This window comes from Zea mays, chromosome 6 (assembly GCF_902167145.1).
Source record: "Zea mays cultivar B73 chromosome 6, Zm-B73-REFERENCE-NAM-5.0, whole genome shotgun sequence".
Taxonomy (NCBI): Eukaryota; Viridiplantae; Streptophyta; class Magnoliopsida; order Poales; family Poaceae; genus Zea; species Zea mays.
The window spans coordinates 129,557,988-129,630,076 of NC_050101.1; the positions used below are offsets into that span (position 1 = coordinate 129,557,988).

Sequence of the window (72,089 nt, forward strand, 5' to 3'; positions counted from 1 at the left end):
AAGGGGCGAGGAGCCGACACAAACATACAATAGGCTCAAGATCCTTATCAACAAAATAAGGAGCTACGGAAGCACGCGATGGACGGATCACGACGTCGTCCGCCTAATGCTAAGGTCATTTACCATTCTTGATCCTCATTTGGTGAATAATATTCGTGAGAATCCCAGGTACACCAAAATGTCGCCCGAAGAAGTCTTAGGAAAATTCGTCAGCGGGCGAATGATGATCAAGGAGGCAAGGTACGTGGACGACGCCTTGAATGGACCGATCAACGAACCACAACCTTTTGCTCTCAAAGCAACAAGAAGTAAGGAGGCGCTACCTAGCAAGGTGGCACAAATTGAGGCGGTCGGACTTAATGATGAAGAGATGGCTCTCATCATCAAACGCTTCAAGACGGTGCTGAAAGGTCACAAGGGGCAGCCGAGCAAGACCAAGACGAAGGGGAAGCGCTCATGCTTCAAGTGCGGTAAGATTGGTCATTTTATTGCTAACTGCCCCGATAATGACAGTGACCAGGAAAAGGGAAACAAGAGGGAAAAGAAGAAGCATTACAAGAAGGCAAAGGGTGAGGCGCATCTAGGCAAGGAGTGGGACTCGGACTGCTCCTCTTCCGACTCCGACAATGAAGGACTCGCCGCCACCGCCTTCAACAAATCAACCCTCTTCCCAAACGAGCGTCACACATGCCTTATGGCAAGGGAGAAGAAGGTATGTACTCGTAACTCTACCTATGCTTCTTCAAGTGAGGACGAATCTAGTGATGAGGATGAAGTAGATTATTCATGTTTGTTCAAGGGCTTAGATAGATCTAAGATAGACAAAATTAATGAATTAATTGATGCCTTGAATGAAAAGAATATACTTTTAGAAAAGCAAGAGGATTTGTTATATGAAGAACATGATAAGTTTGTAGAGGCTCAAAAATCCCTTGCATTAGAAATTAAGAGAAATGAAATGCTTGCTTGTGAAGTGTCAACATGCCATGATTCTATTTCTAACTTAAAGAGCATAAACGATGATTTAAATGCTAAACTAGTAGAAGCAAATAAATCCAACTCTTGTGTTGAATATGTTGAAATTTGCACTAGGTGTAAGGATATTGATATTAATGCTTGTAGCGAACACTTAGTTTCTATTTCAAAATTGAATGATGAATTAGCTAGTCTTAATGCTCAACTTAAGACTAGCAAGAGTAATTTTGATAAACTAAAATTTGCTAGGGATGCCTACACGGTTGGTAGACACCCCTCAATTAAGGATGGGCTTGGCTTCAAGAGAGAAGTCAAGAACTTGACAAGCCATAAGGCTCCTATCTCCGCCAAGGAGAAAGGGAAGGCTCCTATGGCTAGTAGCACTAAAAAGAACCATGCTTTTTTGTATCATGATAGAAGTGCTTATAGGGGTTACAATGCTTATGATGATTTTGATGCTCATAGTTCTTCCTTTATGCATGATAGAAATATGTCTAGGAAAAATGCTATGCCTAGAAAGAATGTTATTCATGCTCCTAGGAAAGTAGTGAATGAACCCTCTACAATTTATTGTGCTTTGAATGCTTCATTTGCAATTTGTAGAAAGGATAGAAAAGTAATTGCTAGGAAGTTAGGGGCAAAATGCAAAGGTGATAAAACTTGCATTTGGGTCCCTAAGGAAATTGTGACTAACCTTGTAGGACCCAACAAGAGTTGGGTACCTAAGTCCCAAGCCTAAATTTGCCTTGCAGGTTTATGCATCCGGGGGTTCAAGCTGGATTATTGATAGCGGATGCACAAACCATATGACGGGGGAGAAGAAGATGTTCACTTCCTACGTCAAGAATAAGGATTCCCAAGATTCAATTATATTCGGTGATGGGAATCAAGGCAAGGTAAAAGGGTTAGGTAAAATTGCGATTTCTAATGAGCATTCTATCTCTAATGTATTTTTAGTAGAGAGTCTTGGATATAATTTGCTATCTGTTAGTCAATTATGTCATATGGGGTATAACTGTCTATTTACAAATGTAGATGTGTCTGTCTTTAGAAGAAGTGATGGTTCACTAGCTTTTAAGGGTGTATTAGACGGCAAACTTTATTTAGTTGATTTTGCAAAAGAAGAGGCCGGTCTAGATGCATGCTTAATAGCTAAGACTAGCATGGGCTGGCTGTGGCATCGCCGCTTAGCACATGTGGGGATGAAGAACCTTCACAAGCTTCTAAAGGGAGAACACGTGATAGGTTTGACTAACGTGCATTTCGAAAAAGATAGACCTTGCGCAGCTTGTCAAGCAGGTAAACAAGTGGGAGGAGCACATCACAGCAAGAACGTGATGACCACTTCAAGACCTCTAGAGCTGCTGCATATGGACCTCTTCGGACCCGTCGCCTATCTGAGCATAGGAGGGAGTAAGTATGGTTTAGTTATTGTTGATGACTTTTCCCGCTTCACTTGGGTATTCTTTTTGCAGGATAAGTCTGAAACCCAAGGAACCCTCAAGCGCTTCCTCAGGAGAGCTCAAAATGAGTTTGAGCTCAAAGTGAAGAAGATAAGGAGCGACAACGGGTCCGAGTTCAAGAACCTTCAAGTGGAGGAGTTCCTTGAGGAGGAAGGGATCAAGCATGAGTTCTCCGCTCCCTACACACCACAGCAAAATGGTGTGGTAGAGAGGAAGAACAGGACGCTAATCGACATGGCGAGGACTATGCTTGGAGAGTTCAAGACCCCCGAGCGTTTTTGGTCGGAAGCCGTGAACACGGCTTGCCACGCCATCAACAGGGTCTACCTTCACCGCCTCCTCAAGAAGACGTCGTATGAACTTCTAACCGGTAACAAACCCAATGTATCGTACTTTCGTGTATTTGGGAGCAAGTGCTACATTCTAGTGAAGAAGGGTAGAAATTCTAAGTTTGCTCCCAAAGCTGTAGAAGGGTTTTTGTTAGGTTATGACTCAAATACAAAGGCGTATAGAGTCTTCAACAAATCATCGGGTTTGGTTGAAGTCTCTAGCGACGTTGTATTTGATGAGACTAATGGCTCTCCAAGAGAGCAAGTTGTTGATTGTGATGATGTAGATGAAGAAGATGTTCCGACGGCCGCTATACGAACCATGGCGAATGGAGAAGTGCGGCCCCAGGAACAAGATGAACGAGATCAACCTTCTTCCTCAACTATGGTGCATCCCCCAACCGAAGGTGACGAACAGGTACCTCAAGTGGAGGCGCTTGATCAAGGGGGAGCACAAGATGATCATGTGATGGAGAAAGAAGCGCAACCGGCACCTCCAACCCAAGTTCGAGCAATGATTCAAAGGGATCATCCCGTCGATCAAATTCTGGGTGACATTAGCAAGGGAGTAACTACTCGATCTCGATTAGTTAATTTTTGTGAGCATTACTCCTTTGTCTCTTCTATTGAGCCTTTCAGGGTAGAGGAGGCCTTGCTAGATCCGGACTGGGTGTTGGCCATGCAAGACGAGCTCAACAACTTCAAGCGCAATGAAGTTTGGACACTGGTGCCTCGTCCGAAGCAAAATGTTGTGGGAACCAAGTGGGTGTTCCGCAACAAACAGGACGAGCACGGGGTGGTGACGAGGAACAAGGCTCGACTTGTGGCAAAAGGTTATGCCCAAGTCGCAGGTTTGGACTTTGAGGAGACTTTCGCTCCTGTGGCTAGGCTAGAGTCCATTCGTATCTTGCTAGCATATGCCGCTCACCATTCTTTCAGGTTGTACCAAATGGATGTGAAGAGCGCTTTCCTCAACGGGCCAATCAAGGAGGAGGTGTACGTGGAGCAACCCCCTGGCTTTGAGGATGAACGGTACCCCGACCATGTATGTAAGCTCTCTAAGGCGCTCTATGGACTTAAGCAAGCCCCAAGAGCATGGTATGAATGCCTTAGAGACTTTTTAATTGCTAATGCTTTCAAGGTTGGGAAAGCCGATCCAACTCTTTTTACAAAGACATGTGATGGTGATTTGTTTGTGTGCCAAATTTATGTCGATGACATAATATTTGGTTCTACTAACCAAAAGTCTTGTGAAGAGTTTAGCAGGGTGATGACGCAGAAATTCAAGATGTCGATGATGGGCGAGTTGAACTACTTCCTTGGGTTCCAAGTGAAGCAACTCAAGGACGGCACCTTCATCTCCCAAACGAAGTACACGCAAGATCTGCTAAAGCGGTTTGGGATGAAGGACGCCAAGCCCGCAAAGACGCCGATGGGAACCGACGGACACACAGACCTCAACAAAGGAGGTAAGTCCGTTGATCAAAAAGCATACCGGTCAATGATAGGGTCTTTACTTTATTTATGTGCTAGTAGACCGGACATTATGCTTAGCGTATGCATGTGTGCTAGATTTCAATCCGATCCTAAGGAATGTCACTTAGTGGCGGTGAAGCGAATTCTTAGATATTTGGTTGCTACGCCTTGCTTCGGGCTCTGGTATCCAAAGGGGTCTACCTTTGACTTAGTTGGATACTCAGACTCCGACTATGCTGGATGTAAGGTCGATAGGAAGAGTACATCAGGGACGTGCCAATTCTTAGGAAGGTCCCTGGTGTCATGGAACTCTAAGAAACAAACATCCGTTGCCCTATCCACCGCTGAGGCCGAGTATGTTGCCGCAGGACAGTGTTGCGCGCAACTACTTTGGATGAGGCAAACCCTCAGGGACTTTGGCTACAATCTGAGCAAAGTCCCACTCCTATGTGATAATGAGAGTGCTATCCGCATGGCGGAAAATCCTGTTGAGCACAGCCGCACAAAGCACATAGACATCCGGCATCACTTTTTGAGAGACCACCAGCAAAAGGGAGATATCGAAGTGTTTCATGTTAGCACCGAGAACCAGCTAGCCGATATCTTTACCAAGCCTCTAGATGAGAAGACCTTTTGCAAGTTGCATAGTGAGCTAAATGTCTTAGATTCGCGGAACCTGGATTGAATTGTAGCATACATTTATGCTTTTGATCATGTTCCTTTTTGCATTTTGTTGCTTATTGTGGTGCTCAAGTTGTACAAACACTCCCTGGACCTCACAAGTCTGTTGCAAAGTGATGCACATGTTTAGGGGGAGATGTGTTACAACTTGACCCTTTGAGACTAACCATGTGCTTGAGTTTGATGATTTAGTCTCGAAGGAGGATTGAAAGGGATAAGGTGGACTTGGACCATGAAAGACTTCCACTGCACTCCGATGAGAGGGTAACTTATTCCAAGTTCATCTTTAGACTCTTATTGCCTTTGTATTCTTACTGAAGATTTTGGTGAGGCAATGGGGTTAAAGGGCCAAGATTGATCCCGTTTTGGTGCTTGATGCCAAAGGGGGAGAAAATAAAGGCCAAAGCGATAAATGGATCAGCTACCACTTGAGAGATTTTGAAAATAGTAGAATAGAGTTTTTGTTTTGTCAAAAGCTTTTATTGTCTCTTATTGTCTTTATTGTCAAAAGTTGGTTTCTTGTGGGGAAAAGTGTTGATTATGGGAAATAGGGGGAGTTTTTGAAATCTTTGATCAATCTCTTTTGAAATGACTCTCTTTATGCCTCAACATGTGTGTTTGACATAGAAATAGAGATTTGAGTTTGATTTGCAAAAACAAACCAAGTGGTGGCAAAGGATGATCCATATATGCCAAAAGTGAGTCAAAATCAATTTGAATTTTATTTGAAGTGATTTCGCACTTGTTCTAGTTGCTTTATGTTGTGTTGGCATAAATCACCAAAAAGGGGGAGATTGAAAGGGAAATGTGCCCTTGGGCCATTTCTAAGTATTTTGGTGATTGAGTGTCAACACAAGTGCTTATATGTGATTCAATGCCTATGGATGAACAAAGTGCAAATCTAGAGCAAAGGTATGTTTCTAAGTCTTAGTACATTAGTTTTATGTACTAATATATTTGTCTAAGTGTTAGAAACAGAAAGAAGAAGAGAAGAGAAGACTTGGCTGTGTACAGCCAAGGGGCTGTTTCGGTCTGGGGCACCGGACTGTCCGGTGGTGCACCGGACAGTGTCCGGTGGTGCACCGGACAGTGTCCGATGAGCCAGGTTGCCTCGGCCGAAGAGGCCGCTCTCGGGTTTTTCTCCGGCGACTTCGGCTAAAATTCACCGGACTGTCCGGTGTGCACCGGACTGTCCGGTGAGCCAACGGTCGGCCGGGCCAACGGTCGGCCGCGCGATCGGTGCGCGACACGTGGCCGAGCCAACGGTCGGGAAGGGGCACCGGACTGTCCGGTGTGCACCGGACATGTCCGGTGCGCCAACGGTGCGCAGATCTGACTCAGACAGCAACGGTCGGATGCGCTGTTTATGGAAACAAATCGGGCACCGGACAGTGTCCGGTGTGCACCGGACTGTCCGGTGCGCCACGAGACAGAAGGCAAAGATGGCCTTCCAGATTTGTTCCCAACGGCTCCTAGCTGCCTTGGGGCTATAAAAGGGACCCCTTGGCGCATGGAGGAGAACACCAAGCATTCCTACAACTCTTCTAAGCACCAAGACATCAATCTCACGCATTCGTTTCATTGTGATAGCATATAGAGCTCTTGTGGAGTTGTGAACTCTTTGTGTTGCATTGCGAGCTCTTGTTGCGACTTGTGTGCGTGTTGTTGCTCTGATTTTTGAGTCTTGTGTGCGTTGCTCATTCCCACCTTACTCCGTATTTCTTTGTGAACTCAATTGTAAGGGTGAGAGACTCCAAGTTGTGGAGATTCCTCGCAAACGGGAAAAGATCAAAGGAAAGAAAAACACCGTGGTATTCAAGTTGATCATTGGATCACTTGAGAGGAGTTGAGTGCAACTCTCGTCCGTTGGGACGCCACAACGTGGAGTAGGCAAGTTTTGTACTTGGCCGAACCACGGGATAACCACCGTGTCAACTCTGTGATTGCTTTCTTGTGGTTATCGTGTTTTGAGTTCTCTCTAGCCACTTGGCAATTACTGTGCTAACGCTTAATCTAAGTTTTGTGGCTATAAGTTTAAGTTTTCTCAGGATCACCTATTCACCCCCCCCTCTAGGTGCTCTCAAAAAGGCTTACCATTTTATAAGCTACTCAAGAAAGTGGACAAGTTTTAGTGGACTTCAGAAGCACAGGAGGCCCTGGACGCACTGAAGAAATTCTTGACAACCCCACCAGTACTGAAGCCGCCACGGCGAGCCACATCAACTCAACCAGCTGAAGATCTGCTGCTGTATATCTCTTGCACGACTCACGTGGTAAGCACCGCGTTGGTAGTCGAGCGAGCAGAAGAAGGACATGCCTACCCAGTGCAACATCCTGTTTATTTCATCAGTGAAGTTCTGGGTCCCTCGAAGAAAAAGTATCCTCAAGTTCAGAAGCTATTATACGCAGTACTTTTAACTGCCCGCAAGCTACATCACTACTTTGATGACCACAAAGTCATAGTAGTCACTGGTTTTCCGATAGGGGATATCCTTCACAACAAGGAAGCCATTGGCCGAATAGCCAAGTGGGCCTGTGAACTGGGATCTCATGACATTGAATTTCGACCTTGCACTACCATCAAAACTCAAGCATTGGTTGACTTCGTATTAGAATGGACTGAACAACAAGTACCAGAGAACCCAGAAACTGTAGAAGTATGGCGGATGTATTTTGATGGCTCGTTGAAGCTGCAGGGAGCAGGCGCGGGAATTCTCTTCATCGCACCTGGAGGCGAGCACCTCAAATATGCCCTCCAGTTGCTATTTCCAGCCTCTAACAATGTAGCCGAGTATGAAGCTCTGATCCATGGACTGAACATCGCTATATCATTAGGCATCAAGAGACTGATGGTATATGGAGATTCTTTGGTAGTCATAAGCCAGATAAACAAAGAATGGGACCGTTCGAATGATTCAATGGGAAAATACAGCACTGCCGTCCGAAAACTAGAAGATAAATTTGAAGGTCTGGAATTTCATCATGTAGAAAGAGATCGAAACACGGCAGCCGATGTATTGTCCAAGCTGGGATCCAGTCGAACTCAAGTCCCACCCGGAGTCTTTGTACAAGAAATACCACAGCCAAGCATCTCAATGGATCAGGCAGAAGAGTGTAATATCGTGAATCAACCAGAGTCAGGCTCTGATGGCTGGAGAAGGCCGATTATCAGATATATAAAGAATGAAGAGGAACCAGACGATAAAAATGCAGCTGAGCGCATCGCTAGACAGTCAGCTCACTACACACTCATTGGGGAGACACTATACAGAAGGGGCACATCAGGCATCTTCATGAAGTGCATTCTCTCATCTACGGGGAAGCGACTTCTAGACGAGGTCCATGCTGGACAATGTGGAATATACGCAGCGTCCAAGACACTAGTCGGGAAAGTCTTCAGGTCGGGATTCTATTAGCCAACAGCGAAAAGTGATGTAGCCGAGTTAGTTCGGAGGTGCGAAGCTTGCCAGTACTTGTCAAAGCAACAACATCTACCAGCACAGAACTGCAGACCATACCGGTGACTTGGCCCTTTGCATGCTGGGGGCTAGATATGATTGGACCTTTCAAGAAAGCTCAAGGAGGATATACTCATGTACTGGTAGCAATCGACAAGTTCACTAAATGGATAGAGTTCAAGCCCATTGCTTCTTTGACCTCAGCTAAAGCCGTGGAATTCGTACAAGACATAATATTCAGGTTCAAAATACCGAACAGTATCATAACCGACCTGGGATCCAACTTCACAAGTTCAGAGTTCTTTGATTTCTGCGAGCAAAAAAGCATTCAGGTCAAGTATGCTTCGGTAGCACACCTGAGAGCCAACGGGCAGGTTGAACGAGCTAACGGGATGATATTGGAGGCACTCAGGAAAAAGGTTTTCGATAAAAATGAAAAGTTTGCAGGAAAGTGGATAAGGGAATTGCCCTACGTCGTTTGGAGCCTAAGGACCCAACCTAGCCGAGCTCTGCATGGAAACACTCATTTCTTCATGGTCTATGGGTCAGAGGCAGTACTGCCTGCTGATCTCAAGTTTGGGGCGCCAAGGTTGATCTTTGAAAGCATAGCAGAGGCCGAGTCAACCAGGCTGGAAGATGTCGATGTACTCGAAGAAGAGCGGCTGAACGCAGTAATTCAATCGGCACGGTACCAGTAGACTCTGAGACGCTATCACGACAAGGCCGTGCGACAACGATCCTTTTCAGTAGGAGATCTCGTCCTCCGCCGAATTCTAACGGGGGAGGGACGGCACAAGTTATCGCCCTTATGGGAAGGACCATTCATAATAGCAGAAGTCACTCGGCCGGGATCATATCGTCTCACTCAAATGGATGGCACAGAAATTGGGAACTCCTGGAATATAGAACACCTCAGGAAGTTTTATCCCTAGCTGTATTTCAAAAGCTATCGGGACGACGATGTACTCTGTAAAACGGGAAATATGTCATCAACAAAAAAGGGGCTTCAAAGATACTCAGTTTGTTCATGATTGGCATGCATTCTTACTTAACTCGGGGTGACCACTATGCCCTGCTAACGGAGCAATCGGCTTAAGTCGGCAACGACTTAAGGCGGTACAACATGCTCGCGCTTACTTAACTCGGGGTGACCACTATGCCCTGCTAACGGAGCAATCGGCTTAAGCCGGCAACGACTTAAGGCGGTGCAACATGCTCGTGCTTACTTAACTCGGGGTGACCACTATGCCCTGCTAACGGAGCAATCGGCTTAAGTTGGCAACGACTTAAGGCGGTGCAACATGCTCGCGCTTACCTAACTCAGGGTGACCACTATGCCCTGATAACGGAGCAATCGGCTTAAGTCGGCAACGACTTAAGGCGGTGCAACATGCTCGCGCTTACTTAACTCGGGGTGACCACTATGCCCTGCTAACGGAGCAATCGGCTTAAGTCGGCAACGACTTAAGGTGGTGCAACATGCTCGCGCTTACTTAACTCGGGGTGACCACTATGCCCTGCTAACGGAGCAATCGGCTTAAGTCGGCAACGACTTAAGGCGGTGCAACATGCTCGCGCTTACTTAACTCGGGGTGACCACTATGCCCTGCTAATGGAGCAATCGGCTTAAGTCAGCAATGACTTAAGGCGGTGCAACATGCTCGCGCTTACCTAACGCAGGGTGACCACTATGCCCTGATAACGGAGCAATCGGCTTAAGTCGGCAACGACTTAAGGCGGTGCAACATGCTCGCGCTTACTTAACTCGGGGTGACCACTATGCCCTGCTAACGGAGCAATCGGCTTAAGTCGGCAACGACTTAAGGCGGTGCAACATGCTCGCGCTTACTCAACTCAGGGTGACCACTATGCCCTACTAACAAAAGCAATCAATTTAAGTCAGCAACGACTTAAGGCGATTTCGCATACTTACGAATACTCATGTAGGGGTGACTTCTATATCCCGTAAACAAGTTTCAAAACCATCACACAACATTTTACTACTGCAAATCTACGTACTGTTGAATTCTAAAATAATAGGAGAGTAGCAATATCATGCTGAACTGGTGTCCTCTAACAAATATTCGATCATGCTAACCGCGCGCTCAAAGCACGCAAAATATTTCTCTATTTTGCAATATCTTTCTCAGGAGCAACCGACGAAGAAGGGCGACTTGAGGAATCAGGAGCAGCGTTCACGTCAGCCCTTATGTCTTCAGGAACAACCACGCCGGGTCTCCTCATCAAGATTCGCCCCGCGCGAAGGGCTTTATCCATGGCTCTATCGCGCTGGGCCCTCAGAGTAATGGAAGTTTCTTCAGCAACTTTGACAGCCAATTGAGCGGTCTCTAGCTCCTGGGCGATGGATTTCTTGGAAGCACGGAGTTCTTTGATAGCAGCATCCTTAGCCGATATCAACTGCCTGAGACGGATCACATCATCCGTGGATTCCTGCAGCTTACAACGATGATTGTCTAACTCCTCCATGGTAAAGCGATGGCTTCTCTCCAGGATGGTCAACGAGTTGCTAGAATCACGATACAGTCTGTCAAGATTGTCGCGAGAAGCGACAAGGGCACTTTTTTCTTCCTGCAAACAAGAATCAACTCCTTCAAACATCAGACGAGCAATAAAAACACAGCAATGCAAGGCACAGTTTCATAAGTCACCTTTTCAGAATCAAGCTGAACGCGAAGAGTAGAGTTCAGCATCTTAGCATCATTTAGAGCAGCAGAGACCTGGGCCAGCTCAGTCTGGCTTTGAGAATACTTTTCCTCAAAATCAGAACACCGCTGGACCAGTTCAGCCTGACCTTGAGAATGTTTTTCTTCAAGAACGGAAATCTGCCGAGCCATATCTAGCAAGAGACAATCAAGCAAAAAGAGTCAAAATGTAAAGCAGTTCAATGAGATAAACAAAGAGAAGCAAAAGAGTACTAACCAGCATTCGTCGCCTCCAAATTAGAGACGCGATGTTGGAGCAACACCGGATTCCAACGTGCCAGAGATGAAGCTCCGTCTGGAACAGAAGCACCTTGCAACCTTAGCTGACTAGCCATCCCGTCCACCAATGCCTGATATGGAGAACAGATGAGCGTGTTGACAGCAGTTCGTACAGTGTAAAAGCCAGGCCAGAATATATCACAGTACCTGGAGATTGGAGAAGAACGAAGGGACTCCCAAATCGTGAGAGATCAATTGATGACCTGGCATAGGGTCGCCACCCGAAGCAGCTTGCAATGAACCAGCAGGGACCAACTCGGCACCATCAACAGAGCCCAAAGCTTGGTCAGCGGGAACGCTAGCCTCTAAAGCGACTCCCTGTCCCAAAGCTTGGGCTACCACCATGCAACCGGAGCGCGGAGAAGATCCTACGTGAACATCCATGGAAGTACAAGAGGGAGACCCCGCTCGGACACCCTCGGGGGCTGGGCTATAGTTTGCGCTACCCACTTGAGCTGGATCATCTCCAGCAGTACCCTTGGGGGCTGGGCAGTGGGTTGCGTCCCCCCACCCGAGCCGAGTCATCCCCGGCAACATCCTCGGGGGCTGGGCAAGTGTCAGCACCATCCTTGAGGACCAAGTTCTCTGCAGTAGCCACCTCTAAGGCTGAGGGTCCCTCAATTACTTCCATGGGGGCAAGACGATCCAAGTCAGTTTCCCAACCCTCAAGACCACGCTCTAAGGTCGATGAGATGCGGGACGCTGCCCGGGACGATCCCAACCCGGCGTCGAGCACATCAGCACAAACCTCCATCACACCATCATCCGCTGGCTCTGATAACAGGTCTTCTGGAACCATATCTTCAAGAGTCCGATCAAAGTTTGCCAGGGACAATTATTGTAGACCAATGAGGGCAGACAAAGCAGGAGAAGGAACTCCACTACTGTTGGGGACCTTCGGCATCCGAAGGTCCTCAAAAACAGGATTTAACAGTATTTCTGGAGTATAATGTGTGAACAGGTATCTTCGGACTCAGGTCGGCATCACAGCAGACCAGAATAATACGAAGGTCGGTACAGCGCCGAAGGTGTAAGCAGGAAAGCTTCGGCGTGACAGCAGAAAGTGGAACCGACTTAAAGATGAAAAGGCTATTTAGACCTCAACAGATTACTATAGAATTATTATCAACTGTAAAGGGCATGAATGTAATTTTGTATGGGTTGTGTCCCGCGCCTATAAATAGGTGAACAGTACTCTCGTACTGTTCACGCTGACTGGGCATTCGCTTTTTGCGTCACTCTTGTACTATCATTTCCTTCCAGTTGAAGGTACACTTGTAATTCAACGATACTCCTGTTTATGTTTAATAATAATGCATAATTACGCATGTTGTCATTTATATTTCTTACATTTCATCCTTCGTCATTATATAATGAATCTATGAAGGTATCCCCTTCATGACCTTCGTCCGAAAACTATTATACCCTAAGGGAAATAATGTTTCAAAGGACGAAGGACTTTAACAATTAACATCTTCTGTGTTGCCTTGTTCTTAACCCATAGCATTTGAGAACAAGTCCCCAACAACTACTTTCCCCGCTGGCGACATACTGCCGACTGTTCTTCCGAGTCAAAGGGACCTCATCCTCTTCCTCCTCGTCGTTTTCATCAGCAACACAAACAACACACCCATTGGGGTCAGCGGCAGGTGGAGCACACCCATTGGGGTCAGCAGCAGGTGGAGCACCTCCATTGGGATCAGCGTCAGTAAATTCAGGAACAGGCACTTCTTCAGCAGCAGGAACCGAAGGACTAACATCCCGATCCAAACTAGATACTCGCCGGAGACATCTCTTTTTCTTTTTCTGCTCATCAGCAGGAGGATCAAGTTGATTAGCTCGGGAAGGGCGTCTTGGGCGAACACTGACAGGCTTCTGAATATCCGAGGTTATACCAGCTTCTGGGAGAGGCGCCACCACCAATGTCCCAGCAGGAGCAGCATCAGAAGAGTCCTCAGCCAGCATATCGAGCATAGCACTTATCTCTGCATCACTGGGATCCAAAGGCACCTCAAAGTGGACCTACCGTTCATCATCAGGAATTTCCCCGAGCGAGGCAACTAAGGCGCTAACTTCTTCAGCAGAGGGTCGCACTCTAAGGCCCAAACTGCCATCAGCGACAGGTGGATTCGACACAAAAAGAGTGAAGGCCTTGGGAGGAGGTAGGTTCCAGGATGAGTATGCCACTGGGGCACCAACATTTGATACCTTGCCTCTAAGAATCATCTCAAGTCGGTTCACCAGGTCCACAGAGGGAATCCTTCTGTTGGTAACCCGAGTCGAGTCAGCTAGGCCTCTGTACAGATAAGTCGGGTAAGCCCTGTCCTTCAACGGCTGAATGTTCTTGAAAACAAAATCAACAACCACAGCCTCTACAGTCAGACCCCTCTCCTTCAGCAGTCCAACTTCAGCTAGCAAAGCCCCAGCCTCAGCCACCTCCTGATCTGTGGGGGACTCGGTCCAACTCGGGGTACGAACGTCCGGCTGTCTCCCCGACCGTGGGGGGAGAGAATTTCTGTGGTTCTCAACGATAAACCACTCCAAGCGCCATCCCTTAATACTGTCCTTGAGAGGGATTTCAAGATAATCAGACTTCCTCCCACGGCGCATCTCTAAACTAGCACCCCCAACCAGCTGATGCTGCCCCCCGGCCATTCCAGGGCGACAGTGATACAGATACTTCCACAGTCCAAAATAGGGCAGGACGCCAAGAAAAGCCGCGCACAAATGAACATAAATGGAAATTTGCAGAATAGAATTGAGATTCAGATGGGTCAAGTTAAGGCGATAGAAATCAAGGAGGCCGCGGAAAAAGGGAGAAATGGGGAGAGCGAGACCGCGGAGAAGAAAAGGAACGTAAATCACGGATTCATGGGTATCCTCTATCGGGACAGTGACCCCATGGCAAATCCGCCAAGAACAAAGCTCCCTCGGGGGAAGGACCCCGTTGGACACGAGGTGGAGAAGGTCAGGCTCGGAGACGACACACATATGGTTACCTGCGAAAGGCAACTGGCTGTTGGGGTCGATGGGGGGAATCACCGCAGTGGATGAACTCGAGGCCTTTCTCTTGGGCGCCATCTCAACTCTACTGGCGAACAGAGCGAGAGCCGAATTGAAGAGAGGATCTGGAGGCAGGAAAGCAAGAACTAGGGCACGGAAAGCAGAGGCGGCTGAAAGCGCAGTATATGCGGGATATTCCCGAGTCATATACCGTTTCCAAAAGCGCCCAGTCAGCACCCGGCAGTTACTTCTAAAATGCCGCCGCCACCGCTGCCCCTGCTGCTGCCGCTGTCGCCGCCCCTGCTGCCGCCGTTGCCGCTCCTGCCGCCGCCGTCGCTGCCGTCACCTCCGTCGTCGTCGTCGTCGTCACCTTCGCCGTCCTCCTCGGGCGAGTACTCCTCGTCCGAGGAGTACTCCGACTCATCCGAGCCCTCGATCCCGGAGCGCTCGACGACCCGGATGTAAGTCCAGACCTCCACGACAATCCCCTGAGAGTCGTCCGAGTCATCGGACGACGCTAGGGGAGAGACGGGAGCGGGAGACCCCTCGGACTCAGAGGAGAACTCCTCCTCTGAGTATTCCGAGTCGCCAAAGTCCTCTGATGGAGGAGTCGGCTCGCGCTTGCGTTTGTTGTTCTTGCCCATGGTGGAAGTGCAAGGAGAGGAAGAAAGCAAGCAGCGGAGAACAACAAGAGATGTGAAAAAACCAGAGAGGCAAAAGCACTATTTATAGAAGAAGAAGGCAACCGCTCACCTCCAACCACGGTCACTGAACAGTCGCGAAGCATTCAATACACACTTCAACCCGTCTGAAGACACGTCAGGCGGCTGACGCCGTTTCACGCAACGCAACACCCGTTGGGACTCCAGTCAACAGCGCAGATGATATGATTACGCTCGCCGTCACATCACATTACTACTCAGAAGCAGCCGGCTAAAACACTCAGCGTACCAAGCCGTCCCTTGCCCACACCCATTGGGGGGGGACGCCCAGGAATTATCAGTATATTTTTCAAAACTGTCACGTCCGTGCAGGGCATGCAATGAATACCTCAAGACAAAAATGAGATATCAGTAAGGAACAAAGGAAAGCCAAATATAGCCGGTGAAGTACAAAATCTGACCGACAGAAGCGACGTGAAGACTAGCCAGGGAACGTCCATCAAATGTCCAATCAGTCGCAGAGCAAATAAATTGCAACACCTAGCAAGATATGGGCGGATCACGAACTCGGCTGCAAAAGACAAAATACATGCTAACCTCTGAAGCATAATATTGATGACATAATGCTGACCTCTAAAGCATAATATGGATGACATAATGCCGACTTCTAAGGCATTAGAAAAAAGAAAAGATGACCCTCAGCAAAAAGACACGAAATGAAGACCTTCGAGTGGATTATCTTCAAAAATCCACTCGAAGCTCGGGGGCTACACCCATTGGGTGCACCTCTGGTGCACCCAATGAAGTTCAGGGTCTTACAATATGAAATGCCGACCTCTAAGGCACAAGCATAAAACAAGGCTCCAGTTTACGAGTGATCAAAGCAGAAGGAGACAGTAAAAAATCACTTTTACCAGACTGCTTGGAAAGCATTTTCTTATCATAAACAAAGACTGCAAGCTGGACCTAGGATCTTTGGGCTGATTATCTTAAAATCAGCCCGAAGATCGGGGGCTTGTGGGGAACAGATATCCCCCGGGTCCACTAGAAGGATAAAAGACCTCACGAAAGGCCCAAGGGCCCAATAATCCGTGAGGTCACTCCTTCATGGGCCTGGGGAGGAACGACCAGTGAAGCAGATCGACATAAGGCCGGGTTGGCACAAACCCGGATGGTCCCACAGCGTTGAGCAAGCGACCGCAACAGAAGATCCGACTTTCACGCGCTAGAGCCCCGTACGACGGAACCAGGCGAGGATAAGTCGGCAGAATCATAGGAAGATAGACAAAAATGGTTCACTATCTTTTAGGTGCATATCCACATGTATTGCCTCACAGTCGAATATATAAGGCCTAGGGGGCACCCCTTCAGAACGATCGATCCCATTATTACTCAGCCATCCACCTCATCTCTCTAAGCTCTAACTTCAAAGAGCTACCTTGTAACCCATTGCACAAAGCATACTCGCCAGGACGTAGGGTGTTACGCATCTCAAAGCGGCCCAAACCTGTAAACACTGTCCACTGTTCCTCGTGCATCTGGCACGAACCATTTAGCTACAGTCGGCGACACCGTCCTACTCCTAAAACACCTTGAGGGGCAACCCCGGGTGTGCGGTCGGACCCAAAACACCGACAGCTGCTTCTCTAGCGTCATGAATATCTTTTTCACTTTTCTTCATTATTTCGTGAGCCATTTCTCGGCCGCCATTTTCCCAGATGTCAGTGAAAAATTTGCCGCCCATTAAACTTGCTTCGGCCGAGGGATCCGTTGTGTTATCCACGGAGAAGGCAGCTTCGGCCTGGGCCAAGGTTTTAACATGATTGCAACCCGCCTTCTGCAAGATGGTTGAAACTCCTCTTGCACCAAAAAACGCGCAGACATCCCCACGATCACTTAAAATTTCCTCAAAAGCTTCGGCTTCTCCGCTAATCCACTCGATAACACCCTCAGGGTCGCCTCGTATGAAGTTATCTTTGTTTGAATAGACGCCCACGTTGGCGAAGCTAGCCTTTATCTTCTCCACGTAGCCCAAAGATTTTTCAAAACATCTTTCCTTGGATGCGCGAAGTTCTTCAACTGTTTTCTCTAAATAGATTTTCCAATATTCACTGGCCTCTCGGTTAGCTTCTGCAACAGCGCATTTTTCTTTGGCCTCAGCTAATTGTTTCTGAAGGTCTTCGATCTCATTCTTTTGGACATCAGCTTGAGCTTTGGAACTAGCTTCGTCTTCTTTTTACTTTGTTTACCAATGAAATTAATATCGTGTCTTTTTCAAGACCCTCGTTCCTTAGTTCAATCACTTCTGAATGAAGGTTGTTTAGAGCCATTGTATACCCTTCATCTTCAATGTTTTTCTGTGCTCTAAGGGCATTGCTAAGGATTAAGCCCTGCAAGAGGAGGACAAGATTAAGTATAAACAAATGAAGTAATTCGTTTTCAAATACAAAAATGACTTTTATACCTTTATGCTATTATATGCTAAGCTGTCAGCCAATTCATCCTTTGATAGTATTGAAAGGCCATCTTCCAGCTTCGGAAATCCGAAGCTTCTACCCATCTCCCGGCAGACGGATATCTCTTTACTATCCGGGAGACAGTACAAAAATTCTTCCTCCCCGCTGCCATTAAACACTAATGCCCCCTTTGGGTATTTCGATTTTTGGGCATAATGTTGAGCTTCTCGTTCTTCTTCCTTAGAGAGTCCTTTTCCCGAAGCATGGCGGATGATGTAATCAATACTCTCTTTTAAAGCTTCGGGAGCAGGAGTGGCAACCTTTTCAGGCGAAATTTGCTCTGTGGCCTTTTCTTCTGTTGTTTTTTCTTCAATTTCTGCAGGCTTTTTCTCAGCAGACTCTGAAGGCCCAGCTTCGGTACCAGCTTGGATTACTGTAGCTCCAATTTCGGCCGGCTTTGTTTCAGCTTCGGTTTGCGCTTTCGAGGCTTCGGCAGTTTCCTTGAAGGAGTAGAGTTCAAAGTCTTTACCGTTTCTAACACATCTAGTACATTAGCCATCCTTCTCCTCTTGGGAGTTGTGGCAGAACTTTTTTGTGCCTTCGGCGCTGTTACTTCTGATGAAGGGCTTAAAATTTCTAACACTTTTGTTCCTCCAATATTTGACTCTTCAGCCTTATCCTTATAAGTCTTCAACTCAGCTAGATCAACCGAAGGTGCCTTCGGCATTATAGCCGGCTCTTCAGCCTTCTGTGTAGGAGGAATGGTTTTTCTTGGTTCAGTAGCTAAAGAAGCCTCCCCGCCAAACTCAGGCACCACAGCCGGTTCAATATAGCGTGGCCGATGGGTAAGGACCTTCAACTTTTTGCCCTTCGGCGCAGGCTTGTCTGGAGTGGCCAAAGCAGCAGTTTTCCTCTTCTTTCCCTGACCTCGCAGTGGATAGCGGTAGTCGGGGTAGACGAAACCAATGGCATCAAAAACTCTGTTCAATCTCTTTTTTCCTCGGCCTCCGAAGGCTGTGGATAATGCATTGTCTTCTGCCTTGGAATATGATCCAAGCAGTTCATCACTGGTAACTTCGATGCATTTTAGCCAGTCATCATTCGCTTCATCGAATTTATCCCCGTATCTGAATGTGTACTTCAGCCGGACCAGTTCACCTTCACTAGATTCGGTGATGGTCTCCTTCGGCATTTCCTAGCTCTCTATAAGTGGCCATACTCTGTATGCTATGTGCTCTTAAACCAAATCTCTCGTACCAATAAAGAAGCAGACAGTACCAAATGCCTTCTGACATGCTTCAGCGGCTTTGTCAATTTCAACCTTCGGCCTTCGGAGGCTGAAGCGAGACCAAATGGGGCGCATAATAACTTCCTTAATATCTTCTCTTGCCTTCAAGTCATTCTTCACGTAAAACCATTCCTCCATCCAGGCCCCGGGCCACCTTTTCCGGTATGTTGGCACCGGATAGCTTGCGTTGGGGCGGGCGATAAATCCATAACAGCCAAAATTGTTATGATATTGTTCTTTACCCATGGCCTCTGTCTCGTATACAAGCTCGTGCATACTGCAAAAGCATTTTGCACTTGGCTCCAGTCCCTGGCTTCTCACTGCCCAAACAAAAATCCCCATTCTAATAATAGCTTCGGGGGTTATCTGATGAAGGTAAATCTGATAAATTTTCAGCACTTCGACCACAAACCTGCTCAATGGAAACCGAAGCCCCAGCTTTGAAGAAGCTTCGATAAATCACAACTTCGTCTTCCTCGGGGGCAGGGACGTTGCTGTCTCCACCAACTCTCACAATAGACATGTCCCGAAAGTACCTTCCTCTCATATTGTCAAGATGACTCTGTTTAATCGTTGATTTCCCAAAAATTGTATGACTTGGCCTCCACGGCCGATCCTCAGAATCTTCTCCCCCGCTTTCAGCATCATAATCATCACTATCACCGATATCTTCAGACAAGCCTTCCAGTATTTCCTTAGTAATCTTCTCTATATTTGATTTTGCCATTGACTCGATAAACCCAGCTATATAAGGATTTGCAGCCTTCTTCTCTTCAAAGAGCTTCTCCTCTTCAGTCAACTTTGTCTCAGCAGCAATCTTCTTGTCTTGAGACATTTTCCCTTCGGAAATGACAAAAATGTGTCTTTTAAACTGAAGCTCAGGAAACTTGAGAAACTATCAAGCGTTAGTGAGCAAGAGCTATAAAATTGAGAAAACAAAGCAAATGGCACAAGCAGCGTACCAAATGTGGTTGGTGCGAGTTCTTATTTATACGCTCGACACGCTCCAAATTGGAGGGTCCCGTCTGTCATTGACTGTTGCTATTCTAGCAAAGGGAAGGTGTTTTTTCGGACCTTCGGCTTAAGGCCTTCGTCTATGTCGCAGTCTGAATTCATTATCCTAAACAAATTAATACTGCGAGGGGCTACTGTTGGGGGCCTTCGTCCTCCGAAGGTCCTCAAAAAGATAATTTAACAATGTCTTCCAAGCATGGCTTATGGATAGGTACCTTCGGACTCAGGTTAAAAGCATACACGATGAGAAGAGCATGATCTTGACGAAGGTTGCCGTTGCTCCGAAGCTACGCGCAAGGGAGCTTCGGCTCAATCGCGGAAAAAGGAACCGACTTAAAGGGGAAAAGGCTATCTAGTCCTCATAGATTTATCTATAAGTCAACAGTAAATGTAAAGGGCATGACTGTAATTTCTCACAGGCTGCGTCCTGTACCTATAAATAGATGAACAGCACCCTCGTACTGTTCACACTGACTTGTACTGGCTTTTGCGTCATGCTTGTACTTTTTGCCTTCTATCGAGTCAAAGGTACATCTGTAATTCAATATTGTCTCTGTCTTTTTAGAATAATATAATAATAATGAATTAATAATGTTATGTGATTGCTTATCTTGCCTCTTATATTTCATATGCTTCTTCTTTTATTAGCATATATCGCGTTGATGAAGGTATGTCCTTCATAACCTTCGTCTGAAGATCATTATATCCTAAGGGAAATAATGCTTCGAAGGACAAAGGACATTAACATTTAACATTTTGTGTTGTCTTGTTCTTAATTCATAGCATTTGAGAACAAGTCCCCAACAGTCATCCACAAGAGTTTGCATCTCTAGCTTGCTCTTTACTTTTCGCATTTACATTAAGTATTTAAGTTTCAATCTTGTCTTTTTTGTTTATATTATTTAGATTGAAACTTAGCCTTTGCGGTAGATATAGCAACGCTTAGACGAAACCTAGTTTGCACATTATAGATTTTTTATTTGCATAGGTTTTGCTCTAAAGATTTATTGTTGCCTAGTTTAGAGAGAGTTTTTAGAAGTCCTAATTCACCCCTTTCCCCTCTTAGGCGTCACTGTTTCCTTCAAAGCTCATCGTACAAATTTTTGGAATAACTTTCTAAATTACTTTGTTCTAACTTTGTGCATTAGTTTTGCATCTTGTTGCAATGCTTTGAAGTTTACATGCCAATTGAAAAGAAGTCGAGGAACAAGTTATTTGTACCTATGATTATGAGCTAACCGTTCATTTTTTCAACTGGTCAGCAGGAGTTCTACTTGATATACATTAATATTAATAGGGAAAGTGAGTTTAAATATGAAAGCTAGTCGTTGTCATTAGCTATTTATAGTACTAGATCAAGGGGCGTCCTTTCGGACACCCTATCCAACACAAAGGAAAAAACAGAAGTGCTAAGAATTTGATAATACTGCTTGAAAACTTGAGTGTGAGACAGACAAAGGAATAAAGCAGCGATTAGATCATACACATAGAGAGACTGGTTATAATTTACATTGAAGTTACACTTGTTTTCTGTTTCAGCAAGTTACTATACATAGAGGTGCAACACAGTATAACGATTAGTCCCATCATAGTAGCAAGCTGATCCAAAATAAGGTGATATGATCCAAGTCTACATTATGTGCCGTACGTAGGGACACATCACGGTGGGATGTATATACATGGTACTGGTAACCATAGCATGGTTGATGCAATCCACACATTTATGCACATAGACTTCAGCAAACTACAAGCGCAGGTCCACTTCAATCCACAAAAGATAAGCAAACTGTCCATCCACCTTAAGCACATCATCTGTTGTGTGTTCAAACTCCAGATTTGTGTAGGCTACATACAATAAATACATGAATGTGAGTATAAAAGCGTCATAAATATTCCATGTGTCATGTTCCATCAACTAACAAAAAATTAGTAGCTAAATTCATTATATTTCACAACCATTTAACTCTTAGCCACACTCGCAACCATTGGTGATGAAGTATTTTTCCTCATCAAGAAAAGTAGCATGGAAGTAAGGTGGTAACGTGGACGACCCAATACCACATTTTGAGCTATTTGGAAGATGCTTTTGCAGGTCACCAATATCCAACAATCGATTCTTGTATTTCTCTCTACATTTCCATACAAACAGCATGCCAACTTGATTTGCAATGCACAATAATCATACAAATTCAAAAGCTTAGATTGAGATTAAAATATATGCAATGCTGCATAGCGTTGCACCTGGACAATCACGTGAAATTGGATAGTAGTATTCTAGTAAACCTGGAGAATAGTATTCCTAGTAAACCTCATGTGAACAGCCTAAAAAAGCGCAATGTAAAAATTGTACAAGACTTTATTAAATATAGAAGACTGAAATTTTACCATTGTGAAACCAGAAGCAATGGACACATCACAAGAATCGAATAGCATGAATAATATGTACAGGTTGTGAGGCATCACATTGAATAGCATGAATAATATGTACAGGTTGTGAGGCATCACAGAAAGGTAAGGTTTGATGGCAACTGGTATGCTATGAAAATTTCAGCTACAAAATTAAGCCGAACAACATTTAATACTATCTTACCGGTGCAGAACAACATAATGTATGACCATAGCTCTCATCATAGCAACCATGTAAAAGCAAAGTGTTATATCTATATTATCCCCAGCACCAGCACAATATGCTGATAGCTATTATAATACTCATTTGGCCATTACAGCAGCGATGACCCATTTTTTGGTGGAAAAGCAGGGCAACAACAGTGGATGGATGTACATGTAAAGGCTAAGCACCACTAACAAACTTTTCAGCAAACAACATGAGAAAAAAAGTTACAGGTAATTCATCCGAGTGGTCGTGCCAATTTCAAGGAGCCGGAGTGAAGTGGAAGAGGGTGGCAAAGCAACCATCGATTCGATTCCATTTCATTCACGATCATTCCAATCCAGCAATTGTGCACAACCACTCATTACACATTTTCAGAGGAGTAGCACCCCACGATCGCAAGATTCACATCAATAAACAAAACAGCGCATACAACGACCTACGCTCAGTGCTTGTTCCTCGGCGAGGTCCTCCTTGCCCCAGCCGCCGATGAGGGCGCAGCGGCCTTCCTCTTCAGCGACGCCCTCGCCGGCGCCCCAGCGGCGGGTGCAGAAGCCTGCTTCCTCACCGGCGTGGCCGCACCCGCCTTCCGCTTCTTCTCCACGACCAGCTGGTGCTGCTGCTCCGCGGAGATGCGGTCGAACTCATCGCTGAGCTTCCTCGCGCGCCTCTTCCAGGCGCTCGTCGACGACGACGTGGACTCGGACGGGTCCGACCAGTCGGAGGGGGAGGAGGAGTGGGACTATTCCCAACAAGCCGGTCAGACCGTCAGAGAAGGAAGGGAGGTAGGAAAGGGGGGACGAGGCTGCTTGGCGTACCTCGCGACTGCGGCCTCGAGGCGGGGCGATGGTCAGGCCCAACATGGACGACAGAGACATGGTGGCGAGGTCGGGAGGAGGGAAACGCGTGATGAGGCTGCAGAGGGCGAGCGGACGTCGACGCGAACGGCTGCGTCGAATTGAAGAAAACATGTTCGGGTCCGCCTTCCACACGCGTCGCGACGCCAGTGCTGTCGGCCGCGTGAAATGCGGAGAGAGGCTCAAACCCGAGCGTCTTTTAAGACTTTAGATGAACATGACTTTTCTTTTAAATTTGTCACCAATGTGATATAAACAAAGTCGTTGGCTTATTCTGGACCTCTATTTTTTATATGGCCTATTCTGGCTACTTACAGGGTACCAACTAGATTATGTATTTGACTGGACCATTATGAAGTATCCTTACACTACCGAAATCGGTCTCTTTGCCGAGTGTCTGAAGCACTCGGCGAAGGCTGAAAATCACTCGGCAAAAGCTTTGCCGAGTGTGACACTCGGCAAAGAGAGCTCGGCGAATTGTACATCGGCAACAACTTCTTTACCAAGTACTTTTTATCGGGCACTCGACAAAGACTTTGTCGAGTGTCACTAGGTACCCGGCAAAGAAAAGTCGCCGTCACGACGACTGGTAATGGAGACGACACCTTTGCTGAGTGTACTATGTGACACCCGACAAAGAGATTCCCTTTGCCGAGTGTATTAGGTGACACTCGGCAACGAGCCCACCAACGGGCCTCTTTGTCAGTTTCTTTGCCGAGTGTGCTAGGAGGCACTCGACAAAGCTTGCTTCTTTGCCGAGTGACAAGGCCGTAGCACTCGACAAAGACTTCTTTGTTGAGTGCTCACTGGCAAGCACTCGGCAAAGACATCTTTTCCTAGTGCCCTCTGACAAGCACTCGGCAAAGAATGGTTTAGTATTTTAAAAAAATATTTGCCGAGTGCCCACGTCTGACACTCGGCAAAGAATGCTTTGCCGAGTGTCATTTTTGGACACTCGGCAAAGTATATTTTTATTTTTTTCTTTCCCCAACCAAACCTTTTGTGGTATGTTGTTACACTATGTAGACCTACATGTACCATTTTGGCACAATTATAAAAGTGTTTTCTATAACTATTAGATTTAGTTCGTTTAATTGAATTTTCTCGGATAATTCAGATTTGAACTGCAAGTCACTTGAAACATGAAAAACCGTGCATGCAAAAATGATATACATGTTATTTAGCACAAGTTACGACCGATTTCAGGAGCAGTCCGGAATCTTCGAGCACCATAATCACTAAACATGACCGTGAACTTGCCATCAAGTTGTTTAAAAATTGTATAAAACACGAACAAAGTCAGAAAATCATGAAACTTATCCACATGTCATGATATCATATGTAGAGGCTGTGATAAAAATTTGAGGATGTTTCAAGAAAGTTGTGACGCACTATGTGTAGAAACCTAGCCGGTCTACATCGAAACTCTATGATTTCATGTGTAGGCCACTTGTGACGCACTATGTTTGATATACTTTAATAAACATTGTGTATTCATCACCTATCCTCATGTTCCAAGCTTACATTTAGAAATTGTATGCATGTATTTTAGAAGCAAGCCAAATAGAAGATGGACTACCACCTACGATTGATCTTTTTAAAGAGCGCTATTGCAGCAACAAGAATGGTTTTGTTCAACCTATAAAGGAAGCAATTGTTAGTGAATGATCCCTTTTCAATTGCAATACCGAAGTAACTAATCATTTACTTGGCATGTGCTAAATGTTTGATTACACATATCAGGCTAGACAAATTTGGTACATACCATCTCGAATGAAGATATTGCCACCAATAAGTCAAACATGTTGAATATTCTATGACGTTATGACTATTTTGTTGCTTACTTTTTCAAAGATAGTGGAGATCAGCTACACCAATTCACATTGCCATCTCAATGCAAAAATAGAATTGTGTTGCAAGCTACACAAGGTCTTGACATCCAAAATGTGAAGTGTGTGATTGTTTGTATAATAGAGATTACTTTATGCATTCTAATATGTTACTGTATGTTTTGGTTTCATTTTATCTATATCACTTGTCTTATTTATTTTTATACCTTCCTATTGATAGGATACGATATGGAAGCACTTGTGGCTGAGCCTCGAATAGGAGGGAAAGAATCTAAGACCATTATTGAAGTAGTTGCTCAAGTATGGGCTTCATAAAAAATTCTTCAAAATGTTGGTCTTGTAGCTACAACAAAGAGAAGCAACAATGGTGGTGATGCTACACGTGTAGAAGCAGCAATGTTGGTCTCGTAGCTCCAAGATTTGGTTGTTTATGAATGATATCTATGATAATATGTTGATAAGTATATGTGATGATCATTAATTGTTGTTTAATTATAATAGGTTGGGCCTTTTGTGCTACATTGACACTGATGATAGTTAAAAATTAAAATGGGTTCAGTTGGGCCCAATGTTTTGTGACGAACAAAATCATCATAGTGTGGATGCCACGTAAGGTCCTAGTCATGCCTTGTCACGTGAGCGTTTAATTTTATGACGTTTTCTATCGTACGTAGAGGCATGTTGTGGTGTTTTTTTTGGAGATTGTTAATAACGAAAAAGCGTGTAACAAAACTATGACGACAAATGACATGTCACTAAATTTATGACAAAAAATATGAAACGTCATTGAACATGTAATGCCATGCATGATAGGTGACGAAGTGATTTTCCTCATAGAGATGTCATAAATTTCAAAATGTGACATAAATTTAGAGTTTTGTGACATAAAGAAAATGTCATAGAAGGTCACAAGTGCTGTAGTGAATTTTAGCGTTGGAAAAATGTATAAAAGCGTGAAATAGCAATAGACAACTTAAGATCTTAAGAATTATGTACCATGGCCGTGGGTGAGCCATTTTCCCACAACAAAGACGAAATAATATTTGTGAGGATTTCTTTAAAAATAAACATCTTGCATTTGGCACACATTAAACACAAGATTGAATGTCAACCATATGGTGCGCCTGAGTAGCCAACACCAATTTTTTTGAAAGCTTCAAAGTTCTGATATAGATTAGTCCAGATTCCTGACCAGCTCAAAACCTTCTGATACAAATCTTGTGGCCAATTTTGGCTCATGTTGCTTGTTACAAGGTTTGCAATCTGCAAGTTGTGAATGAAAAATGCATCAGAAAAGACCACAAGTACTGCATTTATGTTTAGCAAAGGCGTTATTTAAAGCTGAGTACATCAACAAAAGATAAGGTTCAGTCATGAATGTTTTAAATTGCAAATGGGAAGTTATACAAAAAACAAATATATTGATATATTCCTTCATTTTCCCATGACAGAAAAACGAATATAATCCCTCTTTATATACCCTAGGACAAGCTTGCAAGAGATCAATCGTTTGATTATTGCCAAATTAAGTGTAGTGATGGAAAGTACCACAACAACAAGCAGTAAGTTGCCATGTTAGGATGCACAATAGATATATAATTAACCATAGGTATACCAACCTCTATCATCATTGTGTGCATGCGTGCCTTGAAGTTTAATCAACCTAAACCACATATTTATTGGTAGTTTATAAAAAGGCTAGTTCAATGAGCTAACTAAACCCACGAAGGCCGGGACCAAGCTAGGGGAGCATGATGATATGATCAGACAATAAAAAAGTTAAGAAAACACAAGCCTTTTCTCCTCTAATCCTCCACCTTTTCTACTATGTGCTATCCTAAACTTGCATCATTTGCTGCCGACAACAAGCTTAAGGACATACGAAAAAACATAAGGAATCACAGTTCTAGCAAGCTAGAACCTCGCCAAAGCATTAATATAGTTAACCAAATAAAATGGGACTAGAACCGGAGGCACCCTCACGGGCGCCCTATCAGGAGAATAAACAACTTGCTATGGCTAAAGTCAGCAGGCAGTTAGAAGTTTGTTGGATTCAATAGCAATTGATATATACATAAGTGGTTGCTTGCAGATAATAGCATTTCAAATATAACCACACACATAATAAGTCATAGCATAGATATACACATACACATACACATATACATATATAATTAAGTGACATCAATGGTAGCTGGATGACACTACAACCTTTAAGGCTTTTGTTTAGCTACATGTTACATTAAGCCTTCAAGTAGAAAGGTAATGACATATAATGTGAGAGATCCACATCTGCTTTAGTTTTGACGCTAATACTGTCTTGTGCAACAATTTCTAGCGTCCTATTAAGATCATCTGGAGACAAGTGACACCTAGCTTCTTCTTCTCATCTATTGTCATTTTTCTATAATATCAAAATATAGCATAAGGAATTTACACATATATTGTGCAAGGAGTTCAATGCTTTAAATGGTAGCTACCTACCAATGTCGTAACTTTCATATGTAGCCACTGCCTCTCCATGGCCCTGCTCAACTCCAAAACAACATCTTTAGTTGGGCAACGCGATAGTAAATGACACCTCAGTAGATTATTTACACCACTGTTCATTTTAATTGCTTCGAGTTATGTATAGCAAGGCTATGCAGTTGCAATTTGCTCTAACTTATTGATTTAAAAGGCCAATGCTTTGTATAATTTAACCCAAAAAATAAGCCACAATTCATTTTAAGTTATAATTTTAGCCAAGGAAAAAGTTTGGTCCCATCAAGATTCTGTTGTTAAGGAGTCAACACGCCAAACATTAGGTGCAATGAAGTATACAAGCCAAGCAACTCTCAACACACTAACAATTAAGCGCACCTTCGGTACCAAAGAACAATCTAAAAATATACTTGTTGGGGGCCTCTTATGCCGAAGATCACTTGTTTAACATGCCGCCTCGGCACAAACAAGTGTGTTTCAGGAACATTTCCATTGGCGAACGAAGCTAAAGGGGAAGCCACTAAACAATAAAGGTCGAAGCCGTGATCAAAGAAGCTTCCTGTGCGCGTAAGTGGCGAGGATAATAGCCGAAGTCAGTAACTTCAGACACAAGCCAAAGGGGAAGCGGCTAAATAATGAAGATCGAAGCATGCATAACTGAGGACAGAGAAAATACGTTATTGTCCTAATACCGTTTGTAAACAGTGTGTGTAAAACCTTGATAGGCATTATTGTAATTCTATATAAAGGCGGTTCATCTCCGCTATAAATAGATGAACAATGCTCTATATAAAGTACCTTTTCTATGGGCCATAACTTCGTGTCACTTAGCCATTGAAGAATCTTCGCACTATCTTCTATTAAAGAGTTGAATGTATGCTTGTAAATTTATCTAGCGTAATGGAAGAAATAATGAAAATGCTAAGGCAAGGGAGATAAGTTCTCATACACCATTGTATTGTGTTAATCCATTATGCATCATTTCTATTTACACTTCCACCTGAAGACCTTCGTCCTTCGTGTTAACAGTCTTAAGAAGTGTTAAACTCAAGACGAAGGTCCCCATTCCTAACTTGTGTTGCCTTGATTCTCAACGTCTTTAAGGGATTGAAATCAAGTATCCAACGATTCTAAATTTCTAATAGGAATATATCTGATACTATGTTACATATGTTAGACATATAGGCATTTTTCGTATTATTTTAATTCCATAAATTAACATTATGATGATGACATATAATAAATAGTTAACCATAGAAATCGTGATCTTAAATTGATCCATACCAATATGAATCAAGAGAACATAGAGCATGTGAATTATATAAATCATATAAATACGATAAACATGTACACTGACTGAACAATTGAGAATAAACAGATAGAAACATAAACAGCATGACTGTAAAATTAAAACAGACAGATCTATCATATTATAATAAGACAGAACAGATAAGATAAAATCATTCGTACATATGAAACAGCATAGAGGAATATATGAAACATATATAATCTCCAGAACACAGAACAGTAAGTAAATAAACTGATCATACCCTCCCATGCGCTCTGATGATCCAGATCCTTGGCCAGCTTCCTTTGTCATGTTGGAGATGTTTTGGGCAGTCGCGTAGACGCTCCCCAAAAACCTAATTGCCGATCCCCCGTGCAAGGTCTCGAACGGCACCGGTTTCGGAGGCACCTGCCCTCTCGCTTCTCTGTGCGCGCAGAGTCACGAGATGGAAATACTCTCACTCGGCGGCTGGACTGTGATTCTGAAAGTGTTTTCTCCCGTGTACCGAGTGACAGGGGTGCTCCTCTATTTAACCTCTCGCAGAGGGAAGCTAAAGGAGAAAGGTCGCCGAGTCACGCCAAGAGTCGGACAGCTCTCGCCGAGTTATGCCATGAGTCGGCCAGCACTCGCCGAGTCATGCCATGAGTCGGTCAGCTGAAGGAGAAGGGTCACTCGGCTGGCTGACGAAGAGACAAGGTCACTCGGCTGCCTGCCTCGCCTCGCCTCGCCACGCCACGCCCGGCCGGCGGCGGCGGCGCGCGCGCGTGTGGCACGCCCTTGTCCATTTCTTGACTTCTCAAGTTAAGTGGAATAAATCCCACCATATAAGTCAAGCCAAAAGACCCTTGGACTTCCAATATGGTACTATTGGTATTCTCCACCATTACACACCTTAGAGTTTATTCAATAAATGGGCCAAGCCCATAAAAGATCCAACAATCCCCACCAAACTCTAGGGTTTGTAATGATGAAGTATCAGAATCACAATCCTTTGATATACCAGTGTTTCGATGGAGACTGTTAAGTTGAACATCCATCTAGAATAAGAGTTTCACTCATTCACAACTGAACAATGGACTATGCCTTGAATTGACAGTTTTGTGCGAAATAAGATTCACTCAAATCCTTTGCTGATACTAGGCTGCAAAAGGGTATTCCCGCTGTTTAGAAGCATATAAGTCACACTTCAGTGCCTTTCATGAGTATTTAGGGATTACCCAAGTCCCATAGACTATGACTAGCAGTCTGACTCATATAGGTGTATTCCTCAGAAGATGTTCTGTAGGACAACATCTCACCTTTATAAGACTCTTGGAATACATTGAGGTAGAAACCATCCTGCCTTACAGATAGGAAAGATGTGCATCAGAAATGAGTTAAAGAAGGGATCTTTCCTCACAATCTACTCCTAGCTTGTTTCACCATTCTACTTCACGGGATCTCCGATCACATAGAGTAGGTTACCACTAGAGTAGATCTCACATGGGTCTCATACCCATTTCCCTCGATGCACTTTCTATCACATTGCGTGACAGACCCTTAGTGAATTGATCTGCCAGATTATTCGATGTGTGGACATAATCCACAGTTATAACTCCGGAGTTTTTCAACTTTCTGACAGATTTCAATCTCCTCTTAACATGCCTTGTAGACTTCATGTTATTCCTAGAACTGTTAACCTTTGTAATCACCGTTTGATTGTCACAGTTCATGGAAATGGCCGGTATCGGTTTTTCAACTACCGGTAAGTCCAATAGAAAATCACGAAGCCACTCGGCCTCAGCCCCAGCAGTGTCTAATGCTGTGAGTTCTGCTTCCATTGTAGACTTCGTTAAGATAGTCTGCTTGCAAGACTTCCAGGAAACAGCGCCACCTCCAAACAGAAACACATATTCGCTTGTGGCATAAAGCTCATCAGCATCAGAAATCCAGTTGGCATCACAATAGCCTTCCAGCACTTTTGGGTTTCCGGTATAATGAATATTGTATGTCATAGTACCTTTCAAATACCGCAACACTCTCTCAAGAGCACGCCAATGATCATCTCCTGGTTTCGACACAAACCGACTTAGCTTACTCACAACATAAGAGATGTCTGGCCTTGTTGCACTTGCAAGGTACATGAGCGAGCCAATGATCTGGGAGTATGTCAATTGATCTCTTGATATTCTCCGATTCTTTCTTAATAGCACACTGGGTCATAAGGTGTTGGAGCAGGATCACAGTCACTAAAACCAAAGCGACTCAATACCTTTTCCACATAATGGGATTGTAACAAAGTTACCCCACCATCAGCTTCTCTAACAAGCTTGATGTTTAGAATGACATCAGCTTCTCCCAAATCTTTCATTTCGAAATTGCTCGATAGAAGATTTTTAACTTCCTCAATCACATTGAGATTTGATCCAAAGATCAAAATGTCATCAACATAAAGGCACAGCATAACAGACTCACCCCCACCATACCGATAGTATACACACGTGTCAGATTCATTTACAACAAAGCCAGCTGTTGTAAGAGTATTATCAAACTTTTCATGCCATTGCTTAGGTGCTTGTTTTAGGCCATACAATGATTTTATCAACCTGCACACCTTGTTCTCTTGACCATCCGCAATGAACCCTTCTGGCTGATCCATATAGATCTCCTCATCCAACTCTCCATTTAGGAAAGTTGTCTTAACATCCATCTGATGAATGATAAGACCATAAGAGGCTGCCACGGCTATTAATGTGCGAATTGTAGTCAATCGAGCCACTGGTGAGTAGGTGTCAAAGAAATCTTCACCCTTCTTTTGGGTATATCCTTTGGCCACAAGCCTTGCCTTGTACCTCTCAATTGTACCATCAGGCCTAAGCTTTTTCTTGAAGATCCATTTGCAACCTATAGGTTGACAACCATAAGGACGGTCAACGACCTCCCAAGTTCCATTAGACATAATAGATTCCATCTCACTCCTTACTGCTTCCTTCCATAAGTCAGCATCAGGAGAGGAATATGCCTCAATAATGGTAGTTGGTGTGTCTTCCACAAGGTACACTATAAAGTCATTACCAAAGGATTTTGCAACCCTCTGTCTCTTGCTCTTTCGAGTAACTATAGTGTCATCCTCCTCAGGGATGTGCACGTGAGAATCCTCAGCATGCTCTATAGGAATCGACAGTTCGTGCTCATGGGGAATTATAGTCTCATGACTTGTATCACTAGGTGTATTTTTCATGGGAAACTCATTCTCAAAAAATGTTGCGTCTCTTGATTCCATGATAGTATCAACATACATATCAGGCACATCAGATTTTATAATTAAGAATCTATACCCAGTGCTGTGAAAAGAGTACCCAAGGAATATACAATCAACAGTTTTAGGCCCAAGTTTACGCTTTTTGTTGATTGGCACATTCACTTTAGCCAAGCAACCCCAAGTGCGTAAATACGAGAGATTTACTCGTCTCTTTTCCCATTTCTCAAATGGAGTGATCTCTTTGTTCTTTGTTGGAACTCTTTTCAGGACATGACATGCTGTCAAAATCGCCTCACCCCACCATGCCTTGGATAATCCCGCTGTACTCAACATGACATTCACCAAATCTGTTAGAGTGCGGTTTTTCCTTTCAGCAATCCCATTGGATTGTGGTGAGAATGGCGGTGTCCTCTCATGAATAATACCATGTTCCACGCAGAACTCATCGAACACATTAGAGAAATATTCTCCACCTCGATCAGACCTTAACCGTTTTATTTTCCTCTCAAGTTGGTTCTCAACTTCAGCTTTATAGGCCTTAAAATAATTTAACGCTTCATCTTTTGTTTTTAAGAGATACACATAACAAAATCTAGTGGAGTCATCTATAAAAGTGAGACAGTATCTTTTACCACCTTTGGTCAAAACTCCATTCATCTCGCACAGATCAGAATGAACAAGTTCTAGAGGTGCCAAACTCCTCGCCTCAGCAGCCTTGTGAGGCTTGCGGGGTTGTTTTGATTCAACACACACATGGCACTTAGACTTTTTGACCAAGTTAAATTTAGGAATTAAATTTATATTTGCTAACCGCATAAGACAGCCAAAGCTTGCATGACAAAAACGTGAATGCCATAAATCTGACTCATCAGAAAAATGAACAGAATTCACCAGTTTATTACACACATCATGCAGTGATAAGCGGAACAAGCCTCCGCAGTCATATCCTTTACCAACAAAATTACCATGTTTTGACACAACACATTTATTAGACTCAAGAACAACTTTGTATCCATCTCGACATAGCATAGAGGCGCTAACGAGATTCTTCTTGATAGAGGGCACATGCTGCACGCTCTTCAATGGCACCGTCTTTCCCGAAGTAAACTTCAGAATGACCGTACCAACACCAAGAACATGAGTACGCGACCCATTTCCCATTAACAAGGTGCCAGACCTCCCGACCTGATAGGAAGTGAACATAGAGGCATCAGCACACACATGAATGTTTGCACCACTGTCCATCCACCACTCAGGTGAATTACAGACTGAAAGAACAAATGGTAAAGAATTACCATACCCAGATGTTCCATCTCCAGTTTCAGTGGTTACAACATTAGCTGATTTCTTGTCTTGAGTGAACTTGCGATCAGGGCACTCTCTTGCCCAATGTTGATCACTGCCACAGACAAAGCATCCTCCCTTTCCCTTGTTATTGTTGTTCTTCTTTTTAAACTGTGCTGTATGAACAGGTTTATTTGCGTTCTCTGGTTTGTTCTGGTTTTTCTTCTTGTTAAACTTGTGGAAGTTTCTCTTCTGCACCACATTAGCAGTAGAGGTCTCAACACCTTTTCCACTGTCCTTTGTTCTAGCCCTTTCCTCAACATCAAGAGTACCAATGAGCTCTTCCACATTGAACTCTTGTCTCTTATGTTTGAGGGAGGTAGCAAAGTCCTTCTAAGAAGGTGGCAACTTGGCGATTATATCGCCAGCCACAAACTTGTCAGGCAAAGGACAAGGAAAGAGTTTGAGTTCCTTAGCTAGTGCCTGAAACTCATGAGTCTGTTCCACTACAGATTGGTTCTCAACCATCTTGTAGTCATACAGCTGCTCCATGAGATACAGCTCGCTACCAGCGTCAGTTACTCCAAACTTTCCAACAAGTGCATCCCACAGCTCTTTCCCTGTGGGAAGGATGATATAACTTTTCTGGAATTTAGTATCCAGTGCACTAATTACTGCTCCTCGAAAGAGGTTGTATTCAGCCTTAAACTTAGCCTCATCCTCAGGAGGTAAGTTGACAGGCTTGCCCTCAGCGGCATGAAAACAAGACATTGCAGTAAGCCACAGTTCCATATTAGCTTTCCATATCAAGAAGTTTTTACCATCGAAAGGATCAGGCTTTAGCACAGCAGCAAATCCTTTGACAGAAAAATGCCTAACATTAGGTTTTTGGATTGTTAGAAATATAGGCATTTTCCGTATTATTTTAATTCCATAAATTAACATTATGATGATGACATATAATAAATAGTTAACCATAGAAATCGTGATCTTAAATTGATCCATACCAATATGAATCAAGAGAACATAGAGCATGCGAATTATATAAATCATATAAATACGATAAACATGTACACTGACTGAACAATTGAGAATAAACAGATAGAAACATAAACAGCATGACTGTAAAATTAAAACAGACAGATCTATCATATTATAATAAGACAGAACATATAAGATAAAATCATTCGTACATATGAAACAGCATAGAGGAATATATGAAACATATATAATCTCCAGAACACAGAACAGTAAGTAAATAAACTGATCATACCCTCCGATGCGCTCTGATGATTCAGATCCTTGGCCAGCTTCCTTTGTCATGTTGGAGATGTTTTGGGCAGTCGCGTAGACGCTCCCCAAAAACCTAATTGCCGATCCCCCGTGCAAGGTCTCGAACGGCACCGGTTTCGGAGGCACCTGCCCTCTCGCTTCTCTGTGCGCGCAGAGTCACGAGATGGAAATACTCTCACTCGGCGGCTGGACTGTGATTCTGAAAGTGTTTTCTCCCGTGTACCGAGTGACAGGGGTGCTCCTCTATTTAACCTCTCACAGAGGGAAGCTGAAGGAGAAAGGTCGCCGAGTCACGCCAAGAGTCGGACAGCTCTCGCCGAGTTATGCCATGAGTCGGCCAGCACTCACCGAGTCATGCCATGAGTCGGTCAACTGAAGGAGAAGGGTCACTCGGCTGGCTGACGAAGAGACAGGGTCACTCGGCTGGCTGACGAAGAGACAGGGTCACTCGGCTGCCTGCCTCGGCCTCGGCCTCGCCACGCCCGGCCGGCGGCGGCGGCGGCGGCGCGCGCGCGCGTGGCACGCCCTTGTCCATTTCTTGACTTCTCAAGTTAAGTGGAATAAATCTCACCATATAAGTCAAGCCAAAAGACCCTTGGACTTCCAATGTGGTACTATTGGTATTCTCCACCATTACACACCTTAGAGTTTATCCAATAAATGGGCCAAACCCATAAAAGATCCAACAACATATTAAAGAAATGTAATCTTCTGTGAACTCTAGTCAATTTTATTATTAACTTTCTTAAGAAAGTACAAAAAAGACAATATATATTGTAGGTCGATAATTAAGATTAGTTCTAAATATGTATTATCTCTGAAAAATCTGAGATCACCAACCAGGTTAGAGTGATGGACGCATGTCAAAACCTTCGGGTCATTGAGAAATTCTTGAGATCCCTTTGTATCCATTTTCTTTATGGCAGCTTTCTGGATACGGGAAAGAGAAAGGGAAAATTATTTCACATCATAAGCATACTGCAGATGGACTGCTTCCTTTATTTAGTTTATGCAAGGGGTCATAGACATTAGTTGTCTATTGAACTATCAAGAGCATGTGCACCAGCTACATTGCCTATCCATGTTATACATAGTGAGAAATGGCTGAGCTGACCTCACCTCTAAGCTCAGTAGAAAAAAAAAACAGAGGCAAAACCACCTTGCCCAATTTTATAGTCCATACTGAAGTTGTTGTTTGTAGCATTGGAAAGTTCATCATACGAGAACTCTATAGATCTGTCAACCTTCATGCCCTGAGCTTGCAAAACCTTGCCTGGAAAGGTATTTAATTAAGAAGCCATAGAAAGTTGATAGAAAAAACATTGCCGTGCCTGCCAACATAACACATTTTTTCCACCAGGAGCATGGCACAATTTATATGAAGAAAAAAATAGTATGTTCCTTACTAGGTATGGCTTTCTCTTATTTTCTGCTTCGTATAATACACTGCAAACAACTAAATGCTAGCAATCAAACTAACGATACATGCACGGCATTTTAATTATTATATTATTTTGATGGGATGTCTAAGGTTGTGTTTTTTCTTGTGCTCCTTCGTATGGGCATGCGACTGTGTCTGTTCAAGGAGAGGTAAATTGGTCAAAGTATGTGAAATGTAGTGTTAAAACTTGATTAGAGTGGAGAAAGAGAGGAATTAGTAGCTATCATAACATTGTTTGAAGAGGAGGTCATTTAGGAATGATATATCTTGAACCCAAATTCTTAGGCCATGTTTGTTTCTTCCAAGATTGTATAATCCAAATTACAGATTATATAATTACCTAATAATCTACTTATTGATTATCATATTATAGGTATCTAGATTATATAATTCACCTAATAAACTATATTGTTTATTTGTCTCTTAATTTATTAATCTAGATAAAAATAAATAGGGCCTTAGCGGTGGTATTGTTTAGATATACGCTTTTTAAGAGCATCTCCAAGAGCTCTCCATAAAACGACTTCTCAAAATCAGTTTTAAGGGATATCTAAATAATAAGTGGGGGTAAATTTTAATCCTTTCTCCAACAGGTCCCTTAAAGCAGCAGTTTGTTTCTGGGGAGCCCAAAAAACCCCTCATTTGTAGCTACAAATGAGGGAGTTTTAAGGGCTATGAAAAAGTTGGGGGCGCTTTAGGGGAACTGTTGGAGACATGTTTTTGTGTTTTTCCCAAAAAATAGATTTATGGGAGACTTCTGGGGAGCTTTTGGAGATGCTCTAAGAGCGGCATAGATTGGAATTATCGTGACGTCACAGCCGCAAAACTAATGGACCCGATCGCACCATACCTCTCGGTCATCTCGAAGACTCGAACAGGCCCAGGCGGCCAGGCCTTCCTCTTTCGCCCTCGCCGGTTCGCCGTCCTCTCCGAGGCTCTTCCCAATCAAATACCCCCCTCCTCCCACAGTCCCACCCTTCCCGTTCCTCGCCACCACTACCCTCCGCCGGGGCTTCTCTTCCCCATCCCACACACCGCACTCCACCCCTGCAACAACACTCTTCTATATCCCACCGCAAACACCCCGCCCCGACGGCGGGCGGTGCCGCAACCCTAGGTTTACCCCTCCCCTCCCGCCGCTGTATGCAGCCCTCCACCGATCGCCGCCGCGGGGGTGGACCCGTGGTCACCGCCTCCCATGTGTGGCGACCCCGCCCCGCCGCCTCTGCCCCCGGCTCGATCCTGCCCCTCCCTACCTCGGCCTCGGCTTCGGCCTCGGAGGCACGCCCGCCCCGCCGCCGCCCACGCCGCCCTAATCACGGTAACAGCCACAATCACCGCCCTGCCGCGCCTCAGGAGCAGAACGACAACGCAGGACACCGTCGCCGGGGCCCACCGCCGGAGAGTCCGACTCCCGCGCCGCCTGCTCGTTTCTGTGATCGCGCACCCGCGCCTGCAGCGGCGTCGACTCGGGGAGATGGGGCGGTGCCGCAGCTGGTGCAGGAGATCCAGGACAAGCTCTCCCGCGGCGCGGTGGAGTGCATGATCTGCTACGAAATGGTGCGGCGGTCGGCGGCCATCTGGTCCTGCGGCAGCTGCTTCTCCATATTCCACCTCCCCTGCATCCGGAAGTGGGTGCGCTACCCGGCCTCCGCTGCGGATGCATCCCGAGCAGCAGAGCCGGCCTCCCCTTCCTGGCGCTGCCCGGGGTGTCAGTTCGTGTACGCCACCCCGGCCCGCGAGCTCACCTACAGCTGCTTCTGTGGGCGCCGGAGAGATCCCCCCAACGACCATTTCCTCACACCCCACTCCTGCGGCGAGCCCTGCTCCAAGCCTCTCGAGAGAGCGGAACCGCCTGGCGCCAAGGGGGAGGATGTTGACGCCACCAGGTGTCCGCACGTCTGCGTCCTTCAGTGCCACCCGGGCCCGTGCCCGCCATGCAAAGCATTTGCTCCGGATCGACCCTGCCCCTGCGGGAAGCAGATCATCGTGCGGCGCTGTGCGGACAGGAGCACGCCTGTGACCTGTGGCCGCCCTTGTGAACAGATGCTGCCTTGCAAAAGGCATCGCTGCGAGAAGGTTTGCCACACTGGTTCTTGCGGGGATTGCGCTGTTCTCATCTCTGTGCGTTGCTTCTGCCGGAATAAGAATGAGACATTGCTATGTGGAGACTTGATGGAAAAGGGGGAGCTGTCTGAGGAGGACGGGGTGTTTTCTTGCAATGAGGTATGTGGCCGCACGCTTGCCTGTGGCAACCATGCTTGCAAGGATATGTGCCACCCAGGGCCTTGTGGGGAGTGTGAGCTCATGCCGTGGAAGGTCAGTACATGTCATTGCGGCAAGACCAGGCTGCTGGAGAGGAGGGCGAGCTGCTTGGACACAATCCCCACCTGTGATAAGATATGCGATAAGAAACTGCCATGTGGGGTGCACAAGTGCAAGGTCAATTGCCATGAGGGAGAATGCCCACCTTGTTTGGTGCTCGTTGAGCAGAAGTGCCGTTGTGGCTCATCAGGTCAGATGGTGGAGTGTCACAAGTTCTCAATGGAAGAGTTTCGCTGCAAGAAGCCTTGTGGCCTCAAGAAGAACTGTGGGAGACATCGGTGCAGTGAGATCTGTTGTCCACTGTCTAGGAAAGTTGCACACCTTGAAGGTGGCAACTGGGATCCTCATCTCTGCCAGATATCATGTGGCAAGAAGCTCCGATGTGGGCAGCATGCATGCCAGCTACTCTGCCACAGTGGTCATTGCCCACCCTGCTTGGAGACTATATTCACTGATCTCACTTGTGCCTGTGGCAGAACTTCTCTCCTGCCACCTCTGCCTTGTGGAACACCAACACCATCTTGTCCACATCAGTGCTCAGTGCCCCAGCCTTGTGGACATCCTGCCTCACATTCATGCCATTTTGGGGACTGTCCGCCTTGTATTGTGCCGGTGATGAGAGAATGCATTGGAGGACATGTGATGCTGAGGAATATCCCTTGCGGATCGAAGGATATCAGGTGCAACCAACCATGTGGGAAAAATCGCCAATGTGGAATCCATGCTTGCAACAGGCCTTGCCACCCTCCCCCTTGTGATCAGACACCTGCAAATGGAGATGCTAGCTCAAGCTCTGGCGGCAAAGCTGCTTGTGGACAAGTATGCGGTGCCGCGAGGAGGGAATGCAAGCATACATGTACTGCCCCATGCCACCCATCGTCCCCATGCCCAGATTTGAGATGTGAATTTGCTGTGACTATTACCTGCTCTTGTGGCCGAATCACTGCAACTGTTCCCTGTGGTGCTGGTGGATCCTCCATGGGTGATAATATGTTTGAAGTCTCCATCATACAGAAGCTGTCAATGCCTCTCCAATCAGTGGAATCAAATGGGAGGGTGCCTCTTGGGCAGAGGAAGCTTTGTTGTGATGAGGAGTGTGCAAAGATGGAGAAGAAGAGGGTCCTTGCTGAAGCATTTGACATCACTCCACCCAATTTGGATGCATTGCATTTTGGTGAGAATTCAAGTTCATCAGATTTGGTTTCTGACTTGTTCCGGCGTGAGCCAAAGTGGGTGCTGGCCATAGAAGAGAGGTGTAAGTTTCTTGTACTTGGCAAGGTGAGAGGCAGTTCTTCAAGCAATGTGAAACTGCATGTCTTTTGCCCCATGATGAAGGACAAGAGAGATGCTATCAGGCAAATCGCAGGGCGGTGGAAGCTTTCTGTTCAGTCGGCTGGTTGGGAGCCTAAGCGTTTTGTTACTATCCATGCCACACCCAAATCAAAACCACCTGCTCGCATCCTGGGATCCAAGGCAGGTGTACCTGTTACAGCTGCCCATCCTTACTTTGATCCACTTGTTGACATGGATCCGAGGCTGGTCGTTGCCATGCTTGACCTGCCACGTGATGCTGGTGTCAGTGCTCTAGTCCTAAGGTTTGGCGGGGAATGTGAATTGGTCTGGCTGAATGACAAGAATGCCATAGCTGTATTCAATGATCCAGCTAGAGCAGCAACAGCGCTGAGGAGGCTGGATTATGGGTCTGCTTACCAGGGCGCTGCGATGTTTATGCCAAGCAGCGCTCAGGCATCTTTTTCAAGCAATGTTTGGATTGGAGAGCAGAAGGATGGGGGGATCACTGCTAGGAACAATCCGTGGAAGAAGCCTGCTTCTGCTGCTGAGCCTGATCCGCCCTCTGGAGACTGGACTGGTGTTGCTGGCCATGCTCCAGCACCAGGATGGAGAGGCGTCAACACCGCCTCTCAAGTCATGGGGACCACAAACCGATGGAATGTTCTGGAATCAGACGCTGCTGCAAGCTCTGGTCCAGGCAACGAGCGGAAGCCTGCTCCGCGCATGGATACTGCATACAGCGCAATACCAAACGTTGGGAATGCTGGGCCATCGATGACCAAGCTGCAGCCTGACGCAGAGGTGGACCACTGGGAAGAAGCTTGTGAATGAGGTAGCAAGTAGCATCGGGAAGTTGGGTCCAGATGTTTTTTTTTTTTTGTTCTGAAATCTGGTTATAGGTCGCTCTGCTTAGCTGGTATACCGAGCCTCTATGTTCTAGCACATTTTAAAGTAGTTTGGTGATTTCCTGGTGGACTGTTGGGTCAGTGTCAGAAGTGTTTGATTTTGTTACGCAGGCCAATGAGCCGGCAAATGAATATCTTTAAGGCTGCTGATTATTTTAGCAGGTCTTCTTTTGAGTTCAGAAGGTATTAATGTTTTTTAGGTTTTTCGATGGTATCTTGTTATAAATTACTTGGCAGCGGGTGGTAGTCCAATTTCTCAATCTTGGGATCCAGAGGATTTGTTCTCACAATTGTATACGCTAAAAATTGATTCATATGCATTCCTCATCTGCAACCCTGACATAAAAGCAGTTGAACTGAATTAGCACTTAAGCCAGGTTATTCAGATCTGAGAAAACATAAGTAAAAATCGGCAACTTACTAGCTGAATTAGTTATGTCTTAGCATGGAGGAAGCATCGAGAAGTTATGTTACATATGCATTTGTATATTCAAATTACATAACAATAATGTCCAGCTGTATTTTTGCCATGTCTGATATCCAACTGACTTCATAAGAAATAAGGACATGTTTGGAAGCAACCTAATGTTTAAGAAACCAATTTTTATTTTTATCTAGGCGATGCTAGTTTTTGGTTTTTAAGAAACCGAGAATTTAATTTCTATAAACTGAGTTATAAACTTGTATGTTTGGAACCACCTCAATTTCTATAAACCAGTTTCTTAAAAACTAAGTGCTTTTAAACAGGACCTAAGTCAATAAATAATTAGACACAGAGAAATTTAATGTGGACTTAAGTTCGTATGCCAGTCAATATAATTTAGTTTTTACCTGTCTATTCATTTCACAACTGAAGAACTAGTCTTCGGTATCTGTTATGTTATGAAGTAAACTTGCTATAAAACTGAGAAAGATTGTTAATTGTTATATTGTCTCTAGCATAAAGTGTAAAATAGAGGACACAAAAATATTTGTAGAGTAGAGTTTAAAATAAAGAATATGGTAAATGATCTGTTGGAGATAGGCTTCCCTTCGCCCTAATATTAATGTCGTTGTGGCAGGTACTAAGAACGGAGCCAAATGATCTGCACACACCTAGGGAGGCACATCGTCCATCGATGAGGGCGCACGGGGTGCTTCTATAGTGTGTTTGGTTTGTGGAGTCACATTGATGAGGATGCACGGGGTGTTTCTATAGTGTGTTTGGTTTGTGAAGTCATTCTATGCTTCATGAGGTGATGCATCATAAGTTTATTCCATCAATTTTGGTAGAATCAACCCACTCCTCATGTATATACTAATTATTAGCTTATGAGGAATGAGGTTGTGATGGATCAACACATTCTATTCCACAAACCAAATAAAAAAGTGAGGAGTGAGAAGAAGATGAATCACTTCATTTCTCAAACCAAACACACTCCTAATTTTTCCTTTGGTCCATCAATGAAGAGTCTAAATTAGTCTGTTCGGCTACCTGTTAGCATGTTCCACTTGTATCATGAGTGCCAATTGCCAAGGTTATTAGAACGACACAATGTTGAAACACTCGTAGCTGAAGTTTTGACTTTTAAACCTTTAAACAAAGTTTAAATATAGTTTTAAACAACATATATGATAAAATTCATTTTAGGGATTTACTGGATTCCCACAATACTTATGTATGTGTTTTACATATGTGTCTATATTCATCTTCATATATTAGAATATAGGCATAACAATCTAGAGCTAAAATGTCTACTATTTTAGAATGAGCGAGTATATCATAATTTTAGACAATAAAATAAAGTTAAATATCAAAACAGAGGGGTTAGAGAAACTCCAAAAGCCTACCCAAATATATTAATATAGGTAAAAATAGAAAACTGATGATTAAAACACAATCCAACAAACTCTTCATCTTCCTCGCTAATCTATCTTGCTCCGTATCTCGTCGATGCGGCTAGGCATATTTGCCTAGTCCACCCGCCTCCATCTCCCTCATGTGCGTGCGCTCCACTTCCAGCACACCCTCCCGTCATCGAGCGAGGGATGGATGGGGAGGTACGCACGTTCCTGCTAGTGTTCCACCGCTTCGAGAGATGGCGAGGTGCTCCGTATTCAAATCATATTTGCCTGCTGTAACTGCTATACTTATAAAGCAGCAAAAGGGAAGAGATGGGAGGAGACGAGAGATAAGATATGATGTTAGTGTTGGTGCTAGTACGAGTGGTTGGAGGATAGGAGAAGGAGGTGATATGATTTGAATATTGATAGATAAAATTTGGGGAATCTGTTGGTTTATCCCACCGTTTAGAAAGTTGTCTATTTTTAGAGTCCTCATAAAAGTAAATTTAGCTAAGATTATATCTAGACTCTTGGAGTTGCTCTTAGTAGCTTAGCAAAATAGAGGTGGAGAGGATAAAAGTATTCGGTTGCTTGATGCTGGCCACCGACTGCTAGCAAACAAAGGCGTGGAGGGAGAAGGGGCGACACGAAGGGAGAGGGGTGGCACGAACGAAGAGGGGCGTCAGGGAGGCATAGGGACGACGCGAACGACGACAACTACATAGCTTAGCATCACATGGCACGGAGAAACGACTGTGCACTCGGCAGGGAGGGAGATGGGCGCACAGGGCGCGACGAACAACAACTGTAGCACCTTCAGGCGGTGGTAGGGCTGGAAACGAGCTGAGCCGAGCTCGGCTCGGTGCAGCTCGGTGCCTGACCGAGCTCGGCTCGGCTCGGCTCGGTGCTTTCACGAGCTGAGGAACCAGGCTCGGCTCGGCTCGAAGGCGGCTCGCGAGCCGGCTTGGCTCGGCTCGCGAGCCACACCCTAATATTATATAATTGCATTATATAGTGAATTATTAGTATATAAATATGAAATATATAGATATCATTCATTATTATGAGGAATCTAAATTATTAATTGTCATATATCTATCATGAAACGCTAAGGAACAAACTGACAATCTATAAAATTAGCCAATATCCATCATTATTCTACATATTAAGAAATTTGACACAGCTCGTGAGCCGGCTCGCGAGCTAGAACGAGCCGGCTCGGCTCGGCTCGCTACGGGAACGAGCCCAAAAGGCAGGCTCGGCTCGGCTCGCTTGAGGCTCGCGAGCCGCTCCGAGCCGAGCCGAGCTGCTCCGAGCTCGAGCCGGCTCGCGAGCCTCGAGCTTATTTTCCAGCCCTAGGCGGTGGCGATAGAGAGGAGAAAGGAAAGAGGTGTGCTGCTATCCATTGGGCTTCAAGACAGGGGAGTAGGGCATGCGCGTGGTGATTGGGCCCAAAAGTAACTAACGAACTAGGTCCAAAGTAGCTAATGGTCTAAAATGTATAAGCACTATGTTTTATAGTTTAGAATGCTTAAACATGAAAACATGGAGTTTAAACGTTGTAAAACGTCGTTTTAGGCCATATTGCTTAACGTTTCATAGTTCCAACCTCTAATTAGCGCTTCGACATTTAAATGTGGTTTAAACATCGTTTAAACGAAGTTTTAATAACATTGCTAATTGAAGTTTCAAAGTAGCCAGGGTGTACCATGATACTAGAGATGGCAATGGGGTCCCCTGATTCCTCGCAGGGAATTTTTTTCATTATGGGATGGGGAAGTTTCTTCCCCCACTGGGATGTAAACGGGAAAAAATTATTCCCTAACGGGTAAACGGGGACGGGGAAGCATTGCCCATCCTCATTCACTTGACAATTTTTTGTGTGTAATAGTTAATGATAAAAATAAATAATTATCATGTCAAGAGATCACTCATTATACAAATGTGTTCATTTTGATGTACACATAATGGTTTCTTACATCTAACAATGTGTATAAGTGACAATATTTTGCATTAATAACAAATGAAGTATGTCCTAATTATAATTTAAGCGGGGACGGGGATCCCATCAGGGATTTATCCCTGTGGGGAACGGGGATGGGAAAGAAATGTCCCCCGCGAGCGTTCGTGGGGATCCCCACGGGAAATTTTTTGGTCGCGAGGACGGGGATGAGGAGCTATTCCTTGACAGGAAATTCCCCGTTGTCATCCCTACATGAGACAAACAAAAGTATGCGACTATTCATCTTCTCTCTAACGACGTGTGACAGATGTTGTGGTGCAGCAGCACCCTTCCCACTTCTAGAAGCTTTTCGGTTGAGCTTGTAGTGGCTGCCGCAGCAGCAGCTAGGGTTCTTTTCTCTCAGCGAAACACTGTAGGTGCAACTATAAAGTTTGCAACAACAACACCCATTTCTTGCACCCGAACAACTTGTTAGACTTCCCATCTCGGCTTCCTCAAGCAGTCAAGCCTGCACCCTGACATGCGACACACGATGGCCACAGTGTTGGGTATTGACACGTGGTCAGATGGGCCCAAACACTTAGAGACAAAAGCAATTAACACAAGAGAGCGACAAGACACTGAGTGAGAACTATAGCTTCTGTTATGCGTGCCTCGTCCAGCTACAGGACAGGGGTATTTATAGGGCCATCTGGGGTAGGTGGTCTAAAGTGCGATCCTACCCCCGTTCACCAACTATATCCGAAGAATATTCTGCGTAACGGGGTAATTACAACGTCGTGTTCCCTGCAGGTAGCAAACACTAAAGAACACACCCATACATTACACTAACAGGTGGGCCTTCGGAATGTCCTCTGGTGGGCCAACGATGGGCTGGTCGCCTTTGGCCTTTGCCAACACCGTCGGAGCCTTTGCAACTCTACGCCCTTCACTCTCCCTTGGTGGATGTATGGCATAGGTTGCTATGGAGGCATCTTGGTGAAAGCCTTGGCCGATGTCGACTATCCTAGGGCCTACGCTTGACTTCATCTTCCATTATAGCTGATCGAAGAGTGAAGGCCTCTTCGCGCATAGTCCTGTGTAATGGTTAGTCAAAACGACCCGATGGTCGAAGGACCCTTCGCTCCATGATCGGGGTCACGTTTGGCATCTACCCAACAATAGCCCCTCGAGGGAGTCGTTCATCCTAATGGGCCATTCTCGAAGTTTCTTGATCTAGGACGGGGCGAACGTTGCCCTCGATCATCTGGTGAACCACCTCATGGGGGTCGCTGGATGTGACCGTTGGAAAGTTGAGGCTGCACTATTGCGTGGCGTAGTAAGTTTAGATTACTGCTCGTCTTGTCGTCGGGGTTACTGCGCTTGCTTTTCGAACTCGCTAATGTTTGCTTGTTGCTGCTGTTGATTTGCCACCATGCTTTCTGCTGTTGCGACGATGAGACTAGCTACAAGCTCCTTCGTGCTGGCCCGCGTGAAGACCGTCGCCTCGATACACCGCTATGCCTCCCCTTCCCAATGATGGAACAATGCCGATGTTGTCATCGCTGCCGCCATCGCGTGGCGGTCGGACATGGCCTGCACGGTAGGTGGAAAAGGGCACCAGCTCATCCGCTAGGGTTCCACGCTCTGGTGCGCCGGGCCCGAAAAATTATGATTTGGGCTGGTCGAAGACATCATCGTGAAGGGTTAGGGAAATGGAGAGCCTGGGGATTTTCCATGCTGGTTACGGGCGTGCTGCTGGAGCGGAGACTACTCGTAGATCGAACAACAAAGTCTTGGTTTTCGAAGGGTTGTTTCTTGCTGGACTTCGCATGCTGTGTCATGGTTTTTTGCTTGATGTGCTCGAGAAATTCAAAGTTCAGATTCATCAGTTTACTCCAAATGTTGTGGTGGATTTGAGCAAACTTGTCTGGGTGATGACCACGTTTTGCGGAGATCCGTCTGCTGAGGTCTTTGCAAAACACTATTATTTGCATTGGTAGAAGAGGTCTTTGGGTGGTGTTGTTGATCAATTTGGTAGTTGTACTTTTACCTCGAAGACCACGAAGACTAAGGAAAAGGCTGTGGAGCTAGCCCCCTAGCGGGGGGGGGGGGGGGGGGGGTGGGCAGAGAACTGGTTTTATGTGCGCTGTCCGGGAGGAGAAGGCTAGCAGTAGGCGAGCACTTTGTCTCCGTTCCAATTTGAGGCTTTTCTACGCTTCGCGGTTGCTGAGAGGGACTGCAACGATCGAGCCTTCGATTATGCAGCCGTTACATGCAACTGTAGGGATTTAATTGATGAGTAGCTTGCAGAATTTGGTCGCTCGGCTGGTTGGACTATGGGTCCAGTTGTCTGTAGGGACTTCGCCTTTGATAGGCATACTTTTAGTCCTGCATTTGTTGTGGATCTTGGTGACCGTTCTCGGGACACCTTTATTGTGGAGATAGAAAAAGAGGCGGAAGAGCTTGTCGGTCCGGTGACTGAACTAGAGGTAGAGAAGGGTGTATAGCTGCTCAGTGGCCATGTGCGCCTGAAATGTGTATTCAGCCAGATGGGGCTTGTTTTTGAAGAGCACAAAGCACACTAGAAGAGGGGGAGGAGAACGTTGACTAGGGGCTCCACTCAATCGCAAACATCGATAGAGACTTCCTCCGCCTTCTTAGGGGAATTTGATGTGGGGGCCACTGAAGCTTTTGTCACTGAGCTAGCGGAGATGTGTGGGCCAACCGTCTCGACGCACGATGCGGAGGCTAAATCCGCGATGGACTTCGTCGAGCGGGTCACCGGGGGTAAGTTGGGGAGAGATTTGATTCCCATGCATGTTGGTTCGGGGAGTGCAAAACAGTGGGTTGTGAGAGAGATGACTGCGGTGTGTGGCTGCAAGGATGTTGTACTAGCTTGTGCGGCGAGGGAGTTTCTTATATTCCGGTATTTGCATAACATCTCGGATATAATTGCTGCAACAATGGACCCAAAGGGGAAGCTGCCTGCTACGATTTACAGAGCGTTCAATATGGCAGGCCAGTGGAAGAAGCGGAAGGCCCGTGCCGTTGAGCCCTCGGATTCTGTGAGGTCCTTGAAAGAGGTCAATGTGGTGGGAGCTTCTACTACTGGGGGAGCCTTGGTCCCTTTGGGTGTCGAGGACTTTGACATCTCCGAGATGTAGTTGGCGATGAAGTCGCAAGTGAAGAGGGCTTTGCCCATAAAGATGGCTTGGCCAACAATTTTTTAACCTTTTGCGTTGTGCAGGTGGGGCACTGGGTACTCAGGGGACTTCGGGCCTATTTGGGCCAATGGTTGGTTCCTAGGAAGCAGTGCACTCTGGCATCATGGCATGGGGGGAGGTGGATGCTTCTGCAATCACTAGAGGGACCTTGAAAGAGGCTGCTGCACATCTTCACTTGGTGAGGATTTTAATTTTGGCTTGCTGCCTTCGTCGCACCTTGGGCTGACGATATGTATGTCCAGCTTGCTATAGTTACCGATGCTCTAGCACCATTGCAGGTGCCCGGGAGGAGGCGACCACTGCCAAGGCTGAGAATTCGTATCTCAAAGAAAAATTGAAGGAGAAGAAGGTGGAGGCCAAGCGGCAGGAGCAACAACCGAAGTCTGCTGAGTCAGAGGTGGCTTTTTGTGTAAGGCCTCTAAATTTCTCACCCTATATCTCACTCACGTGTCATGTCAGCGTTCTCTTTCCCCCTATATCTCCACCATATACAGCGGTTCCCCCTAAATCCTTCCCCTATACCCCACTATAATCATAAAATATCATTTTTCATACCTATTCACCATCGATTATTATTTTTTCCCAACTAAAAAACACTGCCGCACACGTAAACCGAGGGCAGGGGGCTCACTGCCGCACCCCCACCCCCCACACTTGGTGTCTTCCTGTAGCCTACACTATAACTGTAGCGTGTAGAAGGGGCACCGTTGTAGGGATTTCAACCCCCTAAACGTCTACAGGGGTAGGGGAGGGGGCACCGTTGAAAGCAGTCAGAGCGCCTTCGCTCGACAGGCTTTGCACACAACGTGCAAGTACATGCACAGTACGTATTCAACGACTTCAGCCAAGTTTATGGCTCATGTGGGCCTGGAGTGGTCACATGGCATGGCATATGACGACACTAGACACACAGACATGGCTAAAAAGAGAGGTTCCTGGATTGGGGTTGACCGACGAGGACGTCGGTCTTCAAAGGGAGGTGCATTGTGATATCCTGGCTCAAGGCTTAATATAATTAATAGGGTATCCATACCAACAAGATGGATCTTCTTTTTCGAAGGCCTATCTTGAAAGAACCTCCAAGTTAAGTGTGCTTGGCTTGGAGCAATTTGGGATGGGTGACCGACCAGAAAGTTTTTCGGGTGCGCATGAGTGAGGACAAAATGCGCACAAAAGACTCATGTTGGTCTATCGGGACAATATATGATTATAGAGGGCTGTCAGGAGTAATTAAGTACCATCAGTTCGAGAGTAAACGTGGTGTTACACACTCTAAATGTGGTCCAACTGTACACCTGTTTGGCTAGTTAGTCTATAGCCGTACGTCGAAGTTTTCTTGGAGATGATGTACGTCCCTTCCCATTTGGGTTCGACCGCTGCCAAGGCTGAGAATTCGCATCTCAAAGAAAAATTGAAGGAGAAGAAGGTGGAGGCCAAGCGGTAGGAGCAACAGCAGAAGTTTGCTGAGTCAGAGGTAGCTTTTCTGTGTAAGGAGCTTGAGAGTACGCTGAGCGAGTTGTCCGTGGAGCGCCTTCGCTCGACGGGCTTTGCACACAACATGCAAGTACATGCGCAGTACGTATTCAACGACTTCAGCCAGGTGTTCGAGGAGTTGGGAGCGGTCGTTCATCTGCTTGACTTCGATGGCGAAGGCCTCTTCGACCGTTGGGTGGCTTGGCTGCGGACGGAGAATATTGGGCTGCCCAACATGATTCAAGGGCTGATGACCGTTTTGCCTTCTGTTGGAGACTTGTTCTCAAATGCTATGAGTTAAGAACAAGGCAACACAGAAAATGTTAATCTATAAAGTCCTTCGTCCTTCGAAGCATTATTTCCCTTAGGATATAATGATTTTCGAACGAAGGTTATGAAGGACGTACCTTCATAAACACAGCATACGATGACGAAGAATGAATCATAAGGAATATGAAGGATAACATAGACAATTATATATTATTATCACCTTATTATTATTGTGAAGAAACAGAAATAACATCGAATTACAAATGTACCTTCAGCTTGGAAGGAGATGAAAGTACAGGTGTGACGCAAAAGCAAATGCCAAGTCAGCGTGAACAGTACGGGGGTACTGTTCACCTATTTATAGACACGGGACACAGCCCATACAAAATTACATTCATGCCCTCTACATTTGGTAATAATTCTATAGTAATCCACCGAGGTCTGAATAGCCTTTTCATCTTTAAGTCGGTTTCATTTTCAGCTAGCACGCCGAAGCTTTCCCGCTCACATCTTCGGCGCTGTATCAACCTTCATATTATTTTAGGCTTCTCCTACTGTGATTCCGACTCGAGTCCGAAGATACCTGTTCACACATTATGCTCCAGAAATACTGTTAAATCCTGTTTTTGAGGACCTTCGTAAGCCGAAGGCCCCCAACAGTAGCCCCTCGCAATATTAATTTGTTTTAAAATAATAAATTTAGATTGCGACATGGACGAAGGCTTTAAGCCGAAGGTCCGAAAAAACACCTTCCCTTTGCTAGAATAGCAACATTCACTGATAGGCGGGGTCTTTCAATTTTCAACACACTGGGCGTATAAATAAGATCATACCGCAAGCTCATTTGGCACGCTCTCTTGCCATCTGCTCCCGCTCACTCAATTTTTAGCTCTTGCGCACCAAGACTTGCTTAGCTTTTAAGTTTTGAAGCTTCGGCATTGAAAACAGTTTTTTAGTGTTTCCGAAGATGTCTGAAGATAAGAAGGCTGATGCCGAGATGAAGCTGAGTCTCGATGAAGAGAAGAATCTGGGGTTTCTTATAGCAATGTCGAAGACCAATACAGAAAAATCACCAAAGAGATTTTAGAAGGTTTGTCTGAAGATACTGATGACAGCGGCAGTTATGATGTGGATAGTGGTGGTGAAGACTCCGAAGATCGCCCTTGGCGACCAAACCATGCGGTTTTCGGCAAATCAAGTATCAAGGAAAATCATCTTGTCAACATGAGAGGAAGGTATTTCCGGGACTTGTCCGTTGTTAGGGCCGACGAAGGAGAAAAAACTTGTCCGAACCCTGAAGAAAATGAAGTCGTAGTGTACCGAAGCTTTTTGAAGGCTGGACTTAGATTTCCCCTGAGCAACTTTGTCGTAGAGGTGCTGAAAATATTCGAAGTCTATCTTCACCAACTTACCCCCGAAGCAATCATAAGGCTGAATATCTTCGTGTGGGCCGTGAGAAGCCAAGGTCTGGAGCCTGATGCGAAAAGTTTCTGCAATATACACGAGTTATCATACGAGACAAAACCTTGGGGTAAGGAACAGTATCACAATAATTTTGGCTGCTACAGTTTCGTTTCTCGGTCTGGGTCAAGCTGTCCCGTGCCAACCTTTCGGAAGAGATGGCCCGGCGACTGGATGACAGAATGGTTTTATGTGAAGAATGACCTGACAGTACAGGAAGATATCAAAGGTATAATTATGCGCCCTATTTGGCAAAGCTTCGGCCTGCGGAGGCCGAAGGTTGAAATGAATGAAGCTGCCGAAGAATGCCAGAGAGCCTTCGGTGTTATTTGTTCTTTTATTGGAACAAGAGATTTGGTACAAGAGCATATTGCCTTCAGAGTATGGCCGCTCGCGGAGAAATGGGAAATGCCGCAAGAAACCATAAAGGAGGCTGACGAAGGTGGACTTATCAGGCTGAAATATACTTTCAAGTTTGGAGATAAATTCGTTGAGCCAGATGATGACTGGCTAAAAAGCATTGAAAATTTAAGTGATGAACTGCTTGGGGCTTACTCGAAGGCCGAAGATACTGCATTGTCAGCAGCCTTCGGAGGCCGAAAAAAGAAAAGACTGAACCGGGTGTTTGACGCAATCGGGTTTGTCTACCCTGATTATCGTTATCCCATTCGAGGGCAGAAAAGAAAAAGCACAACCTCTGCGAAAGAAGAAACTGCAACTGCTTCTAGTGAGCCAGCACCGAAAAGGAAAAGGATAAAGGTCCTCACACATCGGCCACGCTATATTGAACCAGCCTCGGTGCCTGAGTTCGTCGGAGAGACCTCTTCGGCCACCGAAGCTGAAAAGCCAATCAAGCCAACCTTGCTGCCAGAAGTCGCAGAAATGGCCGAAGCACCAACAAAAACAGAATTGGAAAAACCAAAGATTTTGTTATCAGAAACCAAAGAGATGGCCGAAGCGCCACCGTCAGAAAAAATAGAAGAAGCAAAAGGATCAGCTGAAGGATCAAAAATATTAGAAGTTTTAAGTCCTTCAGCAAATGTTGAGACAACAAAAATCCAAAAGGGGCCAGCGGTGACTCCGAAAAGGAAGAGAATGGTTAATGTGTTAGATGTTCTGGAAACAATTAAATCTTCAAGCACAACTCCGAAGAAGACTGTTGCAACTTCCGAAGCGAAATCTGAAATTTCTGATACTAAGGCTCTAGAGCAAGAAACTGAAGCTGAAGCTGGGCCCTCAGAGCCCACGAAAGTAAAATCCTTGGAAACCGAGGAAGAAAGAATAACGGAGCCAATTCTTGCTGAAGAAATCAGTGCTGTTGCCCCCGAAGCATCCCCCAAAATCCTTGATTATATTGTTCGTCATGCTTCGGGGAAAAAATTATCGGAAAAAGAAAAGCAAGAGGCCCAGCTTTACGCCCAAAAACTGAAGTATCCAAAGGGGGCGTTAATATTCAACGGCAGTGGAGAAGAGGACTTTTTGTATTGTCTCCCTGACAGCAAGGAGATTTCTGTCTGTCGGGAGATGAGCAAGAGCTTCGGATTCCCAACACTAGAAGACGGGCTCTCGGTGCTGTCGAAAAACGATCTGGCCGACAGCCTGGCATACAATAGCTTAAAGGTACAAAAAATGAGATTTTTGTACTTTTTCTTGAGACCAAAATTTTTCGTTTGCTTAAATCTATTGACGCACACACATTCTTCCTTGCAGGGCCTTATACTTAGCAATGCCCTCAGAGCCCAAAAAGATGCCGAAGACGAAGGGTGCGCTATTGCCCTGAGCAACCTTCGTTCCGAAGTAATCGAACTAAGGAACGAAGGTCTCGAAAAAGATAAAAATATTACATTCATTGGTAAATAGAATAAAAGAAAACGAGGCTACTTTTAAAGGTCAAGCTGAGGCCCAGAAGCGTGAAATTGAAGATCTTCGAAAACAACTGGCCAGAGCCAAAGAGGAACGCATACTTGAAGAAACGAAGCGAGAACTTAGTGACCAATGGGCAAATCATTTAGAGGGAACTGTTGAAGAGCTTCGTTCGTCCAAGAAAAGATGCTACAACAAATCTATGGAGTGTGTCAAGAAGTTGAAAGCTAGCTTCGCCAGCGTCGGCGCATTCTCGAGCGAAGAAAACTTTACAAGAGGCAACCCCGAAGGTCCCATTGAATGGATCGATCACGAAGCTGAGGCCTTCGAGGAAATTTTAAATAGCCGTGGAGACATATGTGCTTTCTCGGGTGCCAGGGGAATTGCCACCATTTTGGAGAAAAAGGGCTGCGAGCATGTAAAAATTTTAGCGCAATCCGAAGCTGCCTTGTCCTTCGAAGATGCAAGAGATCCTTCGGCCGAAGCTAGCATGGTTGGTGGAAAATTTTTCACCGATGTCTGGGATAATGGTGGCCGAGAAATGGCCCGAGAAATTATTTGAAAAAGTGAAAAGGGCATTCACGATGCTAGAGAAGTAACTGAGGCTGCTGAAAAAAGCACAGAGCCCGAAGGGCAAATAGGTATTAACTAATGGTTTTTATTGTGTTGTAATTTTCGATTTTAAACTTCGTTCGCAATTTGTAATAGCAATGTAGCCGTGTCCTGTCCTCCTTCAGATCCTACTAAAGCGTCTCCGGGCCCTCACCCGAAAGGAGACGACGAAATTAAAAAGATGGCTGAAGCTATCATGGATGAAGTTGTTAATCGGCTCCTGAACGAGGCTGCAGAAGTTGTTTTGAGAGAAGATTAAGTACTATTGTAAAAACTTCTGAAATGTAATATGTGTAACATTTTGTAACCCCGAATGTAATATACCTGTTTTTATTGTTCAATTCTTTACGATGCATGAAATTTTACACACGTACCGTTTTTGAGTTTTTGACGAAAAAACACCTTCCCTTCTTTTCATGCTTCGTGAAGAAGAATTTTTATTTGTCACAACAGTATCCGTAGTGTTCTGATGAATAATATCCAAGCTTCGTGAAGATATTTTCCGAAGCTACACTTCCGAAGATCAATAGTGTATCTCCTTGTGACTTAGCATGATTTTTCCCCTTTTTCAAAACATTCTTCTGAAGATCGATATTGTGTCCGCCTCTTGTGCCATATGCAGCATGATGTATGATGCTTATGCTATGCGAAATGATGCGATGATGTTATGTTATGTAAGGTGGTGTTTGTTCCGAAGATACACACACATCCCTGCGATAAAACACATAATCTTTTTGAATCAGCGTTGACTTTTTGCTATAAGCCTCCCTTAGGAGCTTCTTCGCCTTTTACTTCAGCGGAATCAGCGTTTATTTTTCGTTGTAAGCCTCCCTTAGGAGCTTCTTCGCCTTTTACTTTCAGCGGTATTCGCGTTGACTTTTCGCGCTTCGCCTTTTACTTAGGCGGTATCAGCGTTGACTTTTCGCTGTAAGCTCTGCATTCCCTTTGGAACGACTTTGGAGCAAAAAACTTACACTGCGCTCCCTTTGGAACGGCTTTTTGTGACTTCGGCAAACTTACTCTGCGTTCCTTAGAACGACTTTTTGTTGCTTCGAAGAATTTTTTGATAATTCGAAGGTCCTCCTTGTTATCGCAAATCTTTAAGCTTCAACGACTTAAGCCTGTGAAGAAAATGTATTTTCCTTATGGCAAAGAACGAAACTATTACATGAAATTTGAAAAATGTCCTTTATTACACGGAAAATAAAACTGAATGAAAAAGACTGCTATCAAGGTAGGATATTTGTCAATAGATGTGCTTGGACTCTGGCACAGTGCTGTTGACTGTGCGAGCTTCGGACTGTTCTCTGAAGTCCCTTTGGTGTGGGCCATATTGGCTCCCTTCTGGCTGTTGGCCTTGTTGCAGCGGTGGTGGAGGCGGAGGCTGTTGCCAAGAAGCTTGAGGTTGACTCGCCGAAGCAACAGAAACTGCAGGGTGGTTGCCTACATATTCTGGGATGTAAGGCGAATGATACGAAGCAGTGTGCATGACCTGCTTCGGCTGAGCCTGTTGTGCTGCAGCTTCGGCTATTTCCTTTTGCTTCTGGATGGTAACATGGCACATCCTGGTGGTATGGCCCTTGTTCTCACCACAGAATAAGCAAAAAATTCTTCTTGGTTGATCTCCAAATCTTCCGCCGAAGCCCCTGGCGCCTCTGCCTCTTGGAGCTGGTGGTCGGAAGGAGCCTTGCTGTTGCCCCGAAGCCTGTGAGGAGCACTGTGGCCTTTGCTGCTGGCTTCCCCTATCATCATGTTGAGTAGAGTTATGGATTGACCTAACGTGCCTCGGATAGAATCTTCCTCCGAAGCCCCTGGTCATTTTAGAAAACCTGAAAGCCTCCTCCCTTCTTTGGCGAAAATCATTATCGGCCCGAATGTACTCGTCCATCTTCTAGAGCAGCTTCTCCAAAGTTTGAGGAGGCTTCCTAGCGAAGTACTGAGCTGAAGGTCCTGGCCGAAGCCCCTTGATCATGGCCTCAATGACAATTTCGTTGGGCACTGTTGGTGCATGTGCCCTCAAACGCAAGAACCTCCGGACGTACGCCTGAAGGTACTCTTCGTGATCCTGGGTGCACTGGAATAGAGCTTGAGCAGTGACAGGCTTCGTCTGAAACCCTTGGAAGCTGGTTAACAACAAGTCCTTCAGCTTTTGCCATGAAGTGATCGTTCCTGGTCGAAGGGAGGAGTACCAGGTTTGAGCAACACACCTGACAGCCATAACAAAAGATTTGGCCATGACTGCAGCATTGCCACCATACGAAGATACTGTTGCTTCGTAGCTCATCAAAAACTGCTTCGGGTCTGAGTGGCCATCGAATATGGGAAGCTGAGGCGGCTTGTAAGACGGAGGCCAAGGTGTAGCCTGCAGCTCAGCGGACAGAGGAGAAGCATCATCAAAAACAAAATTCCCATGATGGAAATTGTCATACCAGTCATCTTCGTTGAGGAAACCCTCCTGATGAAGGTCTTGGTGCTGAGGCCTTCGGTGTTGCTCATCCTGAGTAAGATGACGAACTTCTTCAGAGGCTTCGTCTATCTGCCTTTGCAATTCAGCTAGCCTGGCCATCTTTTCCTTCTTCCTCTGCACCTGTTGATGAAGCATCTCCATGTCTCTGATTTCTTGGTCTATCTCATCCTCTGGCGGTGTCGGGCTAACAGCCTTCCTTTTCTGGCTTCGGGCCTCCCGAAGGGAGACAGTCTCCTGATTGTGGTCCAGCGGTTGCAGAGCTGCAGCCCCAGTTGCTGAAGCCTTCTTCGGTGCCATAGCGAAGGTTTATGATCGCCGAAGGTGTTCAAAAACTCAAAGAGTGGAAGTGAATTCACCGGAGGTGGGCGCCAATGTTGGAGACTTGTTCTCAAATGCTAGTAGTTAAGAACAAGGCAACACAGAAAATGTTAATCTATAAAGTCCTTCGTCCTTCGAAGCATTATTTCCCTTAGGATATAATGATTTTCGGACGAAGGTTATGAAGGACGTACCTTCATAAACACAGCATACGATGACGAAGAATGAATCATAAGGAATATGAAGGATAACATAGACAATTATATATTATTATCACCTTATTATTATTGTGAAGAAACAGAAATAACATCGAATTACAAATGTACCTTCAGCTTGGAAGGAGATGAAAGTACAGGTGTGACGCAAAAGCAAATGCCAAGTCAGCGTGAACAGTACGGGGGTACTGTTCACCTATTTATAGACACGGGACACAGCCCATACAAAATTACATTCATGCCCTCTACATTTGGTAATAATTCTATAGTAATCCACCGAGGTCTGAATAGCCTTTTCATCTTTAAGTCGGTTTCATTTTCAGCTAGCACGCCGAAGCTTTCCCGCTCACATCTTCGGCGCTGTATCAACCTTCGTATTATTTTAGGCTTCTCCTACTGTGATTCCGACTCGAGTCCGAAGATACCTGTTCACACATTATGCTCCAGAAATACTGTTAAATCCTGTTTTTGAGGACCTTCGTAAGCCGAAGGCCCCCAACACCTTCGTTACATACGAGAGTGGATTTGAGTCTTTGGTCCACGAAGGGTGCGAGCATGTGGCTCGTCTGACCTCGTTTGACTTCGATACCAATGAGAATTGATACAACGATGTCGGCGAGGTCGCTGGCGTGGCTGCGGATGAAATTCTTGATTGCATGTGGAGCCCCTTCAGTGCAGGAGTTGCCCACAAGCGATCGGTGGCCATGCTGGAGTGAGTAATTAGTATTTTCTATATTTTGTAACTTGTATGCCTAGTCGTATTCTAACTATTTTTCAACAGGCGAGAAAAGCGTACAAGTACGAAGACTGAGGGGCAGTGGTGGAGAGTGCCAGCACAACCGCCAACGGGGTTTGCTACTTCGCCTGAGGGACCTCGTGCCATACAACCTTCGCTTAGTGTCGCTGCGGCCGATGAATCCAAGGTGTAGACCCGGTTCGATGAAGGCTTATTTTTGTTCATGGGGTAGTAGGGGCTGATACTTGTTTTTTCAAAACACTGCTTTTGCGTAGGTTCCTTTATGGGGGCCTGCACAGAGCGATCCTATAGTATTTTTTATCAAGGAAGAAGATCCGTTGGACAACGTTATGTGCGTCACTCCTTTAGCTTCTCGGACTCTGTCGGACTAAGATAGTCCCGACGATTTTTTTGGATCACAATCCTCGATCGATGAGGATGACTTAGGATTTTTTTAAGTACATGGATGAGGAGTCCTCTGAAGAGGACTTAGAATTTTTTTTGTTGTGATGGATATCACGATGTCATATTCTTTCGGAGTTGTTGAATGGCCTCCTGCAGGTGCAGTGTCCAAGGCGTCATGACACGCTTGTACTGGCGCGCCTGAGCGAAGAGGTTCTTTGCTGATTGACGATGCTGGACCTTCGATTCACACAGCTGCACCGAAACGAAGAGGAGCTTCGCAGGCTAGCGACGCTGGTGCTTTTGACTCATAGGTGAGTGGAGGTCAATGCTAAGAGTATTTAGACTTAGTTGATCCCGTCTCGGTAGGGAGTTGCATATTAATGTTAGCAAACTTGGTGAGGTAGACCTTAGTCCTCGTAATGTTGTTTGGACAGGGGATTTGAGCAGAGACTGTGCTTTAAATCGTGTTAGTGCCCGTTCGGTTACCTCGGATTATGATCTGAAACTATTCCTGCTCATCAGTTTTAATACAAATAAAACTAACGTTCCACGTGAAACCGTTCCAAAGAATGTGTTCTGAACAAAACGAACGGCCCCTTAGCGAGCCCGTCATCGAACTTTTTGGCAAGGGCTGGGAGCTTGAGATTATGCTATTCAATTGCAGGGCGCGTAGACTTATCTAGAAAGAAGAGCTCCCTAGTCCCTGACTGCGTGTTATACTGTAGACATGTAATAATGGCTTTGACAATGTTGTGAACTTGGTGTTTATAATGTACATTACTTGTTTCGCGCAAGGCATGCTTTTCTAGCAGTTGTCTCCGATCGACAAAAATGGGTATGAAACACTACCTTCTTTCCCCTTGACGATTAGGGACGAATGTTGGGCCCTAGCAGGGTCTGTTTTTGTTAAGTGGGTTCTTTGTACCCTTCAGCCTTTTGACTGCGCCCGTTGGCGTCTTCACACCCTTAGGTATCTTCACTAAGAATTTATTTTAATCTAGCTATGCCCTTAGGTGTCTTTACATCCTGTTGGGGCGAAGGCGAAGACGCCACCCTTCGCTCGATGCCTTCGCCAGTCTCGCTGCACCAACGGAGACAAGACGACTGACAGACTTTACCCTTCGTCCCACGCGTCGCTGGACAAAGGCCTATGACGAGGTCGTCCCATCCCGCAGCCTCGTCCAACATGAAGGCCCACGTGTGATCCAGCCCATTGTAACAGGCCCTGCGTGACCGCTGCGCATTACGGGCCTAATTTGTAAAGGTTTCCCTGTAATTACAGTCTGTAACCCTGCTTTATGGGAATATTCCGGGGATGACCTAGGCGCTCGAGGGCACATGCGTAACTCAGGATGCTGTGCACTCAGGCACCTATAAATACCCCCGCACAGTGCCCTTGAGAGGCTAGATTAACAGAGCTATTGTCATCTCGAATTGAAACCTTGTTTACGTTGTTTTCACTCCCCCGTTGGATCAACTTGCCCAGGAGAGCAAGTTCCAATATTTGGCGCCCACCGTTCGTGCTACGAAAAACCACTCGCAATGGCACCCAAGAGAGCTAGCTCGAAGGCTGACGAGGCTGCGAAGGCAGCACTGCTAGCCGAGAAAAAGGGCAAGGCCCTTGTCGACACCACTCACCAAGAGGCTTGTGAAGACGACGCACTCAGCAAGAGGCAGCGCAACGAGCAACCCACTCCCGAAGGCAGTCTCCGCACCTGCAGCTCTGGAGGACAACCGCAACCTCCCCCAGGCTTCGCTCCACCGGAGGGCGCGGACGCCATCGAGGACGGCGAAGTCATCGGCGTTTCAGTAGAAGAGCAGCTACAGCTGCGCGCCTTGCACATCAAGAACCGCAACCTCCAGAAGCAAAAAGAGATCCTCGAGGCCAAGCGCCAACGTGTGTCTGCACAAGCCAAGGTGCGACAGATGATACACGACGAAGAGCAGAAGGCTCAGGAGCTTGAACAAGAGATCGCGCTCATGCAGCGCGAAGGCCAACTCGGCCTACAACACGACCTACCCCTCCAACAGCGCACACAAATCGACGACCTGTTCGTCCCTCAGCGCGGACACACCGTCCTACACGCCGCGGCATTCCAAGGTGTCAAATACCTTGATGAGCGAAGTCCCCTGGCGCCACACCTGCAAGTGTCACCATGGCCCGCCAACTTCAGGGCAGGGACTTATCCCAAGTACAACGGTAGCACTGACCCAGCCCAGTACATCATGAGCTATCAGGTCGCCGTTGCATCATCCGGAGGGGACGACGCCACGATGGCCAAGTCATTCATCATCGCCCTCGAAGGCCCAACCCTCACCTGGTACACCAGGATGCCCTCATTGTCCATCGACTCCTGGAGAAGTCTCCGGGACAAATTCTTGCTCAACTTCCAAGGGTACCGTCCAGACACCGACGCCTTGGCTGAACTTTCACTCTGCAAGCAGCTGGAAAGAGAGACTCTGCGGGAGTACTACTGCAAGTTTCTGACCCTCAAGTCACAACTGCCTTCGGTCGACGACCAAATCGCCATCCACTACGCCATCAGTGGCCTTCGGGCCGGCGTCCTTTACAGCCACTGCATCAGGGATCCACCCAGGAACCTCCAGGAGCTGTATCAACTATTTGAAAAATACGCCAGATCCGAAGAGCTCCACCAGCGCAAAGTCGAGTCTCAGAGGAAACCCAAAGACCCTCTGCAGTCCAGCCGCACGTGGACAAGGCCCTCGCAGACAGACTCTGGTCGGGACGACCGCAATCAGCAGCAGGTGCACAACATCACCAACCAACACCCCGCTGGCGAGGCCCCTCGCCGCCAGGAGTATCCCCCCAGGGCCGCGGAAACGGAACTCGCGGTCGGGGCCGGGGACGTGCGCAGCAGCCGCGCAGATTTTACTGCTTGTTCCACGGCGAAGACTGCGTGCACCCTACAAGAGACTGCCCAGAGACGAAGGCCACCAGAGACAGGATGGCACGGGCGCAGCCAGCCGACAACCCCAGAGTTGTCGCACACACATATCAGCAACCCCCCAACCATACAACCACAGCCCCGCTCCACATCCACCGCACCACGCATACCAACACCACCAGGAGGTACAAATCGTACCTCCCCCACACCCACCTCCACACCAGCAACAGCAAAACATCCACCACCCCAAGCCCCAAAGCAAGAAGACTTCGCCGATCAGCCGTATCGCGGAGTCATTCACATGATCATAGGGGGGTCCAGCGCCGACTTCGACACAAAGCGGCAGAAGAGGGACCATTACCACAGCATCAACCACGTCGCTGTCACCGGTCCAGTCGTGCAGACAAAGTGGTCCCATGTGCCATTGACCTTCTAAAAGGGAAATGTGCCCTTGGGCCATTTCTAAGTATTTTGGTGATTAAGTGCCAACACAAGTGCTTTTGTGTTGATCTATGCAATGTGGTGGACAAAGTGCAAATCATGTCAAAAGGTATGTTTCTAGACTTAGTACATTGCTTTATGGACTAACGTATTGTGTCTAAGTGCTGGAAACAGGAAAGATTGAATTGGAAATGAGATGACTCTGTTCAGCCAAAGTCAGCTCGGTCTGGGTGCACCGGACAGTGTCCGGTGCACCAGGTTGGCTCAGGCGAACTTGCTGCTCTCGGGAAGGAATTAACGGCGTACGGCTATAATTCACCGGACTGTCCGGTGTGCACCAGACTGTCCGGTGAGCCAACGGTCGGCCGGGCCAACGGTCGGCTGCGCGATCTGCGCGAGACACGTGGCCGAACCAACGGTCGGGAGGGGGCACCGGACTGTCCGGTTTGCACCGGACAGTGTCCGGTGCGCCAACGGCTCCAAGGCTGCCAACGGTCGGCTTCGCCAAATAAGGAAGGAAATCTGCACCGGACAGTGTCCGGTGGTGCACCGGACTGTCCGGTGCGCCAGGCGACAGAAGGCAAGAATTGCCTTCTCGGATTGCTCTCAACGGCTCCTAGCTGCCTTGGGGCTATAAAAGGGACCCCTAGGCGCATGGAGGAGAATACCAAGCATTCCTTGAGCACTCTTGATCACTCACACTCCATTCTTGCGCACTTGTTCGACATTCTAGTGATTTGAGCTCTGTTCTAGTGTGCTAGCCTTTTTGAGCTTAAGTCTGGGTCTTGTGTGTGCGTATTTGCTGTGATCTTTGTGTCTTGTGTGAGTTGCTAATCCCTCCCTTACTCCGTGCTTCTTTATGGACATCTTTGTAAGGGTGAGAGACTCCAAGTTGTGGAGATTCCTCGCAAACGGGATATAGAAAAGAAAAGCAAACACCGTGGTATTCAAGTGGGTCTTTGGACCGCTTGAGAGGGGTTGATTGCAACCCTCGTCCGTTGGGACGCCACAACGTGGAAGTAGGCAAGTGTTGTACTTGGCCGAACCACAGGATAAACCACTGTGTCTACCTGTGTTGATTCTCTTGTGGTTATTGTGTTTCGATAAGACTCTTCTCTAGCCACTTGGCAATATTGTGCTAACGCTTAACCAAGATTTTGTGGCATTAAGTTCAAGTTTTATAGGATCACCTATTCACCCCCCCTCTAGGTTCTCTCACCTTCGACGCCCGAGACGTCGATCTGCGCAGCGCACCCCACATCGACGCCATGGTTATCAACTTCAGCGTAGCAGGCTGGGACCTGCACAAAGTCTTAGTCGACAATGGTAGCCAGGCGGATATCATTTCCCTCCATGCCTTCGATCGCATGGGCATAAGCCACAGCCTGCTCAAGCCTTCGGACAACCCGCTGTACGGCTTCGGCGGCAAGGGCACCTTTCCTGTCGGCAAAATAGAGTTACCTCTCTCCTTCGGTGTAGCACCCAATGCCCAAAGTGAGCAAGTCACATTCGACATCATCGACATGGTGTACTCGTTCAACACCATAATGGGCCGGGGCTCCATCAACAAGTTTGAGGCAGCCATTCATGGACTTTACCTGTGCATGAAGATCCCAGGTCTGCAAGGCGCCATCACAGTCTACGGCAACCAGCAGGCTGCGCGTAACATAGAAAGAGACTTCGTTCCCGGACAACGAAATGTACACTGCCTCACGGCCCAGCGCGAGGTCCCCGAGACTGCCAGCCCAACCGCCAAAGAACATGACAAAGCACAGCTGCAGAGCAACGATGGGACCAAGATTGTTCCCCTCGACCAGGCCACGCCCAAGCAGACGGTTACCATCAGCGAAGACCTCACTTCACATGACGAGGAGAGACTCCTCTGCTGTCTGTCCAAGAATAAAGACGTCTTCTCCTGGTCCGCCCTCGACCTGGTCGGAGTCAGTCGCTCCATCATCGAGCACAGCTTAGGAATCGACCCTTCGGTGAGGGCGAAGAAGCAGCGGCTGCGTAAGATGTCTGACGAGAAGACAGAAACCGCCAAGACCGAGGTGCATCGCCTGCTTGAGGCCAAATTTATCGAGCCAATTGCCTACCCTACATGGCTCGCCAACGTAGTGATGGTGCAGAAGAAGAGCAGCAAATGGCGGATGTGCATCGACTGCACCAGTCTTTACAAGGCCTGCCCCAAGGACAACTTCCCGCTGCCTCGGATCGACAAAATCGTCGATAGTGTGGCCGGGTGCGAGGTCATGTCACTCCTCGATTACTTCTCCGGCTACCATCAAATATATATGAAGGAGGAGGACAAGGCAAGCACCAGCTTCATAACACCCTTCGACACGTATTGCTTCATCAGAATGTCGGAGGGACTTAAGAACGCTGGGTCCACTTTCTCTCGGCTCACCAAAACGATACTCGAGGGACAAGTCGGCAGAAACATATTTACGTATGTGGACGACATCGTCGTCGCCAGCAGAAGCAAGGAGGACCATCTGGCTGACCTCGCCGAAACATTTGCGAACATGCGGGACGCACGACTTCGCCTAAACCCCGAAAAGTGCGTCTTCGGCGTTCGCCAGGGGAAAATATTGGGCTACCTGGTGTCGCACCGCGGGATCGAGGCCAATCCAGCCAAAATTCAGGCCATCATCAACATGACGCCCCCGCAGTCAGCCAGAGACGTCCAACGCCTGACAGGCCGATTGGCCGCCCTCAACAGATTCATCTCCAAATCCGCAGAGCGTAGTCTCCCTTTCCTCAAAACACTCTGCGGCGCAAAAGACTTCGCATGGGGACCGGAGCAGGCGGCGGCCTTTGCCTCTTTGAAACAGTACCTGTCAGAATTGGCAATTCTTACAAGCCCAGACCCCTCGCTACCACTGTTACTCTACATCGCAGCTTCGCCGCATGCGGTCAGCGCAGCACTGGTCCAAGAGCAGAACAGAGAGGGCTCGTTCAGGCAATGTCCAGTTTATTACGTCTTCGAAGTACTCACGCCATCAAAATGCAATATGACGGAACTGGAAAAAATCGCCTACGCAGTTGTTATGGCTTCGCGCAAATTGTGCCATTATTTTGAAGCGTTCAAGGTCCGGGTCACCTCAGATAGGGGACTCGGCGAATTATTTAGAAACCCGGAGGCATCAGTCCGAATTGCCAAATGGGCAGCCGAACTCTCCGGCTACCACATCACATTCGAACCCAGGACAGCCATCAAGTCACAAGTCCTGGCAGACTTCATCGTCGACTGGACTGGGCCAATAACACAGCCGGACACGTCTGCAGAGAGGGTATGGACAATACATTGCGACGGTGCATGGCTTTTGCTATCCGCAGCCGACTTCTCCCGGACGGCGTCCGCGTGCTGCGCCCGAAGTCTCTCGACTTCGGTAGACACATCTGCAGTAAGGGCACCCGACGCCACATGGTCGGCGAAGTCGGCCGCCTAACAGACACACATGAGACCACAATCCCCATGAAAGCGGCAAACACCGAAGTCCAGCTCAACTTACTTGACTCAGCTGCTGCGACAGCTGCTGCGACGCCTCCCTCAGCCGGCGGGACATAGTGCCCGCTTCGTCCTTGACGGCAGTGGCCGCCGAAATCTCGCCGCCAGCGCTGAAAGCGCCACCCTTCACCCCAAGCACCGCGGTAGACGCCGTGGTTGCCACCGCAGGCGGGACAACAACAAGTTGCCCCTCGCCCGACCCTGCAACGTATCACCAGTCAAAAAAAATTTGCTTACCAACGAGATAGTCGTCCACGCTAATATTTGTGCCGAAGTCGGCAACGTGTTTCCTCGGCGAAGGCAGTCCCGGACCTTCGCAGCTCCGTCCGGGGCAGACTTGGTTTCACCGGCGCCGACCGCCTTCGCGCTCTCCGACACCTTCCTGGACCCAGGGGCGGCCGCCTTCGCAGCCAGCATCGGCTGGCTACCGCCGGGGACGGTAGCCTTCGCAGTCCCCCGCGCCCTCTTCGGCCTAGCATCGGGGAGCCTGATGACCGCCCGACGTTTTTGCGCAGCATCCTGGCGATCCTTGTTCATCACTGCCGACACAACAACATTAATATTCCGTTCGTAAGGAAACACTCTCAAGTCACGAGCCATGCGAGACGTAAAGAAGTCTTCGCCAGCCGCGTGGGGGATAGGAACGTTCTTGGGCCATCGACCCCCGGTAACCTCCAGCATCCGCGCCGAAGACTCCCGGAGCTCGGGCGAAGACATCCTTCCCCCGGGGGCCGCGCATGTCCCCATCAACTCCATAGCAAAGCTATCGGAGACCCCCAGTTCTCCCACCGCAGTACCTAGCTTCCTCTTTTTAGTGGCTGGGGCGGCCTCCGGCGCGGGGTCGTCTTCAGTCACAGCCGCTGGTTTTTTCCCGCGGCGGTCGATGACGTCCTCCCCGGGATAACCGCCATACGACAAACGATTCAACTCGAAGACCCTATTCAGGCGGTCGTTGGATCCACGTATATCCCAACTCCGCTGGGCCTCCGTCTTCGGCACATAGCGCCCAACAATTCTCACCGCCCCATCCTCCGCCTCACGCACAACCGCGGCAGGATCCCGCCCTCGCACATCCAAAGCAAAAAGCGGACTTCACACCTTTCGTCCACCCAGGGAGGGCATCTCGCGAGGGCATACTTCGCCCAGTGCCCATCCATGCGCCAAGGGCCACACCCCATACCCTATGAATTCCTCAACTAGATCGCGCCCACTACTCGTGCAGGCGGCAATCCGAAGGGCCCTTTCATTTTCATCATCCTCCGTCACCTCAAATGGCGGGTACGCCATATAATAATGAGAACACATAATGGCGGCAGGGAGCCCTGGGTGATCTTCGACTTCAGCCTCTGAAACATAAAACCAGTAGTCCCACCAGTTGCCCCACTTATTTCAGGCACAGGGGACCAGCTCCACAACTTCCATCGAAGTCTTCCCGGACTTCGGCGTGAAAGTGCACGATCCGAATTGCGCAATCTTATGTCCAATTTTTCTCTTCTGCCAGTGCAGACATTATTGCTTGGCGAAGACCTCCACCGAAGGCTGACCGCCATACGACGTCGTTGCCCAGACATACTTCGCCGACGCCACCATGGCGTTCGGTGTCAGCTGATGAACCTGGACTTCGAACTTCTGCAGAACCTCCGACACAAAACGATGCGCAGGCAGGCGAAGGCCGGCGATGAAAAATGCCTCAAAAACAACCAATTCACCCTCGGGCTCGGGGACCTCCTCTGCCCCCGGGACCCGACCAACCCCGCCGCCAAAATAACCCAACTGTTGCATATCTTGCACGCGGACCAACGACATCGGCGAAACACCGAATTCCACTGTATCACCCGGTCGTAATTTCGCCGCCGCCACAGTGCCCGAGAGATCTTCAGAAGACGCCTCGGCCGTCAGCGTGGTCGCATCAGACGAGGAGGAAGACGACATGGCTACGTACCGTCGACGGCGGCGCGCAGTCTGCTTCACGCGGGCCAGTTCTCCGACGAACAGGAGCAAGGAGGGCAGACGAGCAAGCGAGCAGTTTGAAAATGAGGCTAGGGTTTTCGCGGCGTGTAGAAAGGTAAATTTCAATCCGCGCCGCCCCCGCCCCCTTTATATACACAGGGCGCGACGCTTCAGGAAGCCTGCAATCCAACAATGCGACGTCAATCAACGGTCATGTCAAAAACCCCCGCGGAACCACTTCGAGCGAGGGCCGCGTCTCCACCATCTAGCGACGCCTTCGGCACCAGATGACTTAGTCGAACTGGTCCCTCGGAGGGTAAATGTTGGGGCGAAGGCGAAGACGCCACCCTTCGCTCGATGCCTTCGCCAGCCTCGCTGCACCAACGGAGACAAGACGACTGGCAGACTTTACCCTTCGTCCCACGCGTCGCTGGACGAAGGCCTATGACGAGGTCGTCCCATCCCGCGGCCTCGTCCAACATGAAGGCCCACGTGTGATCCGGCCCATTGTAACAGGCCCTGCATGGCCGCTGCGCATTACAGGCCTAATTTGTAAAGGTTTCCCTGTAATTACAGTATATAACCCTGCTTTATGGGAATATTCTGGGGATGACCTAGGCGCTTGAGGACACATGCGTCCTTAACTCAGGATGTTGTGCACTCAGGCACCTATAAATACCCTCGCACAGTGCCCTTGAGAGGCTAGATTAACAAAGCTATTGCAATCTCGAATTGAAACCTTGTTTACGTTGCTTTCACTCCCCTGTTGGATCAACTTGCCCAGGAGAGCAAGTTCCAACACACCCTTAGGAGTCTTAGCCAATATTTTATTTTAATCTTGATGTGCCCTTAGGCATCTTCTCACCCTTTTGTGGCTTCGTGAAGATTTTATTTTAATCTGGTTACGCCCTTAGGCGTCTTCTCACCCTTAGGTGTCCTCGCCAGAATTTTATTTTAATCTAGCTGCGCGCTTAGGCATCTTCTTACCCTTACGTGTCTGTCGCATGTCGCGAGTGAGGTCGTACTTGCTGCGAGGATAACTTTTCATGGCTGAATGTTGGGCTCGAGCAAGCCGTTTCTCCTGTGGCACGTAAGTAGGGGGATTTTTGCTCCTTTATTACAAGGCTCCGCCTCATTAAAAACATCACCCCCTTCATGAGGAAAAGAGTATGAGCCCAAATGTTCATTGGTTTAAATATTACATGGACATTTGATGGCCCTCACAACCGAAGTTACTTTTACACATAAAACTTGCGTAGATTGTGAAAGCTCTCTTGTGAGTTTTGGTGTTTGGATGACAACTCAATTAAAGGACTAACAAGTGTACTAAGTGTTGAACATGTGCTTAAGGTAAAGCCTACAGGGTTCAACACAAGTGAACAAATGTGATGGTCCAAGAACTGGATTATGGATACATAATGGACATCACAAGTAAGTTGGACATTGCAAAAGTGATACTCGGGTGCGTAGCTCGGAGACAACTGATCAAGCCAAGGACGGAGGCAAGAAGAGTTTCGAGGTACCAAGTGCACGGGAGAAGGTCAAGGAGACTGAGGAACCCAAGGCCAAGGGTGAAGAAGAAAGCTTGCAAAGTCAAGGGTGATCGAGTTGAGAACAGCTACAGCACATCAAGGGTCACTATATAAGGACGTGACTTACAACCAATGAGGTAACAGCTACAGTTATGTGGTGTAAGTCATAAGGCTCAAGACCAAGCTCTAAGAAGGAGATCAAGGTCACTAGAAGGAGAACAAGTGTCAAAACCAGAACTGGAAGCAGCCCAAAAGAGCTAAGTTCATCTTGATCTTCAGTTTGGGTTGTTCCTATGTTTGGAAATGTTCTATGTGACCTTTGCAGGATGTTGGAGCTAAGAAATGTCAATCCAGATCAAGTCAAGCCGACTTGATGATTTATGAGTCAAACATCAAAGCTCAAGCATGTGAAATGTTATGGATGTAATAATTAAGTGAAGGTATGTTTCTAGACTTGGTACATTGGTTTTAGTGCACTAATATACTTGTCTAAGTGATAGAAACAGAAAGAAGAAGAAAAGAAACGAGGTGCAAAGGCTTGGCTGTGTACAACCAAGGTTCTGCTCAGTCTGAGTGCACCGGACTGTCCGGTGGTGCACCGGACAGTGTCCGGTGGTGCACCGGACAGTGTCCGGTGCGCCAGGCTAACTCTGGTGAAAAGACCGCTCTCGGGAATTCGTCGGCGACGTTCGGCTAAAATTCACCGGACTGTCCGGTGTGCACCGGACTGTCCGGTGAGCCAACGGTCGGCCGGGCCAACGGTCGGCCGCGCAATCTGCGCGGGACACGTGGCCGAGCCAACGGCTAGAAGATGGCACCGGACTGTCCGGTGTGCACCGGACATGTCCGGTGCGCCAACGGCTCCCGCATCTGCAACGGTCGGCTTCGCCATAGAAGGAAAGAAATCGGGCAGCGGACAGTGTCCGGTGTGCACCGGACTGTCCGGTGCGCCACCCGACAGAAGGCAAGATTTGCCTTCCTGGATTGCCTCCAACGGCTCCTAGGCCCCTTATGCCTATAAAAGGGACCCCTAGGCGCCTCCAGCAAAAGATAAGAGCAGCCAACAAGTGTAGACTTCACTGGAATCAATTCTCGCTCTCCCTCTTATGTGTAACTCTATAGTTTGTGTAGAAGGCACAGCTATAAGCCTTTAGAGAGAGGAGTAGTGCTGCTAAGAGCTAGAGCAAGGTCTTGAGCATATCGTTACTCTACCGAGGTGCTGCCGAGAAGTTTGTAAGCAGCCACGGTGTTGTTGTAACCCATCTCAATAGTGAAAGGCTCTATCTGTCATACTGACAGATCTGAGCAAACGGAGGAAGGAGTTGAAATAGACTCCAAGCCCAGGTGTGGCTAACTCCAACGAGGACTAGGCAAGCATTTCAGGCTTGGCCGAACCTCGGGATAAATCCTTGCGTCTGTGTGCTCTGTTCTATATTGTATCCTGACTCTCTGTCTTACTCATCTTTATATCTGCACTTCAATACTTATCTGTGGTATAAGCTTTATTTGAAGTGCAGGACATTTTGAGACAGGATCTTCTATTCCGCTGCAACCTACTCGAAGAGTCTTCTCACTCCACTGCGTACTAAGTCTTCGAGTAGAGTAAGAATTTAAGTTTTAAAGTAAAAAGTTTTATTCGCCTATTCACCCCCCCCCCCCTCTAGGCGACATCCAGATCCTGTTCCCGGGTCAAAGGGAACTTTCAATTGGTATCAGAGCTAGGCCTCTCCAGTGTGGGCTTAGCCGTCCGGAGATGACGATGTCGTCACAAGAGGTAACTGTAGAACTTCTTTTAGGCGATGGTTCTAATTACAAATCTTGGTCTGTCTCTATTTATAATGCTTTCATGAGTGTTGATCCTGATTTGAGACAAATCTTTAGGAGAAGTATTTTTCCATCTGATATTAGTAAAAATCCCTCTAATGATGAACTAAGATGTTTTTCTCTCAATCACCGTGCTTGCAGCATCTTAGTTGATTCTCTTTCTAGAGGTGCTTATTTTGCCATCATGAGTAGTGGTAATGACTTAATTGTTGATGCTCATGATTTATGGAATAGAATTAAAGAAAAATATTCTATGGCAAACTGTGATGCTCCTACTCCCTACATTACTTGTGATACTAACCATTCAAAGGGAGAAGAACAAGAACGATGGCACCCAAACGATGAATCCACCTCGTCGACAGGTTTGCTCTTCACTAGTGATAAATGTTTTATTGCTAACAATGACGGTGGAGACGAAAGCCATGATGAGGAGGAATATGAGGATGATAGCGAGGATGAATCTTCATCATCACAAGGTACATTTTCCTATATTGCTTCCACTGACATTAATGACAGGGAAAATGAGACCGATGATATGGAAGAAGAGGAGATTCGCCGTTTCTACAACCATCTCAACAAAGCAGACAAAGCTCTCCTAGTTAAGTTGTTGAGAAGGAACAAGGAACAAGGCGAGACGCTTCTCAGGCTAGAGGAGACACTCATCGAAACCAATGATAGCCTGGAGAAGATGACCAAAGAACATGAGGAGCTAAAATACTCTCATGGGAATTTGGTCCAACGGTATGAATCGATTTTAATTGAGCAAAGAAATAATCATGATGTATTATCTAATGCTGCTCAACTTAAAATTGAAAACTCTATGCTTAGGAATAAAGTAGAATTGTTGAGTCATGATAACCTTGCTCTAACTCAAAAATATGACTTATTGTCGTGTTATCATGATACTCTCTTGGATAGGCATATCATGCTTGAAGTTGCTCATGAGGTCGTAATTACGAACTTAAATTCATGTGAACTTCATTCTTGCACAAGTACACATTCAGATATTTCATCACCATGTGCTAACCCCTGCTGGTCAAAAGAAAGCCAATATTTGAATAAGCATCAAGCTGCAGGGTCACAAAAGAAATTGAGTGGGAACAAGAAACAAAGACAACTAAGGAGAAGACACATTGCTCAACTCTCTCAAGATATCCACGGGCGCGTGGTGAAGAAGCTTGAGAAAGGAAAAACTGCAGCAAGTGTCAAGCTCAATAAGAAGAATGTTCCTAAAAATGAAGAAATCAACATGAGCTTGGAAAAAGGTAAAGATTCAATTAATCATGTTGTTTGCACTGACCTTTTCTCTATGTCATCTAAGAACAAAAAGAGAAAAGGGAAAAGGAGGTGTTTTAAGTGCAACAAGTCAGGACACCTCATCGCATCGTGTCCATACACCAACAAGGGTGAAGGGATAAGGAGATGCTTTGGATGCAATGACAAGAACCACACGATCACTTCTTGTCCTCTACTGTGTGGTGAGCAGGGTCATCTATCGAAGGTATGTAATAAAGGTAAGGCTCCTAAACGAGTAAAGTTGTCTCAATCTCATTTGCTTAGGAGACCCAAATCATATACTTGTGCTAGATCTACAACGAGCTCACCTAGAACTAGCACAAAGACTATTTGGATACCAAAGGCTCTTTTAGTTGATCGTTATGGACCCATCCCGAGGTGGGTACCAAACTGTGCTAACTAGACCATACAGATGCCTTGAGATGGAATGGAGACCATGGGAGAGCTTAAGACAGTTATCTAAAAATGCTTAAGCTGTCAATTGTTTTGGTGTTTATTGACCCAAGGTTGATTTATTGTAAAACACTAATCCCATGTTCATCTCAAGTGAAATAAGGTGTATAGGTCCTGAACCATTATTGGTGAATCAAGTAAAGGACTTTGATGAGAATCTACAACGTGCTCTCCAAAGGACGGTACTCGTGTATTTTAAGTACATAACTGCAATTTAGTATTGCTCTTAAGTTAGCTTGTTGTGCTACCTGTCTTTGGAGTAGTGATGCTTTATGATTGCCTGTGCTAAATGAATCATAATGATGTTTGTTTAATCATGACTAGTGCACTATAGGATATATCTTTCGAATCATTCATGGGTAGCTCTTTCATTTGTTATATCCACAGCAATTAACCCTCTTGGTGTATATGGATAAACATGTAACTGTGTGTAAGTCATGCTATGTGAAAATATGACATTTTGTTTAGTCCATGTTCACATGATTACCCTGGTTTGGTATTGTGTGAATTTCAAATCCATGTCGTGCCCTTTTGAGCTATGAGATGCGTAAGGAGTCTTGAATTGGTGATAACTAGTGCTCTCATAAAGGCAAAGGTATGGAAAATGAAGCTATGCAATTTCATTAAATATTCTTGAAATTCCATTCATTGTGATCATAGCTATGTTCTTGTCTTTCAATCGGT

At 46.4% G+C, this 72,089-nt stretch overlaps 1 protein-coding gene across 1 annotated transcript; it reads left to right on the plus strand.

Annotated features, from left to right (window-relative positions):
• The first annotated feature begins 37,021 nt into the window (after positions 1 to 37,021).
• On the plus strand, positions 37,022 to 40,886 carry LOC103629990 (NF-X1-type zinc finger protein NFXL1). Its single transcript, XM_008651086.3, has one exon. It carries the CDS (start codon positions 37,300 to 37,302, stop codon positions 40,603 to 40,605), a length of 3,306 nt encoding a protein of 1,101 aa, XP_008649308.1. The 5' UTR covers positions 37,022 to 37,299; the 3' UTR covers positions 40,606 to 40,886.
• The last annotated feature ends 31,203 nt before the right edge of the window (positions 40,887 to 72,089 follow it).

Bases quoted from the DNA above. Each gene is read 5' to 3' on its own strand.
- LOC103629990 (XM_008651086.3), top strand. From the start codon at position 37,300: ATGCAGCCCTCCACCGATCGCCGCCGCGGGGGTGGACCCGTGGTCACC.